The sequence below is a fragment of the Myxine glutinosa genome, chromosome 12, assembly GCF_964187855.1.
Source record: "Myxine glutinosa chromosome 12, kmMyxGlut1.1, whole genome shotgun sequence".
Lineage (NCBI taxonomy): Eukaryota > Metazoa > Chordata > Myxini > Myxiniformes > Myxinidae > Myxine > Myxine glutinosa.
The window spans coordinates 72076152-72139486 of NC_136272.1; the positions used below are offsets into that span (position 1 = coordinate 72076152).

Here is a 63335-nt window from a genome sequence, read left to right on the forward strand (position 1 = left end):
CCCTTAGCTTAGACCTTGGAAGACCCTTCAACACTTGAGACCCAAAATACCCCAAGGACCCAAAAAGTTATTGATGACCCAAAAGTCCCCAAGGAACCAAAAAGTTATTGATGACCCAAAAGTCCCCAAGGAACCAAAAGACCCAAGAGTGCCCGAGGACCCAAAATGCCCAGATGACCCAAACGCCTTAATGACCCAAAAGTCCCCAAAGACCCAAAAAGGCCTTGATGACCCAAAAGTCCTTAATGACCCAAAAGTCCCCCAGGACCCAAAATACCCAGATGACCCAAAAGTCCTTAATGATCCGAAAGTCCCCAAGGACCCCAAAAAGTCCTTGTTGACCCAAATGTCCATGAGGACCCAAAAGACCTAAGAGTCCCTGAGAACATAAAATACCCAGGTGTCCAAAAAGTCATTAATGACCCAAAAGTCCCAAGGATCCAAAAAGTCATTGATGACCTAAAAGTCCCCAAGGACCCAAAATACCAAGATGACCCAAAAGTCCTTAATGACCGAAAGACCCAAAAGTCCTCGAGGAACCAAAAAGTTATTGATGACCCAAAAGTGCCAGAGGATCCAAAAGACCCAGCGGACCCAAAAGACTCCCCTGAGTTTGCCATGGCAGGTATGCTTCAAAGCCGTGAAGATCAATAAAATTTGGTACAACGCACCAATGGGCCCTCTTGTTACAGAAATAGATGTGTTAGACATAATTGCCTCACCCTGTATATTGTATATCGAGAAAATGGACCCAATAATGTCCATCTCCTTTCTAAGCAAGATTTGTGGGCAGGTTTGGGAATCCATTGCACACAAGTGAGGGTAAAACAACAAAGATGAACACACTCTACCACCGAGCCACTCAATTTAAAAATGATACAGTATGTGGCAATGAACCATTTTTAGCTCACCTGGAACTAAGTTCAGGGGAGCTTATGCGATGGCGCGTCGTTCGTCCGTCAGTCTCCGTCAGTCCGTCTGTAAACACTTGAAACTACTTCCCCAAAAACAAGTATTTGTTTGTTTGTTTGTTTGTTTAATGTCTTATGATTATGTAAGTATGATTCTACATGCTGTCCTGTTTTCTAGCAAGCATTAAAATTGGTTTAAAATACCTTTAGTCAGTGCAGTATACTGTTTAGTCTACCAGGTGAGCGCCAGGAGTATTGCCCCTATGTTTTTGCCCCTATGTTTACATATCACCTGCTGATATGATCAAACTTGTTCAGTATTTGACGACATTCTTAATGCTTAATTTATGGAGGACGAATCATATATGCATCAACCTGCACCAAGTGGCACGTTACCTTTATCATGAATATTAATATGACCCTACTGCAAAGCCGCAATGAGCCGGCGAAGCCAAAGCCTCGATTGAACTTTTTCGCAATTTTTTATGCATACTTCCGCATCCGCAAGATGGCGGCCTCCGTGGAGTGATTTGGTGCGTCAAAGCTTCGAAATTCTCAAAGGATCCAGCAAAATCTGGCTTTTCAACATAATACGTACGTGTTCATTCACAACACCGGCTTCGCCGGATATTACTAGTACCGACTGCAAAGCCGCAATGAGCCGGCGAAGCCAAAGCCTCTTGCCACTATTTTACCCATCACTATGGTATCAGTAGATGAGGTAGTTGGTAGTAGGTAGGTGTAGTCGGTACCGTACCTGGTAAGACTTGGTAAAAGAGAAGAGCAGACAGTCCTCCCCAATACCTGCATACCTCTTGCCACTATTTTACCCATCACCATGGCATCAGTAGGATAGGTAGTTGGTAGTAGGTAGGTAGGTAGTTGGTAGTAGGTAGGTGTAGTAGGTACCGTACCTGGTAAGACTTGGTAAAAGAGAAGAGCAGACAGTCCTCCCCAATACCTGCATACAATAAATGTCACAAGAAGCTTAAGGAAGTAACGATACGATGTGCTAGCTTAAGGCCTATTTTAAGAAATTTTAACTGGGCTTAACATACGTTTTCACAGTATGTGTGTCGTCTTCTAACTTCAGTCGCTGGCAGGACTGGTTCTCTCCGGGCACAGCAGCTTCCTCCACCAGAAGACGTTAGCTTGCAGTGATTAATTCGGTGAATTCCGTCTCAACTTCGGATATTTGCGGCCATGAAAAACGATCCATATTTCTAAACTAAATATGTAAACCGCTTATACCATATTTCTGGCCGTGAAAAACTATCCCATATGGCCGCGAGATTTCCCAAAAATAATTCTTCGTCAATGTTAGAATATTTGATGCCGTTTTCACCCTCCGAAACGCGTAATAATATTTTTTCAAATGCTCGAATCTCATTGGTTCTGGTGTTTGATGACGATTTTCGTTGAAGATAACGAGGTTGGTCTTAACGTATTTTAATTACTAATTAGAGGTTTCATTAGATTGTGAATCAAAGAACGACGGGTGAAACAAACTCATATTGAACTTTTTCGCAATTGTTTTATGCAAACTTCCGCATCCGGTCGATGGCGGCCACCATTGAGTGATTTCATTTTAGAAATATTTTTGCAAATGCTCGACTCTCATTGGGTCCGGTGTTTGGTGACGCGTTTTGTTGAAGATAACCAGGCCCGTGCGGGCCGATGTTGGTCTTAAATTATTTTATTAATACATTGGAGGTGCATAAGATTGTGAATCAAACGATGACGGGTGAAAGAAACTCCTAATGAACGTTTTAAATTTGTTATGCATACTTCCGCATCCGCAAGATGGCTGCCTCCACTGCGCTTCGGATTCTCGAGCCAAGGCATAATCAGGTTTTCAACATAATACGTACTCGTTTATTGACAACACCGGCTTCGCCGGCTACTAGTACCGGCTGCAAAGCCGCAATGAGCCGGCGAAGCCAAAGCCTCTTGCCACTATTTTACCCATCACTATGGTATCAGTAGGTTAGGTAGTTGGTAGTAGGTAGGTGTAGTAGGTACCGTACCTGGTAAGACTTGGTAAAAGAGAAGAGCAGACAGTCCTCCCCAATACCTGCATACCTCTTGCCACTATTTTACCCATCACCATGGCATCAGTAGGTTAGGTAGTGGGTAGTAGGTAGGTAGGTAGTTGGTAGTAGGTAGGTGTAGTAGATACCGTACCTGGTAAGACTTGGTAAAAGAGAAGAGCAGACAGTCCTCCCCAATACCTGCATACAATAAATGTCACAAGAAGCTTAAGGAAGTAATGATACGATGTGCTAGCTTAAGGCCTATTTTAAGAAATTTTAACTGGGCTTAACATACGTTTTCACAGTATGTGTGTAGTCTTCTAACTTCAGTCGCTGGCAGGACTGGTTCTCTCCGGGCACGGCAGCTTCCTCCACCAGAAGACGTTAGCTTGCAGTGATTAATTCGGTGAATTCCGTCTCAACTTCGGATATTTCCGGCCGTGAAAAACTATCCGTATTTCTAAACTAAATATGTAAACCGCTTATACCATATTTCTGGCCATGAAAAACTATCCCATACGGCCGCGAGATTTCAAAAAAATAATTCTTCGTCAATGTTAGAATATTTGATGCCGTTTTCACCCTCCGAAACGCGTAATAATATTTTTTCAATGCTCGAATCTCATTGGTTCTGGTGTTTGATGACGATTTTCGTTGAAGATAACGAGGTTGGTCTTAACGTATTTTAATTACTAATTAGAGGTTCATTCGATTGTGAATCAAAGAACGACGGGGGGTGAAACAACCTCATATTGAACTTTTTCGCAATTGTTTTATGCAACTTCCGCATCCGGTCGATGGCAGCCACCATTGAGTGATTTCATTTTAGAAATATTTTTGCAAATGCTCGACTCTCATTGGGTCCGGTGTTTGGTGACGCGTTTTGTTGAAGATAACCAGGCCCGTGCGGGCCGATGTTGGTCTTAAATTATTTTATTAATACATTGGAGGTGCATAAGATTGTGAATCAAACGATGACGGGTGAAAGAAACTCCTAATGAACGTTTTAAATTTGTTATGCATACTTCCGCATCCGCAAGATGGCTGCCTCCACTGCGCTTCGGATTCTCGAGCCAAGGCATAATCAGGTTTTCAACATAATACGTACTCGTTTATTGACAACACCGGCTTCGCCGGCTACTAGTACCGGCTGCAAAGCCGCAATGAGCCGGCGAAGCCAAAGCCTCTTGCCACTATTTTACCCATCACTATGGTATCAGTAGGTTAGGTAGTTGGTAGTAGGTAGGTGTAGTAGGTACCGTACCTGGTAAGACTTGGTAAAAGAGAAGAGCAGACAGTCCTCCCCAATACCTGCATACCTCTTGCCACTATTTTACCCATCACCATGGCATCAGTAGGTTAGGTAGTGGGTAGTAGGTAGGTAGGTAGTTGGTAGTAGGTAGGTGTAGTAGATACCGTACCTGGTAAGACTTGGTAAAAGAGAAGAGCAGACAGTCCTCCCCAATACCTGCATACAATAAATGTCACAAGAAGCTTAAGGAAGTAATGATACGATGTGCTAGCTTAAGGCCTATTTTAAGAAATTTTAACTGGGCTTAACATACGTTTTCACAGTATGTGTGTAGTCTTCTAACTTCAGTCGCTGGCAGGACTGGTTCTCTCCGGGCACGGCAGCTTCCTCCACCAGAAGACGTTAGCTTGCAGTGATTAATTCGGTGAATTCCGTCTCAACTTCGGATATTTCCGGCCGTGAAAAACTATCCGTATTTCTAAACTAAATATGTAAACCGCTTATACCATATTTCTGGCCATGAAAAACTATCCCATACGGCCGCGAGATTTCAAAAAAATAATTCTTCGTCAATGTTAGAATATTTGATGCCGTTTTCACCCTCCGAAACGCGTAATAATATTTTTTCAATGCTCGAATCTCATTGGTTCTGGTGTTTGATGACGATTTTCGTTGAAGATAACGAGGTTGGTCTTAACGTATTTTAATTACTAATTAGAGGTTCATTCGATTGTGAATCAAAGAACGACGGGGGGTGAAACAACCTCATATTGAACTTTTTCGCAATTGTTTTATGCAACTTCCGCATCCGGTCGATGGCAGCCACCATTGAGTGATTTCATTTTAGAAATATTTTTGCAAATGCTCGACTCTCATTGGGTCCGGTGTTTGGTGACACGTTTCGTTGAAGATAACCAGGCCCGTGCGGGCCGATGTTGGTCTTAAAGTATTTTAATAATACATTGGAGGTGCATAAGATTGTGAATCAAACAATGACGGGTGAAAGAAACTCCTAATGAACGTTTTTTTTTTTTTGTATACAAGATCGAGGCTCGTGAAAGAGCAAACATTAATCACACAAAAAGACAAACCGACACACAAAACACAAAAAACAAGGGGAGCGGCAGACAAGATGGGGAGAGAGGGGGAAGGACACAGAAGAGAGGGGGAAGCGGGGGAAGGACACAAACACAACATTTGAGAGCAGGGACATCGGGAGGACTTGGGGGGAGGTGGGAGAGGATTAAAACATATGAACACTGCAAGGACTCTGGGGTGAATTACCGGGGGTAGAAAAGATCAAGGTTTTCGATGGGGGACGATAAGAGATGGTGGTGAACAGCTGTTTTAAAGACCTGGAGGGAGGAGTGGGATTGAAGGGAGTGGGGGAGTTTGTTCCAGAGGCGGGAGAAAAGGGGAATGAAAGAGTGAAGGTGAGCAGAGAGCCTAGACTTTGGCAGTTTAACCATAAGAGGGTTGCAGGCAGATCTTGTGCGACCTGAAGGAATATTGGGGGGACAGAGCATAGAGAGAGCTGGGGGAGCAAAGCCGGAGAGGAGTCGGTAGAAGACAGAAAGACCACCAACCTGCCTGCGGTGAGTGAGTGAAAGGCCCTCGGCGTTGACTACATCGCAGGAGATTCCAATGATTCTGAAAGCTTTGGCCTCAACAGCGTGAAGCCGAGCAAGGTGTGAGGCAGGAGCACCAGCCCAGAGGGGGGAACAGTATTCCATTGAGCTGCGGATGAAAGCCTTGTATGTGGTGAGGAGCTCAGGTGTGCCAAGGAAGGACTTCGCACGACGGAGGATGCCCAGTCGGCGACTGGCTTTGGAGGCCAGCTTGGAAATGTGGTTTTCCCAAGAAAGATCATGGCAGATAGTGAGACCCAAAAGCTTGAGCGACAGAACTTCTTGGAGAGGATTGTTGAGAAAGTAGATGGGAGGGTTGTCCAGTCGGTCCTTTCGGAGAGACATTGTAAGAGTGTGAGATTTGTCAGGATTGAAAGACATGTTCCACTTGTTTGACCAGTCTGTGATTTTGTCCAGGTCTGCAGAGAGTGAGGAGGCTGCAGACTGCCGATCTGAGGGATGAGGAATGGAGCGACAGAGAGTAGAGTCGTCAGCAAAGAGATAGAGAGGATTTTCAAGAGAGTCAGAGAGATCATTGATGAAGACCAGAAAAAGCACAGGGCCCAGAACACTACCTTGGGGAACTCCAGCCTGAACAGGAAGAGGAGATGAGAGAAACCCATTCAGGGCCACACGTTGACTACGACCAGAGAGGAAGTCCGCCAGCCATGCATGGAGATTTCCATGGATACCAAAGGAGGAGAGTTTGGAGAGCAGAGCAGGGTGCCAGACCGTATCGAAGGCACGTGAAATGTCAAGGGAGACAGCTCTAATTTCCTGTTTGGCGTTGAGGACCTCCATCCATTGTTGAGAAAGCAGAAGCAGCATGTCCAGAGTAGAGTGACCAGGTCTGAAACCAAATTGATGATCAGAGATCAAGCCATTGGAGAAGAGGAAAGATTTAATATCTGAAGCAATGATGGATTCCATGACTTTGCTGATAATTGGGAGAAGGCTGATTGGTTTGTAGTTGCTGGGATCTGTTTTTGCACCTTTTTTGTGCAAAGCGGTGATGTTGGCTGATTTCCAAGCAGATGGCAGATGACCTTGAGCAAAAGAGAGGGTGAAGAGAACAGAAAGAGGGAGTGAAAGAGCAGAAGAACATGATTTTAGGACCTGTGGGCTGATGCCGTCAGGACCAGTTGCAGAATCAGAGTCGATGGTTGACAGAAACTTTTCCACCTTGTCAGGAGGAAAGCACACAGAGTCCAGGAGCAGCTGGGTACGACTGGGTACGGTGGGTACAGAGAGGGATGGGTTTGGGACACAAGATTTAGAGGCAAACACAGAGTTGAGGCATTCAGCTTTTTCACGTGCGGAGTCAGCCGTTAAGCCGGCTGACGTTAAGCCGTTTTAAATTTGTTATGCATACTTCCACATCCGCAAGATGGCTGCGTCCACTGCGTTCGGAATTCTGGAGCCTAGGCATAATCAGGTTTTCAACTAAATACGTACTCGCTTATTGACAACACCGGCTTCGCCGGCTACTAGTACCGACTGCAAAGCCGCAATGAGCCAGCGAAGCCAAAGCCTCTTGCCACTATTTTACCCATCACTATGGTATCAGTAGGTTAGGTAGTTGGTAGTAGGTAGGTGTAGTAGGTACCGTACCTGGTAAGACTTGGTAAAAGAGAAGAGCAGACAGTCCTCCCCAATACCTGCATACAATAAATGTCACAAGAAGCTTAAGGAAGTAACGATACGATGTGCTAGCTTAAGGCCTATTTTAAGAAATTTTAACTGGGCTTAACATACGTTTTCACAGTATGTGTGTAGTCTTCTAACTTCAGTCCCTGGCAGGACTGGTTCTCTCCGGGCACGGCAGCTTCCTCCACCAGAAGACGTTAGCTTGCAGTGATTAATTCGGTGAATTCCGTCTAAACTTCGGATATTTCCGGCCGTAAAAAACTATCCGTATTTCTAAACTAAATATGTAAACCGCTTATACCATATTTCTGGCCGTGAAAAACTATCCCATACGGCCGCGAGATTTCTAAAAAATAATTCTTCGTCAATGTTAGAATATTTGATGCCGTTTTCACCCTCCGAAACGCGTAATAATATTTTTCAAATGCTCGAATCTCATTGGTTCTGGTGTTTGATGACGATTTTCGTTGAAGATACGAGGTTGGTCTTAACGTATTTTAATTACTAATTAGAGGTTTCATTAGATTGTGAATCAAAGAACGACGGGTGAAACAAACTCCTATTGAACTTTTTCGCAATTGTTTTATGCAAACTTCCGCATCCGGTCGATGGCGGCCACCATTGAGTGATTTCATTTTAGAAATATTTTTGCAAATGCTCGACTCTCATTGGGTCCGGTGTTTGGTGACGCGTTTTGTTGAAGATAACCAGGCCCGTGGAGGCCGATGTTGGTCTTAAATTATTTTATTAATACATTGGAGGTGCATAAGATTGTGAATCAAACGATGACGGGTGAAAGAAACTCCTAATGAACGTTTTAAATTTGTTATGCATACTTCCGCATCCGCAAGATGGCTGCCTCCACTGCGCTTCGGATTCTCGAGCCAAGGCATAATCAGGTTTTCAACATAATACGTAGTCGTTTATTGACAACACCGGCTATTAGCCCTGTTGGACTCAGTCCAAAATGTGGGGGCTTATGGATTTGGTCTCGTACATACGTCTGTCCGCAACCATATCTCGGAGATATATGGACCGATTTTGTTCTTACTGGGCATAAAGACAACACATGAAGGTATACATATGGACATCATTATATTTTGCGATGTGATCAAAGATGGCCGACTGCCCAAATTTTAGTTGTAAAAAACCCCGATGTTTAACACGTCCTCAAGTATTTATCGGGAATGTATTTACCTATATTGTTCAAACTTGCCACACAGATAATGAATGATGGCCTACATCGTTTACTGGGGATCTTTATCCATTTTATCTGTCCGTTTGGGCCCATCTTCCACCCCACCTCTCGGAGAGCCCTTGGGGTGTTCTCTATTCTTTACCAACACTGTAAATTATGGGTGCCACACAATCCAAACCATGCAGCTTGGCAAAATGGCTTACAAGGCCACCTGCCCCCGATTCTGTCTCTCCAGCATCATCAGCCTATTCCTGGTCGCTACCCAGTCTTTCCTGGGAGTCACTGGTGGCACCAGCACAAACATAATTTCAAAACGCACCTGGTGACAAGTGTGCCTCACTGACCGGGTCCTCAGTGGTGTGTGTGTGTGTGTGTGTGTGTGTGTGTGTTGCAGGAGTGGGTGTGGTTTTGCATGAATGTGTTTTTGTTTGAGTGGTGCATGTTGTAAGGGTAGGTGGTCAGTTGGTTCGGTGTGTTCTTTTTTTTTTTGGTGTGTGAGTGATTGCGTGAGGGGCTGTGGATTCTGGGAGTGGAGGCGGTTTTGTTGTTGTAGTCTGTGTTCTCACTGGCTGAGGGTGGGGATATGTACGCATCTGGATGTAGCTGCTGCATGTGTAGGCGTATGTGCCCCTGCTGGCCCACCTTAGTTCACCGTATCGAGGTTGAGGGCCGAAACAGGATGATGCTGAGGCCTTCGACTGAGGACCCAGTCAATGTGTGTTTTGAAATGATGTCACGGCACATATTTTCGAGATCAGATCCAAGATGGCCAACTGGTGGACATTTTGTTACTTAAACATGTACCCAACCATTTCTTGATCATGCATGGTCCAGTTTTGTTCAAAAGTTGCACAATCACAATCACAATAACAAATCGACCATATATACATGTCAGTATTGGAAATTGTTCTGGTCCAGCTACTTCTCGCATTTGCACTTGCACAGATGTGTGCACTTCAACTTTGCCCTCATGCACTTGCACAGAGCGCAGGTACTTGTGCAAGTGCACTTCACATCCAGGTGGAATACATCCTTGGCGAGGGGCAGCGAGGTCCAAATGGGAAGCAGCTTGCCGTCCTCTTCCTTCCACCCATGATTAGTGGGGTTGTTGATGGGCATCATGGACCTTTGGGCTGTTGTCCAGATGCTTGCTTGGAAGACGCTCCTTTTGAGATGTTGATCCAAAGCATCACTCGTTGGGGGAATTCTCTCCACGTCCCTAGTCTTCTGTGAGAACACCCTCATCCGGACGAGGTCAACGTCATTGTCCTCGTTCGACTCATTGGAGTACAGCCGACAGACAAAGTTTGTTGCCACTTCTTTCAGCCTTGGCGATGTTTGGAATGGAGTGTTGGCGATAGTTGCAAATTCCTCCATGAGGGATGACACTTCGTGCATCAACTTGCAGCCGTGTCGCTTACCGTAAAACTTGAAGGAAGATTTTCGCACTTTTCGATTTTCGCAGAATATTTTTTTGCGAGGTCATAGAGTGGTTGGTCCTCTACCAACACAGGGACTTGGTGTGGGTTGAGGTGCTCAGTTGTTTTTTTTCACCAGTTCCATTCCATGTCGAATCATTTCTGGAGTGGCTGCTTTCTCACGGAAAAGTGGCAGGAGGGCTTCAATTCCTTTTTCTGGTTGTCCAACAGCATCTAATCGAGCAGCATGGAATGAAGACCACATTGCTGGAGTGCCTTTTTCTGTATCAGAATCCACATATAGGGTGTCATGTACTGCAGTCATCCATGCCTGTCGTGCTGTTTCTCCTCATCGAATGAATTCGTTGCCACTGGCTGCACATCTTTTACCGGAGGATGGGTGACAATATTTCGGCCCACAGGTGGTACAAACGTATACGAACGAGGCAGGATGGGTGGGTCCACTGCTGCCTGATCCTGTTTTCTGTGAGTTGATTCGTCGACATTATTGGTCCAACCCAGGCTTCTGTGATGAAGGAAACTGAAAAATTGAAATCCCAGTTCCATGGAAGGATGAGCTTGCAGTGCGTGATGTGGGATTGTGATCCAAGTTATCCAGGGCTGCAGCTGTGAAAATGTGCTGACGCAAATTTGTAGGACAGACTATATCAGCGTTGTTCCTTGTTTGATCTGCAATAGCCTGTGCAAAGCTAATTTCAATGGTGAGGACTTTCTTATATGACACGCTCAGAGCATACTCATGTCGTAGTTCGACCAACTTCTTGCTACTTGTTTGGGAATGCAATTTGAGGGCCAGGAACACTGCAAGTGGAGGCTCACAAATCAAGTTCGCAGAAAGAGAAGTCATATTTAGCATGGCCACCTGACTCAGAGAGGATCTTCCTGGAATTCTCTTGTTCTGGCGATGATTTGGGTCCTGCGAGGAGTTGATGGAAGAAATACTTCATACGTTGTGGAACAGATGATTCTTCGCAACCATTGGGAAATGAACCATCAAACCTGAATGCAGTGTCATGATCCAAAACAGCTTTACGGAGAATCGATGCTGCCATTAGTAATGTACGTACTTCCTCATCTGGTGTTTGAGTTGCATCTGATATGATCTATCTGGCCTTCTTCGAACAAACGATGAAAACCCGGCCTCGGATACCTTTCTCTTCTGTCAAATTCGGGAATTGTTCGAGGACTGTTTCCTTTAGGTGTGTCCAGTTCACGGTCTTCTGGATTCCATGTTGTTCTAATCTCTCCGTCATCATATCTGTCAGATCTTGCAATGCAATAATTATACTACCTTCAGCGACTTCTTCCTTTATGAATTGGAGCAATTCATTTTCTGTTGTGGCCTCAAGGTTTTCGCTGGCTGTGTCTTGTTTACAAATCACATCGTAACGGCGGGTGAACCCTGTGTAACAATCCCGATGATACTTGGCTTCAATGGCGACCAGGTCGCATTCTGCAAGGAGTGACACGATACCCTCTTCCCCCAGTGCGACTGCCTTGTCATGTACGTGTTTGGTGAGTTTAAGCTCCTGGAAAGAATGGTCTGCTGCATTTGTTTCGTCACCACAGAAGAGACGCAGATTACGATTAACAGCTGCACTAGTCCGCCGGGATCTTTTTCTTGCAGGAGGCAATCCTTCATAGCGACGTTTTTTTGCATGGTCAAGTGCTGATGCCCTGTAAAGCTGACGACATGATTTGTGCCAGGATGCATGATTCTTCTGCATGGATTCTTCATCTGGAAGTTTTACGTCTGGGTGGGGAGCAGCACCAATTGCTCTGAACTGACTTACAAGGCTGGTGATTTCTGTGTAGGCTCCTTCTCTACGACTGGCGACTGGATTCGCAAGAGGACAAAAAAACCCTTCCTCAGTTTGTTTTTTGGCACAGAATGCAAAACTGCCATCTCCTTGTCCCAGCCATCTCAGAAACGACCTGGAAAGGCAGAAAGGAAAAACAATATTAAATAACTGCCGTCTTGATGCATAAAAATGTTGGGTTCATGAAGGGACAGAGAAGTTATTCTTAAATTTATCGGCACTGCACTGAAAACTCCCATTTCAGCTTCTCATCCATGATATCTGAAAGCTGGAAAGAGAAAGTGAACAACATAATGAAGGGTTTTCTTCGGTTTTATTTTGGCAAAAGACAGACCATCCCCAGCTCGATGACATGGCCCTAATAAAAAAACTGGAAAAGGTTCAACAGGAAAGAGATGAAAAAAACACCCGATTTGCGTTATTACTTTTTTTATTTATTGTCTCATTGGTGTGAAATATCATATAAGATATGCTCCAATCATGTTTATTTCATTTTTATTCAATAACTCATACATGAAAATCTAGGTATAGACACCAAAATCACCATTCTAGGTTCAATAGGACAGAAGTTATGAGGCATAATACACGAAAAAAACCCCAAAATTGGCAGCCATCTTTGATTTTTGACATACCAGAATATTCAAAACATCAATATTTTGACTCCAGTTAATTCCTCACACAGTATTAGCTTAAGATAGCAATACAAGTTATATTTACACAGCAATTGTGTGAGAATTATGAGGTTTTTCAAATAAAATTTGTAATTCACAATTTCGATGGCTGCCATTTTGGAAAATGGTCAAAAAGCAAAAAAAAAAAAAAAAATATTTATATGAGTGCTTGACACTCGAACCAAAATTGTTCTACAGGCCCTTACCTTCAAATTTGTACTGAAAACGAAACTTTTGCATCAATTGAAATGACTGAGTGTCTGGGCACCCCACTATATCCCCACTTCTCTCTCTTCCCCTTCTGTGTCTCCCCCTTCTCCTTTTATCCTTGCCATTTGTTTCCTTCTATCTTTGCCAATAAAGCTTATGAGGTTTTAGCATCCTTACATCACAGTATGTACCATTCACTTTCAATGGCTTCACAAGTTTCATGTAATCCATTTTTGTGTTGATCGCATATTCATGAACCCATCAAAAGCAAATACAGGTGTGATCAGGACTGGTTCAGATAAACTTGTCAAATTCCAAGTGACACTGCACCTTGACCCTTTTGGGTGATAATCCCTGTTGATGTCCTGTGATAACCTCTTCCATGCTGGCAGCAGGATGTCACAAATTGCTGTGGATAACCAGGAGCATCACTCGAAGGTAAATAATTTTCAGTTTCACTCCTGATAAGCATTTTTTATTTTAAAAGTGAACCATATAGAAAGTATGTCAAAATGCTTTTCTTGAAATGAAGAATCTTGCAGATAATGTGGCAAAGAGGGTAAAAAATCCTATATTGGGAAAACAATACAATTAAGTGAAAAGTTTGGGGTACTTATGTGAGCAGCCTGAAAATGTATTTGTTGGTGTCATGTAATTTATCATTGGCCATCTGCTCTGTGCAACCTCCTCCTCCCAACCTGCTCCTCTTATTCCACACTCCAAATCATTTTTTGGTTAGGCAAACAAGCAATATTCCACACTATAATTGACATGCACTCATGCAGTTAATTGAGACACACTGAAGGGTTGTGTGGATTAATAAGCGACGAGGCAACAAATCCTAGCACTGGACTGACAGCATAAACGCAGTGCAAACCTGCATGATCACCATGACGGTGTCGTTGGTAGCAGGTGCACAATGTTGCATTGCCAGGTTGTATGCTTGTAGAGTGCAGATCAAACAAAACTTTATTCCCCTGTAGAGTAGCCTGTTGATGTTAAATGTTGTGAATCAATCTGTTTCCACAACGATGAAAAGTATGTCTCCCAGCTCACACAACAACGTTGGCATTTGGTTGCAATTGTGACGTCTATTTTCCAACTTCGGACGAACGTTGCCTATTGGTTGCAATTGCGACGTCTATTTTCCAACGTTGGCCTGACGTTGTAAATTGGTTGCAATTGTGACGTCTATTTTCCAACGTCAATAATATATACAGTCATGTGAAAAAGTAAGTACACCCCATGTAAAGTTTTGACTTTTTCAACATATTTCAACATACAGCTATTTGATCTTCATCTATCTATCTATAATTCCAGTAATCTCTGTGTGTATGTGTGTCTGTGTGTGTGTGTGTGTGTGTGTGTGTGTGTGTTTGTTTGTCTGTGACCGCTGTTTCTCGACAACTACCGGTCCGATATACTTGAAACTTGCCAGGTATATTGCTGGGGACCCGAGGATGTGCCTTTTCAAGGTTTGAAATTAATCGGACAAGTGGTTCCCAAGGTATGGTCACCGTACTCGCAAGCCGTTCGCTTTGGCTTTGCGAATGGACCAAACCATTTCATGTAAATAGAGGGGGGGGGGGGGGGGGGGTTCTGTGGTCGTTCGCTTTGGCTTTGCGAATGGACCAAACCATTTCATGTAAATAGATGGGGGGGGATATAATTTTAGATATATATATAGTACGGGCACGCCCTAGTTTCAACAATATTGATAGATAAAGGTGATATAATCTATCTATAATTCCAGTAATCTCTGTGTGTGTGTACGTGACCGCTGTTTCTCGACAACCACGGGTCCGATATACTTGAAACTTGCCAGGTATATTGCTGGGGACCTGAGGATGTGCCTTTTCAAGGTTTCATATTAATCGGACAAGTAGTTAGCGAGCTATGTCCAAAAAACGATTCGACCAATCAGAGAGCAGCGAGCTCGCTTTGGCTTTGCGAATGGACCAAACCATTTCATGTAAATAGAGGGGGGGGTTCTACCGTACTCGCAAGCCGTTCGCTTTGGCTTTGCGAATGGACCAAACCATTTCATGTAAATAGAGGGGGGGGGATTGTCACCGTACTCGCAAGCCGTTCGCTTTGGCTTTGCGAATGAACCAAACCATTTCATGTAAATAGAGGGGGGGGATATAATTTTAGATATATATATAGTACGGGCATGCCCTAGTCTATCTATAATTCCAGTAATCTCTGTGTGTGTGTCTGTGTGTTTGTCTGTGACCGCTGTTTCTCGACAACTACTGGTCCGATATACTTGAAACTTGCCAGGTATATTGCTGGGGACCCGAGGATGTGCCTTTTCAAGGTTTGAAATTAATCGGACAAGTGGTTCCCAAGGTATGGTCACCGTACTCGCAAGCCGTTCGCTTTGGCTTTGCGAATGGACCAAACCATTTCATGTAAATAGAGGGGGGGTTCTGTGGTCGTTACTGGCTTTGCGAATGGACCAAACCATTTCATGTAAATAGAGGGGGGGGGGGGTTCTGTGGTCGTTACTGCCACGTGGTTTCAAAGTTGTTTTTTGTTGTTGTTGTTTGCACGCATGTTTTTTTGCACGCACGTACGGGCAAGCACGTACGTGCGGGCACGCCCTAGTATAACAAATATCATGAAACATTTACATGTTGTAGTTCACTGTATAATTTAAATAAACATAAATGCAAATTTCGCATGTGGAAAAAGTAAGTAACCCTTGGCTCTAATAGGTGGTATTGTCCCCTTTGGCAGAAACAACCTCAAGTAGGCGTTTCTTATAACTGTCTAGCAGTCGCTGACATCGACTGGGAGAAATTTTTGCCCACTCCTCCATGCAGAATTCTTTCAGCTGTGCGATGTTTGACGGGTTTCTTGCATGCACACCTCGTTTCAAATCCCCCCACAACATCTTGATGGGATTTAGATCCGGGATTTGACTTGGCCATTCCAGAACCCTCCATTTCTTTCTTTTCAGCCATTCCTTGGTGGATTTACCTGTATGTTTAGGGTCATTGTCATGTTGCAAGGTCCACCTTCGGTTGAGGTTCAACTTTCCAACAAATGGCCTCACATTATCCTCAAGCACCCTCTGGTGCAATGAAGAATTCATAGTGGATTATATGATGGTGAGCTGCCCAGGCCCTGATGCAGCAAAGCTGCCCCAAACCATAATATTTCCACCACCATGCTTTACAGTTGGTATCAGGTTCTTGTGGTCAAATGCTGTCTTTGGTTTTCGCCAAACATGTCTTCTGGTACTGTGGCCAAATAGCTCTACCTTTGACTCATCTGTGCAGAGCACATTTTTCCAGAAGTGCTGGTCTTTGCGTAGGTGTTCATTGGCAAACTTTAGTCTTGCCCTGATGTTCTTTCAGGACAGCAAAGGTTTCCTCCTGGCACACCTCCAATGTAGATCAAATTTGTGCAGCCTCTTTCTAATGGTAGACTCGTGCACTTTGACATCAACAGTGGCAAGAGCTACCTGTAGGTCCCGTGATGACATTCTGGGGTTCTTCGAGACTTCTTTCAGCATCTTGCGGTCTCCTCTCGGGCTGAACTTGCTGGGGCGGCCTGGCCTGAACAAATTGACAGTTGTTTGGAATCTTCTCCACTTGTAGATGATCTTCCGGACAGTCGAACGATTGATTTCAAATTGTTTGGAGATCTTTTTAGATCCATTCCCAGACTCGTAGGCATCTAAAACCATCTTTCTGAAGGCCTCAGAGAGCTCTTTTGATCTAGGCATGGTGACGCCGCACACTTCAACAAAAAAGAGCAAACCAAACTAAATGTCTGAGGTTTAAATAAGACAGGTTCCTCCAAGATCCTCTCGAATGATGTTCTAATCATTTACACCTGAGCTGGTGCACCTGATTGTAATTTTAGGTATTTGAAGTGGTGATAAATGTAGGGGTGTACTTACTTTTGCCACATGCGAAATTTGCATTTATGTTTATTTAAATTATACAATGGACTATAAAATGTAAATGGTTCATGATATTTGTTACTAGCCGAAACCCGTGGAACATCCACGGAAGGGAGGATGTGGTGTATGGATAGAGTGTACCATTATGGATGGCATAGGGGATTTGCTTGTCCGAGTAAGAGTTAGGAAGAAAGATGAGAATGAAGAGTGCATATATGAACAACGTATTTATTGCAATCTACTTAAATGACAACGCCACGATATACTTTTGAAAATATCACGTACCGTCTCGAAGTCAATGCCATCCTTTTATCTCTTCGTATACAACTCTGATTTCTACCTTATCGTGAACAGGGTAAAGCCTACTTTGATAATCATGAACGGTGGCAGATGCAGGAGTTGGTGAAACGAAAGGGGGGGGGGGGGGGGTGGGCTGATCATGACCTACCCTACGCCAATATGACTCAGCCAGCTGATTCAGAGACAACGCAGGAATTAGTCAGGTTCACTATGTTAACAAATATAATTTCGTTCAAAATTTTGGTAGATTAGCAAAACTATACATTTTTGGAATATTCAGAGCATGAGGAATCCAAAAATTAATGTTTACATTTGCGTAGACACCTTTGCGAAAATGACACTCAGGACAGTGATGAAGATAGTCAGGTTCACTATGTTAACAAATATAATTTCTTTCAAAATTTTGGGATTAGCAAACCTGTACATTTTTGGAATCTTCAGAGCATGGAGAATCTGAAAATCAATGTTGACATTTGCACAGACACCTGCATGGCCGCCATTTTGGATTTTGAAAATGGCCGCCATAAAATACATATTGTTATGAATTTGGTAGAGCAATATCTAGAGCTAGGTAGATCTGAATAGGTAGGTATTCGGCTGTCGTGACAGGGACTCTACATGTAATAAGTTCTTGATGTTTAGGCGTTTGTCGGGGTAAGATGTATGATTGTGGATCTACCTGGAGGTCCGAGTGTTAAATAGTGAGGGATTAAAGGTAACGCCCCTGTGAGTCTCACCTGGTAGTCAAACCTTTGTCCATTATGGCACTGCAAACCACATAAACATTAGTTAGGTCCTTAGCGCAACATTAAATAATTCCCTTTCCCTGACATTGACTTCGTAATAAATAGACAGGAAACCAGGCCAAAAACACCGCCGCGGTTGGCCGCCGCCGTTCGCACCTCAAAGGCCTACCAACCTCGCTGGCACGTGTTACACCAGGACCGCGGGGGGGTCGCGGACGGGAGATGTCAGGAGTCGCATGCCGCAGAGGGCGTGACCTGGGCGAGTTGGGAGGCTGTGATTGGCTGAGGAGTGCGCCAATGTGACGTCGTCGGCCACCAATATATGCGACGGTCGGACGCCATTTTCAGGACACACACGGACACACACGTCGATGAGCGATCAAGTCGGCAGTTGAGTTGAGTTGAGTTGAGTTCGGGGCAGACGCAGGCAGACACCAGAGAGTTCGTAGGAGTTGAGTTCGGGGCAGACGCAGGCAGACACCAGAGAGTTCGTAGGAGTTGAGTTCGTTGGAGCACACAGTCGTTGGAGCACACAGTCGACGCAGAAGACAGTTGGTGGAAAAGCTCCCCGAAGGCAGTTGGTGGAAAAGCTCCCCGAAGGCAGTTGGTGGAAAAGCTCCCCGAAGGCAGTTGGTGGAGAGTTCGTTCACACACCGAGCACACCAAGCCCACAGAGCACGCGGCAGTTCGCAGCAGTTCGTTGCAAGTCGAGCCCTCCGTTGAACCATTGGTGCACGGGCCTTGTGGAGATCGTCCTCGTGTGAAGCTGCTGGCCACGCGTCGGACGCGTGGTGCTTGGAGCGGGGCCTCGTAGAGCTTGGAGCGAAGGACCTGGTGGTGTGCGATCGGGCCAAAAGGAGCGGTGTTGGACGGCCGCCACGCCAGACGACGAAAGACAGATAAGCCGCATCCGCGTACATTTGAACGACGTGACGTGTTATTTTTGTATTCATAATCTCCCTCGTATCGTGTTTGCTGTCAGTCGTGTGGGGACGTCCCGATTTAGAGTTATTAGATTTACCGGCGCGGCTTTTTCACTGTATTACTATTCGATAATAAATCCTTATATTATTTTCTGTATATATATCTGAACGCAGTTTTCCTGGGTGTTTGATTATAGTAGATAAGGCGGCGGGCGGAGCTTTGCTGCGTGCGCCATTCCGCGCGACTTTGTGTTGAACTTGAATCCGCCATTGAGTTTTCGCCTCGGGAGTTAAAGTCTCGCAAATCGGTCATCCGTAACTGTGGTGTTAATCACGGTTGCGTAACAAGTGGTGTCAGGAGTGTAGGATTTGAACCCGTCGGACAAATTTTTTGTCCGCGGCGAGACATCGACACGGTCGGACAAATGTTTTTGTCCGCGGGGCGACATCGACACGGTCGGGCGTACATTGCGCTCGACGTTCGAACGCAAAATTTTTATAGTTGAGGCGGAGAAATTTGATAATCAATTGGGCAAACGGAGCGCGATATCGCGTCTTCGTCAAATTTAAATTGTTTCGGGAATTATTAAAATAAATACGCGCGCGGGGAACGACCTTCCGAAAAGCGGATGTCGGAGGTCGACGAGATGGAAGTACGCAGCGAGGCCTCCGTCAGCGTTGGGAGTGAGCCGGAAATAGGGGAATTAGATGTCGAGGTGAGCCTTGGAACCTCCCCCGTCCCGAGCACCAACTTATCCCCCTCCCCCACCGGGGAGTCGGGAGCAGTAGGAACGGCCCCGACAACCGACCAGATGTTGGGTCAATTGCTTCGAAAAATTGAAGGGATGGAAAAGAACGGTGAGCGAGCCAGTTGGGAATTGAATGAACAAATGAAGTCGCAGGGGAAGGAATGTAGGGAAGGAATGAAGGGAATGAGTGATCGATTGGAGGAACAAATGGGAGAAATGAAAAGTGGGTTGGAAAATAAAATTGAAGGGATGGAAAATAAAATGGAGTCCCAGGGGAAGGAATGGAGGAATGAAATAAAGGAAAGGAATGAACAATTGGAAGGAAAAATTGGGGAAATGGCACAGCAGCTGGGGGAACGAATTGATGGCATAGAAGGGAGAGTGCAAAACCAAATTACGGACAGACTGGGGAAATTTGAGGGTAAAGTAGAAACTCAAATGGGGGAGATGGAAAAAGCCATAGGGGTGGAAATTGAATTGAAACGGGAAGAATTAATGTCAAAAATAGAGGAGGGCGTGACGCAGGCTGTCCAAATGGGGGAAAAGTTGGAGGGTCAGATTGGTGCCACAAATGCTCGAATTGATAAAGCAAATGGGGACCTGGAAGGCTATCGGGGCCGGGTGGATGCCAGAATGCTACAGCAGAGTGAGGAATGGGGACTGCTCAACCGACAGGGGGGCAAATTGGCCGAGGAGGTGAGGGGGTTGGAAACCCGCATAAAAGAGCAGGAGCAAGGGTTAATTGAGAAAGGCCTGTGGGGGCCACTAATGGATAATGAAAGGGTGAGTGATTTTATGCAGGAGCGACTGGAGATCTGGGACAATACCATCAAGAAGGAGGTTGGTCGGGTTCAAGAGAGCCTGAAGGAAGAGGTGAGTAGGTCGGTTAAACATTTTCAGGACCAGATTAAGGTGACCCAGGAGACCCTCACCACGAGCCACATTTGGACACCAGAGGCTCCGAAACGGAATACCCAGTTGGGGGGGTGTTTTGGCCCCGGACTGGATTTGGACAGAGAGGAATCGGGGAATAGAGTCTCTGGAAAAACAATCCCCCTCGTACATTTTGACGGATCAGGGAGCCTCGAGGCTTTCCTGACACAATTTGAGTGCGTGTCTCAGCTCAATGGTTGGGGAGAGCGGGAGCGCATGGGGAATCTGGTGGCGACACTGCGTGGGTCAGCCGCCGACGTGTTGAACGTAGTCCCAGAGGGAATATTGACCAGCAAGGCCATTTGTGAGGCCTTGAATAACAGGTACGGGACAGGCGCAAGGTGCGACCTGGTCAGGGCACAGCTGCTGCATCGCAGGCAAAAGCCTAATGAGACGTTGCAGGAGCTGGCCCAGGATATATACCAGTCTGTGAGGATAGCATACAGGGACCTACCAGCACAGGCGTGGGACAAGCTGGCGATAGAAAAATTTATGGCGGCTCTCCCTGATCCTGAGGTCCGGACGTTGGTGGAGTTACAGGACCCACCCACGGTGCACCGGGCAGCGGAATGCGCGGCGAGACTGACCTTTTTGAGAAGGTCGAACCGCGCATCGGAGAGGGCACCTGTGACGGTACGGCAGACCGAGGTGCGGGATCGGGAAAAGCCAGAGGATGACATCGGGCGAATGTTAAGGGGAATCAGCCGCCAGCTGACAAATTTGATGGGGGGACAAATTGCAGGGAGCGAGTCACGACAGGGTGGTCCAGGTTGGCCATCAGGACGGCCTGATTTTTATCGGGCTGGGCCGGAAGAAAGGGGGGCTCCACCTGGCTACCAGAGGGGTCCGTTCTTGGGGACTTGTTTTAGATGTGGGAGAAGAGGGCACAGTCAGAGGAATTGTCGGCAACCATATGGGCCCCCACCTCCTGACAGGCTTCGCAGTCCAGAAAGGAGGGGGCCCCCAGTAGGTCCACAGATGCCAGACAGAGGACCACCACCTCCGCCTGGGCCAATAGAGGTAGAGTGTGCGGGAAACTAGAACGAGCCGAGCATACGGGGCCATGCTCGGCTGGCAAGTGTGTGGAGAAGCGCCCTCCTTTGGTGGAAGTAGTGAATTGCGGACAAATTGGCACGGGTAATCTAAGGGTTAGATGCAAAATTGAGGGAGAATTTTGTGAGGCTGTGGTGGACACTGGAGCCAGTGACACCATTATCAATCCGGGTGTGCTAGACCAGAGTGTTGGAGGCTGGGACAAAATTGATAGGGTAGAAGGACACAGCCTTCAACTGGCTACGGGGGCAACGGCACCAATATTGGGACGCGGAGTGGTGAGGATGGAGTTGGGTGGCCTGGAGGTCAGCGTGGTTGTGTGGGTGGCGGGGGTGTGCGATCAGTGTCTGTTGGGACTGAGTTTCCTGGTGGAACATGACTGCCAATTAGACCTTGGGCGTGGTCATATGTGGTTGGGCACCGAGAGGCTGCAGTTAATGGGACTGGGGGATGACGAGGAGGTGCAGGGGACGTGGCTGGAGGTGCCGCGCACTGTGACCGTGCCTCCCAGGTCCGAGAGAGTCGTGATGGCAGAGTTAGCAGCAGGTGCTCAACCCATTGGCCAGCTGGGGCTAGTGGAGTCGTGGTCCTCGCAGGGGACGGAGGAATTAATGGTGGGTCGCACCCTCATAGACACCCGTGGGCCTATGCTGGCAGTCAGGCTGCTCAACTTGTCCGACAGCCCCCGCACTATAAGGGGCGGAGCCATCGTAGCCAAATGCAGTAGTGTAGTAGAGGTCACCGGAGGAGGTGGATCCACATGCTTGCCAGTACAGCCGGAAGGAGGGCAAAATTTGGGGAAATGTGATTGGTCAGAGGGAGTGCGGGACATGATGACACGCTCTGAAGAGGGCCTAACATCGGAGCAGGTAGAGACGTTGCACAATTTGGTTGGTAAGAACTTGGGTGTTTTTTCTCTCTCCCCCGAGGATGTTGGACGCACGAGTCTCGTCAGGCACAAAATTAGCACTGGCGAGGCTCGGCCTGTTCGCCAACCGCCGAGGCGGCTCCCTTTCGCTAAGAAGGAGGAGGCAGAGGAACAGGTGAGCAAAATGGAAAGAGCCGGATTTATCGAGCCCTCGGTGAGTCCTTGGGTGTCACCCATTGTGCTGGTGAAGAAGAAGGACGGGACCACTCGGTTCTGTGTGGACTACCGCCAGCTCAATCATGTGACACTCAAGGACTCGTATCCCCTGCCAAGGATCGATGACACCCTCGATGCCGTTTCAGGCTCAACGTGGTTCTCCACGTTGGATTTAAAGAGCGGTTATTGGCAGGTGGAAATGGATAAAGAGGCGAGGGAGAAAACGGCGTTCACCACAGGAAAGGGTCTCTGGCAGTTTGTCGTCATGCCCTTTGGATTGTGCAATGCCCCTGCCACGTTTGAGCGTCTGATGGAACGTGTTTTAATTGGCTTACCGTGGCAGACTTGCCTCGTCTATTTGGATGATGTATTGGTCCACGCTCCCACATTTGAACAGGCTGTCGAAAATTTGTCAGACGTATTTGGGAGATTAAGGGGTGCCGGGTTGAAATTAAATCCGAGCAAGTGTGAAATTTTCAGGAGGGAAGTGACTTACCTGGGTCACGTGATCAGTGAGAGCGGCGTGGCCACTGACCCAGGAAAGGTAAAATCTGTACAAGAGTGGCCCGCCCCTAAAAATGTAAGGGAGGTCCGAGGATTTTTGGGCCTCTGCTCGTACTACAGGAGATTTGTGGCAAATTTCGCGGAAATTGCAAGACCTTTGCACAAATTGACAGAGAAAGGAGCCAAATTTGTATGGTCAGAGAGCTGCATCGAGGCATTCAGTCACTTAAAACAACGTCTGGTGGAGGCCCCAGTTTTGGCATACCCAACGGATGATGGCAATTACATCCTGGACACAGATGCGAGCCAGGAGGGATTGGGAGCTGTGTTGTCACAAATGCAACAGGGAGTCGAGAGGGCTATTGCGTATTACAGTCGGGCACTTTCGAGGCCCGAACGAAATTATTGCGTTACCCGCAAAGAACTATTGGCCTTGCTGTCTGCAGTTGGACACTTTCACCCTTACCTTTATGGGAGGGAGTTTGTGATCCGAGTGGATCATGCCTCCTTGCAATGGCTCCTTCGGTTCAAAGAGCCGGAGGGACAAATTGCAAGGTGGCTTGAGAGGCTGCAGCAGTATAATTTCACTGTGCAACATCGGCCTGGCAAAGCACATGCCAATGCAGACGCTCTCTCTCGGCGCCCCTGTTGGGAGGCACAGTGTAAATTTTGTGATAGACAAGAAGCCAAGGATCCAATTGGGCAGGGCCAAATTGATGCATGCCTATATGCAGCGAGAGTGACCAGGCGAACTTTGCCACAACCCCCACAGGAATTGGGCGATGTGAATTGGCAAGAGAGTCAAAGGGAGGATCCCGTTTTGGGGCCCCTTTTTCATTGGCTAGAGGAGGACAAAAGACCCTCTTGGGAGGAGATTGCTCCACACGGAGCCCAGGTAAAGGCCTATTGGGCACAGTGGCAGATGTTGGGGTTGAAAGAGGGCTATTTGTTCAGAAAGTGGGTGACACCAATGGGTGATGTAGCTTCCTGGTTGATAATTGTACCTAACAAATTGAAGGAAGTGGTTATGGGGCACGTGCATGGGACTAGGACAATGGGACATTTGGGCGTGGCCAAGACTTTGTCCAAATTACGACAGAGGTTCTACTGGGTGAATTCGGGCAGAGACATTCAAAATTGGGTGAGATCCTGCGACCTCTGCCGCGGTAAGAAGGGACCCCCACGGGCGCGCAAGGCCCCGCTCCAGGTGTACAATGTCGGGGCACCGCTCGAGCGGGTGGCAGTAGATGTGGTGGGGCCCCTGCCAGCCACCCGCCGAGGGAATCGGTACATTATGGTGGCAATGGATTACTTCACCAAGTGGCCAGAGGCCTACCCATTGCCCAACCAGGAAGCCCGGCTGGTAGCTCAAGTTCTAGTTGAGGGATTCTTCTCCCGATTTGGCGTCCCAAGGGAGCTACACACTGACCAGGGCCGGAACTTTGAATCTGCCCTCCTGCGGTCGGTGTGCGAGCTCCTCCAAATTCATAAGACCCGGACGACTCCCCTGAGGCCTCAATCGGATGGGATGGTAGAGAGGTTCAACCGGACACTGTTGACACAATTGGCCCTCTTTACATCTGAAAACCAACAGGATTGGGACGAGCACCTTCCCTTTATATTGATGGCATACCGGACCGCCCAGCATGCGACCACTCGGTGCACCCCCGCCTTGTTGATGTTCGGTAGGGAGATGCGAGTCCCCACAGATTTGTTGATGGGACCGTCACCAGGGGAACCGGGTGAGCCAACTGTGGAGAGCTATGCAACCAATTTGAAAGCGAGCATGGAAAAGGCTCATGAGTTTGCGAGGAAGCAAATTGGCTTGGCTTCTTCGCAGATGAAAACGCGGTATGACGCTCGGGCTCACACACCTCGTTTCCTTCCTGGAGACCTTGTTTGGCTCTACTGGCCCCGGAGAAGGAAGGGGGTGTGCCCAAAACTCACTTCACCTTGGAAGGGCCCTGGGGTGGTGCTTCGGCAGATGACTGATGTGGTGTTCAAAATTCAGATGGGCCCGCATGCCCTTCCACAGATAGTTCACGGGGATAGATTGAGCTCCTACATGGGTCGGGAGGCTCCGGAGTGGATTGGAAGGGTGAGGGGGAAATTAGGTGTGGTGGATGGCACTCTTGAACCTGACCAACCTGCAACTACCTGCACTTGAGGTGAGTGTTTGAAGGAGTACTGTCCCAGGCTTCAGGATTTGCTTTGGGAAATTGGGGACATGTAATTTGGAGTTGGGAGGTGAGAGCGAGTGATGACATGGCCGGTGAGGGGATGGAATGGGAGCCACAGTGTCTTGTGGGTGGCGTATGTTTTTGTATTGTGGTTAGGTGTTTTGATGTGGTCGTGAGAGTGGAACCTGGAGGGTGAGTGATGATTATTGGAGATAATGAGGGGCGATACTTGTGCTTTTGGAAATGTGCTTTTGGAAATGTGCTTTTGGAAATGTGTGATGGTTTAAATGTGAACTGGGGGATTTCACATGTAGCAGGCCATGGCAAGCCTTGTAACACCTTTTACACCAAGAATTGTACTGAATTGTGCTGAGTTGTGTGGAGAATTGAATGGCAGCGGGGGAGGAAGTGTGTTTTGGGGTCTTGTGGGTGGGGAAAGTGTGTGTGTCCGCAGGTACAGAGCAAGCTCTGAGGAGCGATGCCTGCGGGCCCCCCTCTGCGGCAATTACCCCTGGCAGCCGGTGGTAACTGGAAATTGGAGCTCGTCGGTGGAGGGTCTGGTTGGGCGCCGCGGGGTGAGGAAGTCCCCCGGTGACCCGTGTTGCTGCGCGAAAGCAGGAGGCAAAGGAGCCTGGGGTGTGTGGAGACCCTCACCGGCGAGGTAACGGCGGAAAGGGGCTGTTGGGCTGTCATGGGGCCAAGAGGTAAGGGGGGGGGGCAATGAACTTGTAAGTCGGTTGACTTGTTTTTGGGACTGCGGGCACCACAGCCTGATGCGCCCCCACCATCTTTTTGTGCGGTACCTCCCCGCTGCCTAGTTGAGGAATGCACACACACGTGAATGACATCAATGCCATGGTCCTGCAGGGGGGTGTATTGAAATAAGTACTTTGTTGATTTTTTTGAAATGCCTTGATGACCTATGGAATGAGAATGAGTGGTTAAGGGGTCTGTGTTGCATGAATGTGGGCGAAATCCACCGAGCCGTGTCACTCACCTGTAACATCTGGACAGGGCCGTGGAAAAATTTAGGGGGATGCATTGGGGATGGCCCCGCAGGTAAGGTTGTGTCTTGTGGCATCCACCGGGGGACGCGGTCTGTAGACCGGGGTATGTACAAAGGTTAGAGTTTTGAGTTTGGAAAGATGGTTAAGTTTTGTGGTTAAGTTAGTGTTGTGTGTTGTTGTTTCCTCCCTCCACAGGAACAACGAAGAAAATGTACATACTTGCATGATGGTTAAGGGGTTCAGCATGTTAAGGAAGTGTAGGTAGGTAGTCCGACTCACTTCCCACAGCCCTTCCTGATTTATTTCATAGGTTAATTAAGTGTGTGACAGTAAGTGTTAAGGCTGGAATGGTAGCGCCTGCGGTGAACCTTGCAGGAGCTACGGTTCCAGGGGGGGGGCTGTGTTATGAATTTGGTAGAGCAATATCTAGAGCTAGGTAGATCTGAATAGGTAGGTATTCGGCTGTCGTGACAGGGACTCTACATGTAATAAGTTCTTGATGTTTAGGCGTTTGTCGGGGTAAGATGTATGATTGTGGATCTACCTGGAGGTCCGAGTGTTAAATAGTGAGGGATTAAAGGTAACGCCCCTGTGAGTCTCACCTGGTAGTCAAACCTTTGTCCATTATGGCACTGCAAACCACATAAACATTAGTTAGGTCCTTAGCGCAACATTAAATAATTCCCTTTCCCTGACATTGACTTCGTAATAAATAGACAGGAAACCAGGCCAAAAACACCGCCGCGGTTGGCCGCCGCCGTTCGCACCTCAAAGGCCTACCAACCTCGCTGGCACGTGTTACACCAGGACCGCGGGGGGGGGGGGGGGTCGCGGACGGGAGATGTCAGGAGTCGCATGCCGCAGAGGGCGTGACCTGGGCGAGTTGGGAGGCTGTGATTGGCTGAGGAGTGCGCCAATGTGACGTCGTCGGCCACTAATATATGCGACGGTCGGACGCCATTTTCAGGACACACACGGACACACACGTCGATGAGCGATCAAGTCGGCAGTTGAGTTGAGTTGAGTTGAGTTCGGGGCAGACGCAGGCAGACACCAGAGAGTTCGTAGGAGTTGAGTTCGGGGCAGACGCAGGCAGACACCAGAGAGTTCGTAGGAGTTGAGTTCGTTGGAGCACACAGTCGTTGGAGCACACAGTCGACGCAGAAGACAGTTGGTGGAAAAGCTCCCCGAAGGCAGTTGGTGGAAAAGCTCCCCGAAGGCAGTTGGTGGAGAGTTCGTTCACACACCGAGCACACCAAGCCCACAGAGCACGCGGCAGTTCGCAGCAGTTCGTTGCAAGTCGAGCCCTCCGTTGAACCATTGGTGCACGGGCCTTGTGGAGATCGTCCTCGTGTGAAGCTGCTGGCCACGCGTCGGACGCGTGGTGCTTGGAGCGGGGCCTCGTAGAGCTTGGAGCGAAGGACCTGGTGGTGTGCGATCGGGCCAAAAGGAGCGGTGTTGGACGGCCGCCACGCCAGACGACGAAAGACAGATAAGCCGCATCCGCGTACATTTGAACGACGTGACGTGTTATTTTTGTATTCATAATCTCCCTCGTATCGTGTTTGCTGTCAGTCGTGTGGGGACGTCCCGATTTAGAGTTATTAGATTTACCGGCGCGGCTTTTTCACTGTATTACTATTCGATAATAAATCCTTATATTATTTTCTGTATATATATCTGAACGCAGTTTTCCTGGGTGTTTGATTATAGTAGATAAGGCGGCGGGCGGAGCTTTGCTGCGTGCGCCATTCCGCGCGACTTTGTGTTGAACTTGAATCCGCCATTGAGTTTTCGCCTCGGGAGTTAAAGTCTCGCAAATCGGTCATCCGTAACTGTGGTGTTAATCACGGTTGCGTAACAATATTTTGCGCGATCTCGGCTTCTAGTCAACCTAGAGACTTAATTAAATATGCTAATCCTATGTTTTCTGGGTCAAGGAATCCAATAAAGGCCTCAAAATAGTGCTCAGGATTTTAGAAAAGCAACAAACAAAGGTAATTGAAAACCATTGTCTTTATATTTGTGATATAACTGTATTACATAATACATGATATTGCAAGTCCTTTGAAGTTATAGGTTGTTATAGGAAGTTATAGGTAGTATCAGATTGAACTATAAGTCCTATACACAGGATCTACGAGGTCTATACCGTTCAGGAATATGCTTTTACAGATCTTCATCACTGTCCTGAGTGTCATTTTCGCAAAGGTGTCTACGCAAATGTAAACATTAATTTTTGGATTCCTCATGCTCTGAATATTCCAAAAATGTATAGTTTTGCTAATCTACCAAAATTTTGAACGAAAAAACATCGTGAACCTGACTAAATTGCAAAGTTACCATCATATTGGGTCAACTTACACACTGGCTAGCACGTAGCAGCCCGTCTTTGATGGAACAATAAACTGCTCTATTCACGGTGCTTAAGGTAATCCTTCAAATCATTTAAAAACAACCCAACGTTGACGAAGCATGGCATACGAGGCCCGTTCAAAAGGTTCACGGAACGACGTACTCTCAAAGGTCTGAGGCCAAAATGTTTGTTTTTTTCCCCCCTTACACAACGGAAACAACAACTGGATAGGTAGGGCCGAGGCCTACGCCTACGTTTCGTCACTCGGCGAAGTACACTTTGTTTTAAGCTTTCAGAAGCTGAAGCCTTGGTATTTATTGCTTTATATGATACTGATGGGCTGCTGATCGGTTTCACTTCGTTGTAATCACAGTATCTATCTATAATTCCAGTAATCTCTGTACGTTTGTACGTCTGTACGTTTGTCTGTGACCGCTGTTTCTCGACAACCACGGGTCCGATATACTTTTAACTTGCCAGGTATATTGCTGGGGACCCGAGGATGTGCCTTTTCAAGGTTTCATATTAATCGGACAATTACTTACCGAGCTATGTCCAAAAAACGATTCAACCAATCAGAGAGCAGCGAACTATCGCGTGTGCCGAACGTGGCGGACACACTCTGCCTCGGATGGCACATTTGAGAGCGTATTCATTTATTTCACGTTTGCAAACTATGTTGGCGTTAAACTATGTTTTAAAACTAATAAAAACGAATTTGCGATTCATTCGCTTTCCTGCGCGTTTGTGCACGCGATGGCGATTTCTTTACCAAACCCCGGAAGCCGTTCGCTTTGGACCAAACCATTTCATGTAAATAGAGGGGGGGGGGGATTGTCACCGTACTCGCAAGCCGTTCGCTTTGGACCAAACCATTGCATGTAAATAGAGGGGGGGGATTGTCACCGTACTCGCAAGCCGTTCACTTTGGACCAAACCATTTCATGTAAATAGAGGGGGGGGGGGATATAATTTTAGATATAGATATAGTACGGGCAATGCCCTAGTATGGAAGAAATTATGGTAAACCCACCTGATGAGGTTAGCGTACAGTGCGATTGACGACACCGGCACAAATGGCGGAATGCATGCTCAGGATTGTCCACTCAGTGGACGGCTTGCTGTCGCCTTCCACTGTCCAATCAGCGGACGGCTTGCTGCGCCTTCACCCAGCAGACGCCAATACGATGGAGTCGTAAGATGGCGTCGTATCGGCCGTTAATCAGATGATTTTGGGCCCCAACGTCGGCTAATTCAGATTTTTCGAGTATGGCTGTAGGTGATAAACAAAGAGCGCGGTTCGTAGATCGTAAATGCATTAGTGCCGTGGGCATCGGGTCACTGGGTGCGGCATAAAAGGGATAACAAAGTCGAGTCCTTACGGTATTATTATATAGATATTATATCACCTTTATCTATCAATTTTGTCGAAATGAAGATCAAATAGCTGTATGTTGAAATATGTTGAAAAAGCCAAAACTTTACAAGAGGTGTACTTACTTTTTCACCTGACTATATATGTATGTGTATATGTATATATTTATCTGTATATAGTTATTATATATATATATATATATATATTGTTACGTGTGTGGGGGTAGGTAATGAAATACATTAGTCGAGAAAGAATTGTGTAGGTTTAGCGTGCTCCGTATGCTGTGAAGCCACCTCAATGTATTTAAGTTAGGGCCGGAAGTCCGTGTAAGTGTATATGTGTCTCCATGCGAGGGATGGAGCTGTGGTAATTAGTTGGGGCATAACGATAAAATCCCAGTGCGTAACTGCCTCTGTGATGATTCCCTTTCTTCTTATAAAACTCACTCGGCCAGCCATGCAAACGGCACATAAATAAAACAACATAATCGCCAATGGTACCCAGACACTACGACCTCGCCCAGCCGAACATTCTTGATGGGCGCCAAGAATGGCCATGTGGCCACGCCATGAAGGACGATTGCTTGGGACTATTCAGCGGCACTCAGTGATTGGAGCGAGCAGGACGTCAGACTGAATTTCTAGAATGGGGAAAAGAAAAGGTGAAGCGTCCGCCATTTTGCTCTCTCTCTCTGTTCTGGCATTGGTGGAAGCGGACGCATATTTTCTCTCTCTGTCCTGGGTTTGTGGCAGGTGGTCACCATTTGGCTCATAATTGCTCTCTCTGTTCCGGCATTCGTGACAGGCGGTCACAGTTTGTTCTCTCTCTCTCCTCCACCGAAGGTCTCTCCTGGGCCTATATATCCAAATATAATTTCAGTTCTCCAGCTTTCAATGAGCGCACGTAATGACGTCACCGCCATGTATGTACGCTCTGCCTGTCAACCACTTGACAGGCGATGAAAAACCACTCGACAGGCAGAGCATACGCACATGGCAGTGACGTCATTACGTGCGCTCATTGAAAGCTTGGGAACTGAAATTATATTTGGATTGGTTGCTCCCGGCCACATTCAGGCGATTCCATATAATGAGTGGATACCAGAGATAATGTACCGTGTGGCAGACGGTACTTATCGCTGCCATTACGGTACAGCAAAGCTGGATGGGATACCTTAATAGAGGTTCATCACTGATGGTATGAAATCGCATAGTAACTGATGTGTGTGTGTGTGTATATATCTATATATATATATATATATATATATATATATATATATATCTATATATATACACATATATATATATATATACATACATACATACATATACTAATGTGACTCGGCATGCTCCTCGCTTGTGCTAGTATTGACAAACACTTTTCGCAATCGTGTCAGTGTTGAAAACCACCTTTCACACTCGTGCTAGTGTTGAAAAATTCTTTCCTCACTTGTGCTCGTGTTGCAAAACCACTTTCTGCACCTGTGCAAGGGTTGAAAACAACTTTCCGCACTTGTGCTATTGTTGCAAAACCACTCTTCTCATTGGTGTTCGTGTTGAAAACCACTTTCCGCACTTTTGCTGTTGGAGAAAACCACTTTTCGCACTTGTGTTCGTGTTGAAAACAACTTTCCGCACATGTGCTAATGTTGAAAAACCACTTTTCGCAATCATGTTCGCGTCGAAAACCACTTTTTGCGCTATTAGGAAAAACACTTTTCGTACATGTGCAAGCGTTGACAACCACGTTTTGCACTCATATTAGTGTTAAAAACTACTTTATGCACTCATGCTCCTATTGAAAAATACTTTCTGCACTCGTGTTAGTGTTGAAAACCAGTTTATGCACTTGTGTTAGTGTTGAAAACCACTTTATGCACATGTGTTAGTGTTGCCAAACCACTTTTCTCACCCATGTTAGTGTTGAAAACCACTTGACGCACCGCACTTGTGTTAGTGTTGCAAAACCACTTTCCGCACTAGTGCTATCATTGAAAACCATTTTTCGAACTCGTGTTGGACTGTTCGTGTGAAAACCACTTTCCACACTTGCGCTACTGTTGAAATACACTTTTCGCACTTGTGCTGTTGTTGAAAACCACTTTATGCACATGTTCTAGTGTTGCTAAACCACTTTTCGCACTTGTGCTCGTGTTGAAAACCAATTTTTTCACTCGTATTGCTGTTGAAAACCAGTTTATGCACTTGTGTTAGTGTTGAAAACAACTTTCCGCAATTGTGCTAGTGTTGAAAAACACTTTTCGCACTTGAGTTCGTGTTGCAAAACCACTTTTTGCACTCATGTTGGTGTTGAAATCCACTTTCCTCACTTGTGCTCGTGTTGCAAAAACACTTTCCGCACATGTGCAAGGGTTGAAAACAACTTTCCGCACTTGTGCTATTGTTGCAAAACCACTCTTTTCATTGGTGTTCGTGTTGAAAACCACTTTCCACACATTTGCTGTTGGAGAAAACCACTTTTCGCCCTTGTGTTAGTGTTGAAATACCACTTTTCGCAATCATGTTAGCGTTGAAAACCACTTTTTGCACTATTAGGAAAAAACACTTTTCGTACATGTGCTCGCGTTGACAACCACGATTTGCACTCATATTAGTGTTAAAAACCACTTTACGCACTCATGCTCGTGTTGAAAAATACTTTCTGCATTCGTGTTAGTATTGAAAACCAGTTTATGCACATGTGTTAGTGTTGCCAAAGCACTTTTCTCACCCGTGTTAGTGTTGAAAACCACTTGTCACACCGCAATTGTGTTAGTGTTGCAAAACCACTTTCCGCACTTGTGCTGTCATTGAAAACCATTTTTCGCACTCGTGTTGAAAACCACTTACCACACTTACGCCACTGTTGAAATACATTTTTCGCACTTGTGCTGTTGTTGAAAACCACTTTTCTCACATGTTCTAGTGTTGAAAACCACTTTTCTCACTCCTATTCCTGTTGAAAACCAACTTTTCGCACATGTGCTCGTGTTGGAAACACTTTTCGCACTCCTCTTGGTGTTGAAAAAACACTTTTTGCACATGTGCTAGTGTTGCAAAACCACTTTACGCACTTGTGCTAGTGTTGAAAATCAAATGCAAATCGTATGTGGCCAAAACTAGTTTTTGCACTTAGAACGAGTGATAACTGGCTTCTCATAGGAAGGGCAAACTCGTGTCTGACCGAAACTCGTTTTTGCACTTCAAACCGTCTCTCTTGTGCGAGCCTGCCATGCCGAACGGTGTAATGATAACGTTAGGACCAGGGTATCAATGTGGTCCGTAATCTGCACTAGGGATAGTCGCCGGAGTCAGGGAGGGTGTAGAGAAAATATGCATGGCCATCCAAGTAAGTTCCATGCTGGTCAGCAGCACAGCCCAAGGCAAGGCTCACCACCAGTTGGCAGGCAGCCGAACAGCAAAGTCATGCTGAAACATCAGGCAAGAGCTGCAGACAGCCAATTGCCATGTCGATGAAAGAGGCAACCTCAGCTCTCGATGTATGCTCCAAGATAGCCGCCAGTGGAATGGGTGTTTTGTCATTGAATTGCAGTTGGTCACTTTCAACCCCACTCAATTCTGTGTGGTTCAGGTGAATGGTTGCTTGAAATTCATTTGCATCCATGATTATTAATCTTCCAGAGGTAAGTGGTTTGCCATATCTTCAAGGGTGTATGCCCATACTCTCAATTAGGCCAAAATTGCTGAATATAATCTTCAACATCTCTTCCAGAACAATCATCACTCCATCCTTATGAGCGGGATGATCTTTTTTTACACTCAGCCATATCTGAATCTGCTTTCAACACGCTCTGAGTCAGAATGTGCTTATCTCAACATGAAACTACTATATTATAACTCCCCCTGAATAATCACCCAATTACATTGCATCTCATAACAACTTTCCGTCTACCAGTTCCATTAGAAAGTTTGAAAGATTTTTCCGTTTCAGGCAAACCATGAACCATAAATCAGGTATGTCCAAGTTTTAGGCATAAAACATAAATCACGTATAAAAGTTGCATTACATTTTGGTCTCAAATCAACCTCTTCCATTTATACAAAACTGGAAGTAACATTCGACGTACACATGAGTAGACATGTGAAGAAGAAATAAAATCAGTTTACAAGTTGTTTGCTATTCTTACAAGAACAAGTCTCAGAAATTCAAAATTTCAAATTTTAGCATGCATTCAACAAACATTTAAAAGATTATATAATCCTCTCAATACAAGCTGAAGAAGAAGCCACTATTTAATAGAACAAGTGAATATTTCATGCAGCTCACAGGCACTTAAATCAAGCGTTAAAATACAAATAATCAGTAAATAGTACATGTGGGCAAATCTCATGACCAGGTCCAAAATTTAACCATGCAAATGTATTTGTTACTACAGGGTCCTTACTAGGTGATACATCAATGGTTTGAAACCTTTAAGCTTCCTTGGGTGGAATTGATTCCCAAACATCATAGAGGCTGTGTTCTGCATGTGCGGATTTCTATGATTCTTTATGGGTTCATTTGTAGCATTATTTGATTCATCCTCCTTATCTCACTTCTCAAGTCACCATGAGGGTCTTTCTCAAGAGTTTTCTCCATTTGGGTTCCTATGTGGATTCCTCTCTGAGCATCATTTCAGAGTTAGTTAATCTTTTGAGGCAAATTGTCACTGAGGCTTTCAAGCAAGCCACCACCAAAACTATTGCCAATATCATCACCAACCCAACAAATAGGTATTGGAGTATCTTTGCTGCTACTCCTCCAAATATATTTCCCAACCCTGCAAACGAACCCCCCTTTGTGTAATCATGAAATTTTGCTCCCTCTTTTCTTATTGTATCGGCTATGTTATAAATTTCTTCTGAATTATCAGGTATATACACTACTCACAATAAGTTAGGGATATTGTGGGAGTGAGTTTATTTTTTTTATAGGGGTTAGGGTATTGAAATCAAGAATGCTGTGTTTTTTCACACTCCATAACCATAGAATTAGGACCAACAACTTTTTTCAACATAATTAATACACAAAATCAACCACACCGAAGAACCTGCCAATATCCCTAACTTATTGTGAGTAGTGTAGGTACAGCAATCTGCACAAATCACTGCACATGTACCTCCTTTTTCTGCTAACAGCATATCTAATGCCATGCGGTTTTGTAATGCCATGTTTCTTGTTGCTACCGGCTCACTCGTAAGCTTTTCCAACCCACTGGCTGTTTTATTTGCTAACTTCTCCATAGCCAAAGCCATTTGTCCGAGTTCTCGTCCTGCCTTTCAAGTTCCATAAAATGGGAATATTACCATCCCAATCCATTCTCCGAATGTAATGGTCCTTCTATTCCTTGAGTGCAGGGTGTGCATTGGTGACTTTGTCAACAAGCACATGTGCGGGACTACAAAACCGAAAAAACACAATCCTGCCCAGTGTTTTGGTAGATATGTGTACGCCTTGTGTCCACATATCAAGTACATGTTATTATACACCTAAATCGCCTCCTCAGAATTGATGATTTTATGTGATGCTGACCTTTGACCTTTTGACCTTTGGCAAAATTATTAATTTGTCTTCTCCCTATTCTCATAATAAAGCTTTGTCAAAAATTTGATAACAATAGCTCAAATTATTTAAAAGAAAGTTACGACCCAGACACAGCCAGACACACAGCCAGACAGACACACAGCCAGACAGACACACAGCCAGACAGACACACAGCCAGACAGACACACAGCCAGACAGACACACAGACAGACACACAGACAGACAGACAGAAGTGATTGCAAAACTCCGTCTCCCGCGCTAATAACATAAAGGTAAGAAGCAAACTAAAATGAATAGTAGGCAGTAAAATCAACATTGCAGGGATTTTCGTTTACAGGTAGTGTCTCATTGTACTGCAGTGTCTGTTGGAGGCACATCATGGGTCACACCCTCCCCAGACCCAGAAGGATCTTTGACTCGGTCCCTGAGGCAGCGATCCAGGGTGACGAGCTGCTTGAGGAAGCCATCATTGGGGCCGACGGCACGGCAAGCTCGCACAACAGAGACGGCTTCTCGTGCTCGCATTCCTTGTCGCAGCATCAGATAGGCCATTACTAGTGCCGGTGAGCGACTGTAGCCTTCTCGGCAGTGGACCAGCACCCGTCCTGTGTTATAGTGAACAACAATACAAGGAGTAAATGGGAGAAATATGCATTAAAGGTCAGGCAATTCATTCTACAAAAACATCTGATAGTGATAGACCAGAAGCACTTAATGTGAGCACACTCAAAGTTCCATCCTGGTCAGAATGGAGCTTTATCATCTAACAGCTAATCAGGCTCGACTCTGCTCACTTTCTGAGATCTACTCAGATCAGGTGTATTCAAGCTGATAAGTCGAGCCAAACAGCTGCTATCACATCGCAGTGTTTGTCACGGCATAGCCCGTAAGGCAATGCAATCTGGAAGTGTTTGTCTGTCGCAAACGTCCACCAATCAGAGCTGAGGATCTGGTCACATGACAGGGATCCTCCACTCAGCAGATCCAAGCCCGGCTACGCTGTTGGTAGACTATTATATCGGTCTTGGTTTTTATTAGTTCCTCTCCTTCAGTCCAGGTCATTATGCTTTATCAGTCTTCAGACCCGCCCCAGCTCCTTCAGGATGTACATGTTCTTCCAGCAACTCCCTCTTCGTTAAAATCCAGACTTACTGCACACCTCAACTATTTTATTCTTCTTTTCTTCCATTTGTGGAAAAACCTTCATGAGGCTGTTCAATCTCACTCTTCCCTCCAGAGGTCCAAGCAGGTAGTTCTCCACAATCTCATGTTATCCTCCATACATACCCTTGATTTTTTTTTCTACCCCATCACATCTACCAAACCTGACCCTCTGATATTCAACTTACTGATTTTCTTCCCCTCTTCTTTTTCTGGTCGTTCATTGCTCTGCTTATTGTGTCCCACAGTGACCTCACTGCCCCATTATCAGCACGTTTCTTTTTTTACCCTCTGACAACTCACTTTTCCATGAAACTAGGTTTGGCATCCAAATTAGAGTCGTAGAAGCATTGCACACTGTTCACACACACACACACACACACACACACACACACACACACACACACACACACACACACACACACACACACACGGACCTTTGCTACTGAGGCACCGCTGCCTGTTCGAAATTCCATTGCGGTAATATATACTCTACATACACACGTGCATTAAGTACAAGAAAACGACAAACCCCAAAGGTTTACCTTGAAACAGAGGTCTTTAAAAGAGGAATTCAAGTAGGAGATAATTGAAATTCAATTAAAATATATATATCAAGCCAAACAGAGCGCAAAACGTCAGTTGATACTTTTCACAGCTCAAACTTACATGGAAAAAATCAAAGCATGAGGTCGAGAGATATTATTTTTAAAATGTATTTATTTATATCGAAGTGACAGTCGTATAATGAAAGTAGATGACACAGAAAGGGGGAAAATGAAATTGCACAACATTTTTAGCAGGTGAGGGACCGCCCGATTCCCCAACACAGACAGGTGGGGAAGGGGGCTGTCTTTGTTTGTCGATCGATGTACTTTCTCATTTATAAAATTTAAAGGAAGGAAATTAATTAAATACATTATTTATACCTGTCTGAGACTAACTGTGCAAGATTTGAAAATGATCAGAAATGCAGAATCGAGATGGCGACCAAACATTACCTTTTTTTTGACCGAGGGCCTCTTCAATGAAAGTGGCTGCTTCCTCAAAGTGGTTTGCCAAGTTGTAGTGGGGACGGTCGTTTGCGCGCAGGCCGAAGTACGTGATGCCGCTGCCCTGGTAAAACATGGCCCCCGTGTCCACATGCATGAAGGACTGTCCCTCTGCTGCATTCAGAATGTGCGTCACACCAAGTCGCTGGAGACCAGGCACATCCTGTGCAATACTCCTGTAAGGTGACAACGTGCGCACATAAGAACTACCACGCGGTAATGCATACCAACAAATGCTCCACTTTATATCATCCAAGTTGGGTCACCCGATCAAGATCAGGTTATTTCGACTTCATTAAAACATCAAGTAAGTTGTTGTTTTCAGTAGTGGCAAAAATTAATTCGGGAGTGCAACATGGAAATGATGGGCCAAATAGCCTCATTGCCTTGTTTAAGGTCGTACAGTACCCCTCATTACGCTGAGTGTAGTCCCGTGGAGACTGAGGACCCTTGTTATATTGATTTATATTCTGCATATGGAATATTATACTTAGAAGCAATTGGTTTGATTCCAGAGGAAGAATGAACCAGAACGCTGCACAAAACTGCACCCCTCTCTCCACTGAGGGAGGGGGGGGGGGGCTCCCAAAGTACGACACTATATTTGACCAAAGTGCCACGTATTTCACGTTTTCATGTTTTTGACCAATATTTCATGTTTTTATATTAATTTGATTAATGATTTAAAGTATTGATTGTGACGATGACATTCAACACATGAGAACATTTTGTGGTAGGGCAAATTTCAGAGAACATAGTCACGTGAAAAAGTAAGTACACCCCATGTAAAGTTTTGACTTTTTCAACATATTTCAACATACAGCTATTTGATCTTCATTTCAACAATATTGAAAGATAAAGGTGATATAATATAACTAATATCATGAAACATTTACATTTTGTAGTCCATTGTATAATTTAAATAAACATAAATGCAAATTTCGCATGTGGAAAAAGTAAGTACACCCCTACATTTATCACTACTTCAAATACCTAAAATTAGAATCAGGTGCACCAGCTCAGGTGCAAATGATAAGAACATCGTTAGAGAGGATCTTGGAGGAACCTGTCTTATTTAAACCTCAGACATTTAGTTTGGTTTGCTCTTTGTTGTTGAAGTGTGTGGTGTCACCATGCCTAGATCAAAAGAGCTCTCTGAGGCCTTCAGAAAGAAGGTTATAGATGCCTACGAGTCTGGGAAGGGATTTAAAAAGATCTCCAAACAATTTGAAATCAATCATGCGACTGTCCGGAAGATCATCTACAAGTGGAGAAGATTCCAAACAACTGCCAACTTGTTCAGGCCAGGCCGCCCCAGCAAGTTCAGCCAGAGAGCAGGCCGCAAGATGCTGAAAGAAGTCTCTAAGAACCCCAGAATGTCATCACAGGACCTACAGGTAGCTCTTGCCACTGTTGATGTCAAAGTGCACCAGTCTACCATTAGAAAGAGGCTGCACAAATTTGATCTACATGGGAGGTGTGCCAGGAGGAAACCTTTGCTGTCCAGAAAGAACATCAGGGCAAGACTAAAGTTTGCCAATGAACACCAAGGCAAAGACCAGCACTTCTGGAACAATGTGCTCTGGACAGATGAGTCAAAGGTAGAGCTATTTGGCCCCAGTACCAGAAGACATGTTTGGCAAAAACCAAAGACAGCATTTGACCACAAGAACCTGATACCAACTGCAAAGCATGGTGGTGGAAATATTATGGTTTGGGGCAGCTTTGCTGCATCAGGGCCTGGGCAGCTCACCATCATACAGACTTGGCATTTAATATGGAATATTTTTTTTTCTTGACTTGGGCTTACTTTCTTAACTCAGTATATCAATCTGGTGAGTTTCTTTTACACTTTGGTGATTTATTTGTTAAAAGAACCATGTCACTGATTGTCTGTCACAGCAAGAAGTCAACAACAGGATTATATCACAGGTGGCGTGGCAAAATGTACGGACAGGTGCATTTGATGATTGGCTTCACAGTCGGGTATACAAGGGTTGTTGCGTTCTGTATTAGTGGAAAACAACTGCTGCACATCTCCAAAAGTTATTGCCGCTTCCTCTGGAGATGGTCCGTCAACTCGACAATGCTGTTTGTCATGGAGTGGTGGCTTTACGAAATTACGGCATGAAACAGCGTGCTATTGCTCGGCAATATGGTATCACTCAAGGTCAGGTGTCAAAGATCCTGAAACGAAATGCTCAGAGGGGTGTCCCTACTCCAATACCGAGGCCAGGACGTCCCCGCAGAACCACAAGGAGGGATGATCGCCAGCTGCACCGGTTAGTCCGCAATGGCCGAACCAAGTCAGCTAATCGGCTTAGGGCTGAGTGGCAGCAACTGACAAATGTGCCTGTATCCAGAAGGCTACTCAACCAACGACTGGTTCAAGCAGGCTATCGTGCCAGGCATCCCCTAAGAAAGCCACGCCTGACCAGACAACATCGCCAGCGCCGATTGCAGTGGGCCAGAGAGCACCGTCAATGGCAGCCAGGACACTGGAATCACGTGATCTTCAGTGACGAGTCTAGATTTCTGGTCTATCGTCAAGATGGCCGCGTCCGAGTGTGCAGACAAGTGCATGAAGCCTACAACAAAGATTGTATAGTGCCAAGAGTCCAACCTGGAGGTGGTGGGGTGACCGTTTGGGCTGCTTTTCATGCAGGGGGCAAAACTGACATGGTTGTTCTGAATGGAAACCTGAACCAGTTCAAGTCCAGGGCAATTCTGGAAGAAACATTGCTTCCATTTGCTCGTGCAGCCTTTCGAGGAAACTTTGTCTTCCAAGATGACAATGCACGGCCTCATCGTGCTCGCATGATCCAACACTTTCTTGCTGACCGTGGTGTAGAGCATATGGAGTGGCCTGCCATGTCCCCGGATATGAATCCGATAGAGAACTTGTGGGCAGAATTAACGCGTCAAATCGACCACTTGGACCAGCAGCCGACCTCTGTGCGTGAATTGCAGCAGGCTATTGTCACTGCATGGCAAGTGATTCCTGTCCAAACCTTGGCAAATCTCGTGAACAGCATGCCTCAACGTGTACGTGCTCTCCTGAATGTTCGTGGGGGTTACACGAAGTACTGAACTGTAATTTTACTGTCCGTAATCCCAGTCGTAATTTAACTGTTGTTTTTTTTGAATTTTTTTTTGCCTAATGTGCAAAATAAAGAGATACTTCTGGAAAACGTACAGAAGTTTAACACTACTGTCCATGAATTGAGTTCGATATCAGTTTACATCACTTTCAAGGATCAATTTATTTGTTTCGAAATGTCAAATGTGGTTTTTGTTTCTTTTAAAGGTCACATTAACAAAATCTAGAATAATTTCAACACAATTCCAATGAACTTTTGGTTCTAAGACATCTTGAAAAGTAAGTTCACCCCCACAAAAAAAATATTCCATATTAAATGCCAAGTCTGTAGAATCCACTATGAATTCTTCATTGTACCAGAGGGTGATTGAGGATAATGTGAGGCCATCTCTCGGAAAGTTGAAGCTCAACCGAAGGTGGACCTTGCGACATGACAATGACCCTAGACATACCAGTAAATCCACCAAGGAATGGCTGAAAAGAAAGAAATGGAGGGTTCTGGAATGGCCAGGTCAATCTAAATCCCATCGAGATGTTGTGGGGGGATTTGAAACGAGCTGTGCATGCAAGAAACCCCTCAAACATCGCACAGCTGAAAGAATTCTGCATGGAGGAGTGGGCAAAAATTTCTCCCAGTCGATGTCAGAGACTGGTAGACAGTTATAAGAAACGCCTACTTGAGGTTGTTTCTGCCAAAGGGGGCAACACCACCGATTAGAGCCAAGGGTGTACTTACTTTTTCCACATGCAAAATTTGCATTTATGTTTATTTAAATTATACAATGGACTACAAAATGTAAATGTTTCATGATATTTGTTATATTATATCACCTTTATCTCTGAATATTGTTGAAATGAAGATCAAATAGCTGTATGTTGAAATATGTTGAAAAAGTCAAAACTTTACATGGGGTGTACTTACTTTTTCACGTGACTGTATATACAGTATACATATATTGTGACGGTTCTGCGAACTATCCGCTCAAACAACGTGATTTTAGCTCTCCGCTCCAACCTGCACCATCATACCACACTGGCCTTCCTTCTCCCTCCCCATCACAACAGCTCCAGGACCGATACCCATCCATCGACGGTGCCTGGGTGAGTCTTAGGGTTGACCCAAAGCCCTGAACTTGACTCTCCCCCTCTTTTATCTTTCTCACTACCTTCGTCAGTATGATTCTGCTGGGCCTATGTCATGTATGTTAGTGCTAAGTAAGATTGCAGAAGGGGTTAAGTGTTAAGGGGGTAAGTTTTTCTGGGGAGATTTTGACTGGCTGGTCTCCTTTATTGTTTCTTTGCTTGTGCCTTTTTGAGATTGTAAATAAATGTATTGCGTCATTACCTCCACCACCAAAAAAAACTTGGCACCTCAATATCTCCAAAACCACTCCATGGAAAAAAAAATTGAAACGTGGCTCATTGTAAAGAGCTCCATATGGGGAATAGGTGTTGTTAACGATGACGTCAATGGTACCGTAATTATGACGTCATAATTGGATAGGGACAACGCTTAGTCTGATAGTTTGAAATTAATTGAGCATGATCTATGCAACAATTATATTAGAGAATATAAATTTATAATGTCACACTCACATGGTCTGACAGCCATATTGGATCAAAGGAAAAAAACGTTCAAAAACAGAAGAATTGACTCTCACCTCGCACCAAGTTGAATGCACAGTGCACAGGGTAAGTATTCTATGAATACCATCTAGTTGTTCCTTGTAAATACTTTCGTGCTGCAATTTCTTGGTAAACAGTTGTTTCCAACCTGCCCGTTTTGTTTCTTTCCTATTGACTCGATTAAGGTGTACTTGTGATAGACAGGACCCCAGCCAATTGGGACCATAACATTAGCTGGTATGTATTTGACAGCTCTACTTGGGTGCACCTGATTAAATAGATACCACAAGTACGTATTGAGGGTGTGAACCCCTCCCCCCTTGATATGGCCACACCACGTAGTAGTGAGGACCCTGCCAGGTTTGGCGGTATAAATTGGCATTCGTGGTTGCATAGCAACCCGCCGGACTGCGGAGTTATCTGTAGCCAGTGAACTCGGGACTGGGAGTTCGGGAGGAGTCCGGGAAGTCACCTCGTGGTAAACCCCGATACCCCGATCTCCAACAATATATTATCCCTTCCACCTTGTTTTGGGACGTAATCTCCCTCTTTCAAGAAGAAAGTTCAAATAGCAATCTTAATTTCCATTTGTGATTACAAATAAAATACAAGTATCACCTACCTGTGGCACTCATGTTTTGTGAGTCCCAGAACTGTTAAACTGCTCGAGATATGGTGCCCAAAAATATTGCATTTGAGATACTCAAAATGACACAATACACGTGTACGAGAACAGCAGTTGGATAGAACGAGTCACTCACGCATCTCCTACGAAGATTCTTGGCCAAACCTCATTCACATTCACCTCGGGCATGGCGAAGAAGCCATGCTCATCAGCCAGCAGATCGTTTAGAGCTTGCACAGAGAGCTCACTCATGTTGCTGAATTCCCCACCTCAGTTAGGTCGATCAGAGCCGTTTATAGCGCAGCTTGCATTCCGATACATACGCAAAGCTCCACGTGCGTTCCTGCTACCCCAGGCAAACGCTTCATGTAGGTGGGACACGTGGGAAAGTCATATGAAACACAACTGTACTTTGCATGGTTTATGGTGACCAGGAAAACCAAGACTCAAAAATCAAACCATTCAAATGAACAATGGATGAAATGAACAGGGTAAGTTACAAGAAGCTGATATTTCGGATGTTAACTCTTCGTCTGGGCAAAAGAGGGAAATTTTCAATAATTAAATGAACCTTTGCCTTAACACCCGGCTGAGAAATAGGTACCAAAAAGGGCAATGAAACCCAAGTTGATGCTATGGAAGTAGAGGAGTTCTCCTATTGTTACGTACTTGCCATTCTGTTTGTATACCCTCATTGTGTACAGTCTCATAGCACAAAACATCAACAATAAATCACAAAAGTTATATGACCAACAACTTCTGTATCATCCTGAAGAAGTGTTTCATAAAGAAGAATTGATGAATGACTGCAATTCACTACAACATAAGAAATTCAGCAAAGAGATTTGAAAGCACAAGTTTATGCCATCTTTTGTCACTTTTATAGCACAACCTCAAAAGTAGAACCCTCATGTTTCAAGTGAAATATTTTGCTCGGTCTGATTAGTATTCCCATCTAATCCCATGGCTTGTAATGCTGGGAACCAAAGTTAAAATTCCGTTTAGTGTGAAGCGTCCATAATCTACTCGTCATTATAATTTATATAAAAGTACGAGGACCGTTCAAAAGGTTTTACGAACAAAGTACTCATGACAGTGCGAGAAATATGAACTTCTGATTTTTCAATATGCAAGTACTTTTGTGTAATGAGTAAGAAAGTTTTTTACGGCGTCGCCCATCGGGCAGAGCAGTCTAGAACAGTGTTTGTCCGTATTTATGTATGTACGTATGTATGTCCCCTCAAACGTATACCAATCAGAGCTGAGGATCTGGTCACATGACACAGTGATGTGATTACGTCTGATGTCATTACGGCTGTACGGCGGCTGAGTCTCCATGCACCGCCATTTTGATTTATATGTCGTTCAGGCCGAACATATCGTCGAACCTGTCATATATTACAATCGCCATGCTCTACCTTTTCGTTTTTCATTCAGTCTGAAACACAAAAAACCGATTGTTAAAAAGACCATCAAATGTCAAAAGCATCGGCGTTACGTCTCTTCCAACAATACGGTACGTTACGTATAGGCCTTAGGCGTTATACTTCACCTTCGGACCGCTTCAGACAAATTAAGCCCAGGTTTCTTAATACAGAAGTGTATCGTTTCAGTAGTATCGTTTTCGTAAAAATAATACTGTTATGTTGGGTGGGGTAGTGATATGTAGAGCCAGATAGATCTGAATAGGTAACGTGCTTCGTCTGTCGCGGTAAGGAATCTGACCTGTAATAAGTTTCATGTGTAGGCGTTTTGTCGGGTAAGAGTATACCTGTGAATATACCAGGATGTTCGAGTGATAGGTAGTATAGGGATTAAAAGATAAAGCCCCTGTATGTCACACCTGGTAGCCAAACCTTTGTCCCTTTTGGCAATGCACCCATTTAGACACTTAGGCTCTTTATTGCAACACGAAATAACTCCCTTCCCTGACATGACTTCAGAAGGAACAGGTAAGGAAACCATTTTGGGGCACCGCCGCATGGACCGCAGCCGGCTACACCTCCGCTAGGCCTCGGGTAGTACATGCTATGACCACGCTACACGCTACGTGCTATGACCACGCTACACACTACGAGCTATCACCACGCTACGGTCCTGTGATTGGTCAGCGCGCTAGGCGCGAACCTCCAGCCAACGAGTGCGAGAGGCGCGAAGCTGGAAGGTTCGGTGGAAGTCACTGGTTGGTAGCGCGCCAAGGCTGACGTCACCGGGAAGGTTATTTAAGGGAGCGCCGAACGCCATTTTCTCTCTTGCGGTTCGTGCTCTTGGAGATCCAGCAGTGAGAGAGCACATCCGGTTCTTGTTTGCACAGCCCTTCCTCTTGGATATCCGGTGCTTCATCTTGCGCAGCACGCTCTATTCGTCTTGGCAGACCGATCGTGAGTGGAGATCGACCTTGTGTGGAGATCGCTGGTGGTGCTTTGGGCCACATGGTGCTTGTGGGGCGTTGGACGCGTGGTGCTCGGTCCTTTGGAGCTTGGTGCATGGACCTCGTGAGCGGCGGGAGGCTTGGAGCGGGGCCTGGTGGCGCGCGAGCGGGGCCGAGTTACACTGCAAGACGACAAGACCAAATAAGGCCAATACCCATTTCACAATTACATAACGAACGTGTTATTTTCGTAATCCATTCCCCTGTTTGTATTTGAGGTCTGGTGTGTGGGATCCCGATTTAGTTTATTTTATTATCGTCGCGTTCTTTGTGTCGGGTTCCGTGGAATAAATCTCTATTTTTGTACATTTTACTTTGGTTGTTCGTTTGAGTTAATTTCCTTGCAGGATCGAAGCTGCAGTCGGCGCAATCCAGGTAAGCTTTTACCGCAGCTCCCACTTTCCTTCTTCCTCCCGCGCGACCATAGCAAAATCCGTATTGGCCTTGGCCGCAATTAAAGCCGTTTTCGGTCCATCCGCGAGCCTCTGGTATTAACCGGAGGCTAGGCACGACAACACTAATATAGTAAATATAACCATAATAATACTTTAATCCCAATGTCGTGAATGGAAGGTTAATGGAATGAAGTGGTGTATGGTTCATGATCATTGATGATCGGTGTTCGGCACCAATATTAATAACCGAGGAAGTAAGGAATTCACCTCGGTTTTTTTAATAGCAATATCATTTTCGAAATAATGATAACGTAACGTTAATATTATAGTAAATCTAATCATCACTAATCCCTTCGTAGTGACTGCAAACGTATAAAATATATTCGTTTTGTGTCCGTTACGTCATTACGTCTATGATGTCATTACGACGGCTGACTCCACCGACCGACATTTTAATTTACAAGTAGGCCTACACCCACTCACTACAGGAGCTGCAAAAAGTGTCATTCCTCTTTGGGATATATAAACTCAACATCAAAAGAAACTTATCAAATCTTTAGAAGGACACTCATTGAAATCCTCCACACAAAAATGAAAAATATTTGAACACAGAGGTAAAGTTCAGCTATCATTACAAAACACATGTCAATAAACAAGAGGTTGCCTCAATCACAAAAAACAAAAAGCATGAACATCACAAGGGGTGGTGCAACAAAAGTCACAGCACTGCAACACAAAGGCACGCACCTGAATACAGTCTTGAGACTTGAGACTCGAAGGTCTCAAGAAACTCATTTTGCAATAAATGTTCGTTTCCCATTAATCGTACATTTCTCAAAATCCAATCTCACCCCTCCCCTCCAAATCTTCCCCATCACGCCTTCCCTCCAAAACTTCCCCATCACCCCTTCCCTCAAAAACTTCCCCATCACCCTCCCCTTCAAAACTTCCCCATCACCCCTCCCCTCCAAATCCACCCCCTTGCCCCTCCCCTCCAAATCTTCCCCATCACCCATCTCTTTCAAATATTCCCCGTTGCCCCTCCCCTCCAAATCTTCCCCATCCCCCATCCCTTTCAAATCTTCCCCCTTGCTCCTCCCCTCCAAATCTTCCCCTTCCCTCCAAAACTTCCCCATCACCCCTCCCCTCCAAAACTTCCCCATCACCCCTCCCCTCTAAATCTACCCCCTTGCCCCTCCCCTCCAAATCTTCCCCATCACCCATCCCTTTCAGATCTCCCCCCTTGTCCCTTCCCTCCTAAACTCCCCCCACACCCCTCCCCTCCGAGACTCCCCTCTCACCCCTCCTCCTCAAAGCATCCTCCCCGCTTCTTCCCCCTTACAACTTTCACCTTCATCTCCCTCAACCTTCTGCCTCACTCTTCCCCCTCCTCAAATAACACTTCACTGCGCCTCACTCAATCACCATCAAACCTTTTGTCCGCCCCATTCTTCCCTTTCTCCAAGCTATTCTGGAATCTCTGACACACCTTCAACAGCTCTCCCTACCTCTTCCTCCTCTTCCACATCTTACCCTACCGCTCCCCCCCCCCCCCCCCTGTTCTGTATCCGATGCTCCCCCTTCCTCTTCTTTAACAGTATGGACCTCAAACATCCGGGGCCTTCGCTCAAACTTGACTGATCTCTCCATACAGGTTGCTTCTGACAAACCAGACGGGATCTGCTTAACAGAAATTTTCCTCCTTCATGATGTCTCTGATTCCTTGGTATCTCTCCCAGGTTACTCCCTCCTCCGGTGTGATAGACCTGAGCCTCGTCCTGGAGGAGGGGGGGGGGGGGGGGCTGCTATCTTTCTAAAAAACTCTCTTCCTCACTCGCCCTGCACTGCCCTCTCTCCACCTCACCCGCAGGAATACCTTTGGCTACGGCTTCCCCTTCACTCCCACCTTTTGTTCATATGTGTGTTGTACCGTCCACCAAACAGTGATGACTCCATCTACATCTCGCTGTCTGATAATATGGACCATCTTCTATCTACCCATCCCAACTCTCTCTTCCTCATATGTGGTGATTTCAATTGTCACCATGCCAGTTGGCTGGGTGTGGGTACCTCTCTCACCAGCCATGGCTCTTCAGCAAAGGACTTCTGTGACTCACTGGGACTGACACAATCTGTCAATTTCCCGACCCGGATCTCAGTCAACGGAGCATCTTCTCTTCTGGACTTGGTTATGACTAACTTCCCTGAAAATGTCTGCTGCTCTTCTTCTGCTCTAATCGGCTCATCTGATCATGTGCTTGTTAAAGTGGACATCTCTCTGACCATTCTCAGAGAGCCTCCTCAGCTTCGACGATTCTGGCATTTCACTCAGGCCAACTGGCACGGTCTTCAAGCAGCCATCAATCATCTGGACTGGTCTCCCATTTCTACCACCTCTGACATCAACTCATCCTGGGAATTCTTCCAAAGTAAATTGCTCTCTCTCATGCACAGATTTATCCCATCTCGTCTTCAGTTGTCATACCCTTCCTCCCGTCCATGGTACACGGAATCTTGTGGTGAGGCTATTGCCCAGAAACAACTTGCCTTCGTCTCCTGGAAAGCAAATCCAACGGAAGGAAATCTCATTTCCTTTCACAAAGCCCGAAACAAGTGTGTGTCCACCCTCAGGAGAGCCAGGAAACAATATCTCTCCGTTCTCAGGACAGAACTCTCTTATCTGTCTCCCTCTTCCAAATCCTGGTGGCGTCTGGTCAAATCTATTTCTGGTGTTTGTTCCCCCTCCATCCCCTCCCTCACCTCAAACGGCCACACGGCTGACTCTGCACATGAAAAAGCTGAATGCCTCAACTGTGTTTGCCTCTAAATCTTGTGTCCCAAACCCATCCCTCTCTGTACCCACCGTACCCAGTCGTACCCAGCTGCTCCTGGACTCTGTGTCCTTTCCTCCTGACAAGGTGGAAAAGTTTCTGTCAACCCTCGACTCTGATTCTGCAAATGGACCTGACGGCATCAGCCCAGGGGTCCTAAAATCCTGTTCTTCCGCTCTTTCACTCCCTCTCTCTGTTCTCTTCTCCTTCTCTTTTGCTCAAGGTCATCTGCCATCTGCTTGGAAATCTGCCAACATCACCGCTTTGCACAAAAAAGGTGCAAAAACAGATCCCAGCAACTACAGACCAATCAGCCTTCTCCCAATTATCAGCAACGTCATGGAATCCATCATTGCTTCGGATATGAAATCTTTCCTCTTCTCCAATGGCTTGATCTCTGATCATCAATTTGGTTTCAGACCTGGTCACTCTACTCTGGACATGCTGCTTCTGCTTTCTCAACAATGGATGGAGGTCCTCAATGCCAAACAGGAAATTAGAGCTGTCTCCCTTGACATATCACGTGCCTTCGATACGGTCTGGCACCCCGCACTGCTCACCAAACTCTCCTCTTTTGGTATCCATGGAAATCTCCACGCATGGCTGGCGTTCTTCCTCTCTAGTCGTAGTCAACGTGTGGCCCTGAATGGGTTTCTCTCATCTCCTCTTCCTGTTCAGGCTGGAGTTCCCCAAGGCAGTGTTCTTGGCCCTGTGCTTTTTCTGGTCTTCATCAATGATCTCTCTGACTCTTGAAAATCCTCTCTATCTCTTTGCTGATGACTCTACTCTCTGTCACTCCATTCTTCATCCCTCAGATCGGCAGTCTGCAGCCTCCTCACTCCCTGCAGACCTGGACAAAATCACAGACTGGGCAAACAAGTGGAACATGTCTTTCAATCCTGACAAATCTCACACTCTTACGATGTCTCTCCAAAAAGACCGACTGGACAACCCTCCCATCCACTTTCTGAATAATCCTCTCCAAGAAGTTCTGTCACTCAAGCTTTTGGGTCTCACTATCTGCCATGATCTTTCCTGGGAAAACCACATTTCAAATCTGGCCTCCAAAGCCAGTCGCCGACTGGGCATCCTCCGTCATGCGAAGTCCTTCCTTGGCACACCTGAGCTCCTCACCACATACAAGGCTTTCATCCGCAGCTCAATGGAACACTGCTCTCCCCTCTGGGCTGGTGCTCCTGCCTCACACCTAGCTCGTCTTCACGCTGTTGAAACCAAAGCATTCAGAATGATTGGAATCTCCCGCGATGAAGCTAACTCCAAGGGCATCTCACTCACTCACCGCAGGCAGGTTGGTGGTCTTTCCATCTTCTACCAACTCCTCTCTGGCCTTGCCCCCCCAGCTCTCTCTGGGCTCTGTCCCGCAAATATTCCTACAGGTCGCACAAGATCTGCCTGCAACCCTCTTATGGTTAAACTGCCAAAATCAAGACTCTCTGCTCACCTTCACTCCTTCATTCCTCTTTTCTCCCACCTCTGGAACAAACTACCTCACTCTTCAATCCCACTCCACCCTCCAGGTCTTTAAAACAGCTGTTCACTACCATCTCTTATCTTCCCCCATCCAAAACCTTGATCTTTTCTACCCCCACTAATTTCACCCCAATTCCACTTTTTTGAAATACCAACTTCTGTCCTGGAAATCCTTGGTGTCCTTGTGTTTTATACTTCTCCCACCCCCCCCCCCCTTCCCACGCTTCCTCCCCCCAAGCCCTCTCCCTCCCACACATCTCCCTGCTCTCAAATGTTGTGTGCTCTCAAGTGTTTGTGTGCTTCCCCTTCTCTCCCCATCTTGTCTTCCGCTCCCTCTTTTTATATATTTTGTTTGTCTGGTTGATTTGTTTGTGAAGTAAATGTCAGCTCTTTCACGAGCCTCGATTCAGTATACAAAAAAACAAAACAACAGTCAAACCAAAATGACACAGGAATGGACACAACACTCCTAACAGTCAAGGACAGAATGACAGCAGTCCTCAAATTCGTGTGTGTCCTCCCTGAGCTGTGATGTAGGCTGTACACCTCTGACGCATGCTCTGTACCAGGCGTTTGATGCGGTCCTGGGGAAGTCTGTCCCATTCATCCTGCAAGCCTTGAATGAGCATTTGCCGATTGACAGCCATTGAGCTCCTCGATGCAAGACGTCGACCAAGCTCATCCCATAAATGCTCAATGGGATTGAGGTCAGGGGAATAAGACATCCAAGGCAACACTTCAACACCCTGTTCCTGGAGGAAGTTGGTGGTCTGGCGAGCAGCATGGGGTCGAGCGTTGTCCTGCTGGAAAACAGCGATGTCAGGATGAGCCTGGAGAAATGGCAGCAGATGAGGTCTCAAAACTTAATTGACATAACGCTGACTAGTGAGATTGCCTTCGATGACAACCAGAGGTGTCCTGAAACGGGTGGAAATGCCAGCCCATACCATCACACTTTAAGGTCGGGTCCCAACGATTGATCTGGCAAATACAGCATGATGCATACCTTTCCCCACATCTGCGCCATACCCGTTGACACCCATCAGCAGCATGGAGGCAAAATCTGGACTCAGATGTTGGGCAATTGTTCGCTGGCTTACACCAGCTTCAAGCATCCCAATTGCCCTTAAACGTTGTTCAGATGTCAGGCGTGTCATCTGAATTTTCTTGTTGTTTTCCCTGTCAGAAGCCTCCAGAGTGACTATAGACAGCAGTAGATGAATGTCTAACCATGAGAACTGAAGGATTTCATTATGAGGGTCATTATTTAAAGGGAAAGATCCCTATACAGAACCACTCAAGCATGCCATTGTTGATCAACCAGGTGATTGAAGTGAAGTTCCTGTTACATAATCAGCCATTACAATTGAAGAAACGTGTTTGTGAAGCTGCACATTTCAAAAAATGAAAGTGATAAGATTCTTTTGATGTTCAGTATAGATTACAGTCGATCTATGGTCGGGTCCCAAGAACATCGAGTGTGTTCATTTTCCAAGTTTATTGTGGAGAGATCGCCAAGTGGTTTAAGCATTCGAGCAAGCACTCCATTCAAAACCGTTTAGGAACGGCTGGCTTGGCAAGCGCTAGCTCGCTGCTTTGGAAATGAGCACACCTCCAAACCTTGTGGGGGTATATAGATTACAGTAGATCTTCCCTCAGTTCTGTAAGTAAAACTTACCTCATGGATGTCGAGATTCCTCCAAATTTCTTTGTTTAATGTTTTAAGCAGCATTAACGACTGTTTGAAAAGCTAATAAGATGTGTTTGTGATTTATAATATTTTACAAGCCCGGCTACGCCGCTGTTAGACTTTTGGTCTTATTTCTTATTCATTACATGAACTTCCATCATCATACTAAAATATGCAATTTGCTTTTTGCCTGACTGATTTTTGACCGCAATACCTACAGTTGTTACTTATCCAATATCAACCAAACTTGACAGGGAGGCTGAGGGTCACATGATGGAGGTTGTGGTGATTTAACTTCCCCCTACCCCAAGGAGCTTTTCCCTGCAAAGGGGGTTACGTGTTGAGGTGTATATCCATGTAAGATAGCTTTATAGTGGCGTTTTTCCAAAGGCGCTTCTAATAACAAAAGCAACAACAGAATTAAATAAAATAGCATAATATTAATGTTATTACAAAACAATATTAATACTAATAATATCGCCCGTTTTATCGAATAATATCGCAGGCAGTTCCTTCGACCTCATGGCTTGGTTTTTGCTCCGATATGCATTGTCAGCTGTGAGCCTTTCCAAATCATGTCCAATCAATTGAATTTACCACAGGTGGACTCAATCAAGGTGTAGAAACATCTCAAAGATGATCAAGAGAAATGGGAGGCACCTGAGCTAAATTTCAAGTGTCATAGCAAAGGGTATGAATACTTATGTCAATGTGATATTTCAGTTTTTTCTTTTTAATAAATTTGCAAAACTTTCTAAAATCCTGTTTTCTCTTTGTCATTATGGGGTATTGAGTGTAGATTGATGAGGGAAAAAATGGATTTAAACGATTTCAGCATGAGGCTGCAACATAACAAAATGTGAAAAAAGTGAAGGGGTCTGAATACTTTCTGAATGCACTGTATAGTGTATATGTCTGCATCTTCAGGGAGTATGGAATAATTGCAGACATGGAACAAGAGCCAATAGCATAGATTAATGGGAAACGACATTTACGGTGGGTGAGGCAAAAAATATTGGAGCATGGCTGTGATTTTAAGTCCTCGTTTTGTATCCAGTTATATCAACAATGAAACCTATTTTATGAAGCCGAATGCAATGAAATAAAAAGAACACATGAAAATAAGTCACATTTCTGACTCTAGAAAAGTTATTCTGCATGATTTGAAGAAGAAAAAGACTAGATACAGAATTGGCCAAAGGGCAAACTGGAGCCTACCAATATTTTTTTCAGCATTTCAAATCTATCCTGCTTGAATTATCTTAAAGACTGACACTCTCACATCGTATGTGAAAGGACTTACAAATACAATTTCTTTACTTGCAGGACAGACAGGAATTTAGATTGTGACCTCCAAACTGGTTTTAATGGGGATGCAGTAGTACAGCGTATCAGAATACACAGCCTCATCTGCATTCACTTGATAATCCATGCACACTGGTATCCTGATGAATTGTATCAAATGCATTTATATCGCAAATAAAACAGTTACAAACTGGAGTATATGGGCAAATATTCATAGGAATCGGCATGCATTTCTATGCCTCCACCCCAGAAGGAGGCCGCAGGCATTTTGTTTTCAGGTTGTCTGTCCGTCCGCACGTCCGTCCGTCCGTACAGGCTAAACCTCGTTTTTCTCAGCAACCATATGTCCAATCGAGACGAAACTTTCAGGGTAGGATTGACACCCATGCAGAATTTTATGATAAATGTGACGTAATAGGTCACGTGGTATGGCAGCCATATTGGATTCAACCTAAAACCTAAAAAAAAACATCTCCCAAACATCACGTAATTAAAAGCACCTCGCCATCACGTAATTCAAAACACCTCGCCACCACGTAATTCAAAACACCTCACCACCACGTAATTCAAAACACCTCGCCACCACGTAATTCAAAACACCTCACCACCACGTAATTCAAAACACCTCACCACCACGTAATTCAAAACACCTCACCACCACGTAATTCAAAACACCTCACCACCACGTAATTCAAAACACCTCGCCACCACGTAATTCAAAACACCTCGCCACCACGTAATTCAAAACACCTCGCCACCACGTAATTCAAAACACCTCGCCACCACGTAATTCAAAACACCTCGCCACCACGTAATTCAAAACACCTCGCCACCACGTAATTCAAAACACCTCGCCACCACATAATTCAAAACACCTCGCCACCACGTAATTCAAAACACCTCACCACCACGTAATTCAAAACACCTCGCCACCACGTAATTCAAAACACCTCGCCACCACGTAATTCAAAACACCTCGCCACCACATAATTCAAAACACCTCGCCACCACGTAATTCAAAACACCTCGCCACCACGTAATTCAAAACACCTCACCACCACGGAAACAAAAGTTTGAGGGAGTAGTTCAGTGACAACACAAACACTGCCCAGATATGTACATATGTAAATGGTTGACTGTACCCGAGTTGCTATGTTGTCATGGTTTACACCAATCATAAAAAAACAATTATTTTGCATAAATGTATTTGTCATATACATGATATAACATTTTATAAACAATTGAAGTTGAAGATTTAAGTTGAAAAAAAAAAATATATATATATATATATACACAATATATATATATATATTTTCAAAAAGAAATACCTTAGGACATACACATGGGGGAGGTAGGTGCATACCAGAAGTTTGGTACTGTAGTGGTTACCTTATTCACACGTCGCGGTTACCTTATTCACTTGTCGCGGTTAACTTATCCGCATGTGACGGTTACCATTACGATGGGTTTGGTCCTACCCACGCACACGGGCTTTTGGTTGTGTCGTCGTGACGCACGCGCGGCTGTTGGAGCCACGCCCTCCGAAGAGGGTTCTTGGTTTTATATAAGCCGTTACGACTTCCGTTCGCGAGCAGTTGCTGGAGATTTCTGTACAATAAAGAACCTTTTGTACCCAACGAAATGGCCTCTTCTTGTCGTCTTCGGCAACCGCTAAAGTACGATATTTCACAAAACGTTGAGGGAGTAGTTCAGTGACAAGACAGACACTGCACATATATATATATATATATCGAAGCCCTGAAGCCCTGAAGCCCATTAAAGATCGAAGCCCTGAAGCTACGTCCGCGTCTTATTCAATCTCCCGATTATCTATCTATAATTCCAGTAATCTCTGTACGTTTGTACGTTTGTCTGTGACCGCTGTTTCTCGACAACCACGGGTCCGATATACTTTAAACTTGCCAGGTATATTGCTGGGGACCCGAGGATGTGCCTTTTCAAGGTTTCATATATTAATCGGACAATTACTTACCGAGCTATGTCCAAAAAACGATTCAACCAATCAGAGAGCAGCGAGCTATCGCGTGTGCCGAACGTGGCGAACACACTCTGCCTCGGATGGCACATTTGAGAGCGTATTCATTTATTTCCCGTCGGCAAACTATGTTGGCGCTATGTTGGCGTTAAACTACGTTTTAAAACTAATTAAAACCCCGGGGGGATTGTCACTGTACTCGCAAGCCGTTCGCCGTTCGCTTTGGCGTTGCGAATGGACCAAAACATTTCATGGACCAAACCATTTCATGTAAAGCGTTCGCCGTTCGCTTTGGCGTTGCGAATGGACCAAAACATTTCATGAACCAAACCATTTCATGTAAATAGAGGGGGGGATATAATTTTAGATATAGATATAGTACGGGCATGCCCTAGTTTATTCAATGCAAATGAGACGCCCTGCTCGTACTGTGGAGTTTCTACTATTTCTCACAGTTATATATATATATATATATATATATACATACATACATACATATGATATATAAATATACACGTGTGGCGGACACAAAAGCCCACTGGCGTGGTGACATCATTCCACGCACCAAGTGGGCGGTGGCCACGCCCGAGGGGTAGGCGTGGCCTCATGATATACCCCGGGCGACCAGCCCGGAGGAGGACAGTGTTACAGTGTAGTCTTACAATAAAGACGTTTATATGTTACCGCTTGTCCGCTTCCTCCTTGCTCACAAGCAGCGCGCGTAACGCCGCGCTTTACTGGTGACCCTCGACGTTGGATCTGCCGGAGCGATCCTTCCACACGCGACGCCATCGCCATGGCCGCCTTCGTCAAACTTCCGGAATTTTGGGAGGCTCAGGCCGAAGTCTGGTTCGTCCAGGCCGAAGCCCAATTTCAGCTTCGGCACCTCACCGGCGATGACACGCGCTACTGCCACGTCGTCGCCTCCCTCGGGCCCGGCACGGCCGCTCGAGTTGTGTCCGTCCTTCGCCACCCACCGGACGGCCACAAGTACGAGGCACTCAAGCGGCTACTCCTAGCCACGTTCAGCCTCACGGACGACGCACGGGCCGACCGCCTCCTGGATCTCCCCGAGCTCGGTGAGACGCGCCCGTCGGTCCGAATGGACCATATGCTGTCACTGTTGGGCGACGAAGCCCCCGGTTCGCTATTCCGGGCGCTTTTCCGTCGCCAACTTCCAGCGCAGGTTCGCCTCGCGTTGGCCGGGACCGGGCTAACGGAACCCCGAGCATTGGCGGCCGAGGCGGACAAGTACTTCGCCGCTTCGGACACGCGGGCGAGCGTTGGCGTGGCCGTCACGGCCTTCGACGCTGCTGTTCCACAGCATCATCTTCTACAGCACGCTGAGTTTCAGCAGCATGCTGATACGCACCTCGTGAACGCCGCCACGCCCTGCCCACCGCCGCGGCGAAAACCGCCACCGCGGGGAAACCCGTCGACTCCACCGGCCTGGCGGAGCCAGCCGCGCTCCTCCAGCTCCACCACCTGGTGCTGGTTCCACGCCAAGTTCGGCCACGAAGCTCGGCGGTGTCATCCGCCGTGCTCCTTCAACGGGTCGGGAAACGCCCGGGCCGGCGCTCAATTGTGGCGATGAGCGCCGGCCGTTCGAGCAGCCTGCTGTTCATAACGGACACCTTCTCCGGGCGCCGTTACCTGTGCGACACGGGAGCACAGGTGAGTGTCATTCCCGCCGGCACGTCAGACAAGCACGCCGCGGGTGGGGGCCCCGCGCTGCTTGCCGCAAACGGGACGCCCATCCGTACGTACGGAAAACGCTGCCTCTCTCTGCGGTTTGGAGGGCAGGTTTTCCGATGGACGTTCGTCACCGCCGACGTGCCCATGGCACTGCTTGGCGCGGACTTCCTGTGCGCTAATGGGCTCCTGGTTGACGTCAAGCGCAGACGGCTTGTCCAGGCCGAGACGTTCAGCTCGCTCGCATGTGCGTTGCCCAGCTCAACGAGCGGCTTGCCAAGGGGCTTGCCGAACGATTCGGTTCCGGCCACGTTGGTCTGTACGCTTCCGGCAGCGGACGCATTCACCCGCCTCCTCGCCGGCTTCCCGGCCCTCACGTGGCCCACCTTCTCGGCGGGGGCCGTCAAGCACGGGGTGGCCCATCACATCCCCACCGTCGGGCCACCGGTCTACGCCCGGGCACGCCGCCTCGAGCCGACGAAGCTGGCGGTGGCAAAAGCGGAGTTCGCTACCCTGGAGCGACTCGGCATCGTTCGGCACTCAGAGAGCGCTTGGGCGTCGCCGCTGCACATCGTGCCGAAGCCCGGCGGGGGATGGCGACCGTGCGGGGACTATCGCCGTCTCAATGACGCCACGACTCCCGACCGCTACCCCGTCCCCCACATTCAGGACTTTTCCGCCCGTTTGGCGGGCAGGTCCTTCTTCTCGAAGGTGGACCTCATACGCGGCTACCATCAGGTCCCCGTCAGGCCGGAGGACGTCCCGAAGACGGCGGTCATCACGCCATTCGGACTCTTCGAGTTCCTGCGCATGCCCTTCGGTCTGAAGAATGCGGCTCAGGCGTTCCAGCGACTGATGGACAGCGTCCTGCGCGACTTGGATTTTGTCTACGTCTACCTGGACGATATCCTCGTCGCCAGCGCGTCCCGCGAAGAGCACCTACGCCACCTCCGCACGCTCTTCGAACGCCTGGGCCAGCATGGCCTGATTGTGAACCCCGCAAAGTGCCGGTTCGGCGCCGCCACAATCGATTTTCTGGGGCACCGTGTCACCAGGCACAGAGCCGTCCCCCTGCCGGCCAAGGTGGAGGCGGTGAAGGGGTTTCCGCGCCCCCGCACGATCAGAGGGCTGCAGGAGTTCCTGGGCATGGTGAACTTTTACCATCGGTTCCTGCCCCGTATCGCCCAGCTCCTGCGCCCCCTGCACGAAGCTCTCCGAGGTAAGCCGGGCAAAGGCGACGTTACCTGGACCGAGCAGATGGACACGGCGTTCACGGGCGCGAAGCTCGCCTTGGCTAACGCCACCATGCTCGCGCACCCGGCGCCCGATGCACCGATCGCCCTCACCACCGACGCCTCGGACTACGCGGTGGGCGCGGTGCACGAGCAATGGGTGCGTGGAGCTTGGCAACCGCTGGCGTTCTTTAGCCGGCAGCTTCGCCCGCCCGAACGCCGTTACAGTACCTTCGACCGCGAGTTGCTCGGACTTCACTTGGCGGTCAGGCACTTCCGCCATCTGCTCGAGGGCCGGGCGTTCACTGCCTTCGTCGACCACAAGCCGCTGATCTTCGCGATGGGCAAGGTCACCGAGCCGTGGTCGGCCCGGCAGCAGCGTCACCTCTCGGCCGTGTCCGAGTACACGACGGACATCCAGCACGTCGCGGGGAAGGACAACCCGGTGGCGGATTGCCTTTCCCGGGCCGTCGCCCACGCAGTCCACCTCGGCATCGACTATGCCCGGATGGCAGCGGACCAGGCCGCTGACCCCGACGTCCAGGCCTTGCGGACCGCCGTCACGGGCCTCCGCGTCACCGAGGTGCCGTTCGACGGCGCGGGCGCGGCCCTCTTGTGCGACGTCTCCCTCGGGCGTCCTCGCCCCATTGTGCCCGCGGGCTGGCAGCGCCAGGTGTTTGACGCCATCCACGGCCTGTCCCACCCGGGCGCGAGGGCCTCCCAAAGGCTGATCGCCGACAAGTTTGTCTGGCATGGCCTCCGGAAGGCCGTCCGCGGCTGGGCCAGGACATGCCTCGCGTGCCAGCGCGCCAAGGTGCACCGGCACACCCAGGCCCCGTTGGCCCCGTTCACGGTGCCGGAACGCCGGTTTGACCACGTCCACGTGGACCTGGTGGGACCTCTGCCCCCCTTGCGGGGTTTCACCCACGTCCTCACCATGGTGGACCGCACCACCCGGTGGCCGGAGGCCGTGCCCTTGGCGTCGACAACGGCGGCCGATGTCGCGCAGGCTTTCATCGCCACCTGGGTCGCCCGGTTCGGCGCCCCCTCAGACATCTCATCCGACCGCGGCCCCCAGTTCACCTCGGAGCTCTGGGGGGCGGTTGCGCAGGGGCTCGGGGTCCGGCTGCACCGAACCACGGCCTACCACCCCCAGGCTAACGGCCTGTGTGAGCGATTTCACCGCTCATTGAAGGCCGTGCTCCGGGCCACCCTCCGCGACGGCGGCTGGGTCGACAGGCTCCCCTGGGTCCTGCTGGGCCTCCGGACGGCGCCCAAGGAGGACCTGCGCGCATCCGCGGCGGAGTTGGTCTTCGGGCAACCGCTGCGGGTGCCGGGCGAGTTCCTCCCCGACTCCACGGCACCATGGTCCGCGGCACAGCAGCGCTCCGCTCTGCAAGAGACCGCCCAGAGGTTCGCCCCGGTGCCAACGGCATGCCACGGGCACCCACCGACGCACGTCGCCCCGGAGCTTCGCACGGCGGAGTACGTCTTCGTCCGCCACGATGCCCATCGGACACCACTGCGGCCCCCGTACGACAGGCCTTTCCGCGTGCTGGAGACCGGGGCGAAGCACTTCACCCTGGACATCGGCGGTACTCCTGACCGCGTTTCGGTAGACCGCCTCAAGCCGGCCCACCTCGATGTGGACCATCCACCGCCAGTGGCCCGACCCCCACTTCGGGGCCGCCCTCCTGCGGGCGGACCCCCGGCACCGCCCAGCCCCGCCGCCACGCCGCCCCCCGGTCCTGCACCCATCCCAGGAGCAGCCAGGGGCATCCCACCTGGCATCCCTGCACCCCGGACGCCGCCGATCGCCAGGGGGCGCTTCGGCCGGGTCATTCGTCTGCCCCGCAAACTGGCCCTCCAGGTGCGCGGGAATTCTGGGGGGGCGCGTGTGGCGGACACAAAAGCCCACTGGCGTGGTGACATCATTCCACGCACCAAGTGGGCGGTGGCCACGCCCGAGGGGTAGGCGTGGCCTCATGATATACCCCGGGCGACCAGCCCGGAGGAGGACAGTGTTACAGTGTAGTCTTACAATAAAGACGTTTATATGTTACCGCTTGTCCGCTTCCTCCTTGCTCACAAGCAGCGCGCGTAACGCCGCGCTTTACACACATATATTTGAGGAGGTGAGTGGTATATGGGAATAAAATGAAGGAGTGTCAATTCAAGAACGTGCTCACGCCAACTCACGCATCTCCAAGGTATATTCGCGGGTACACTTCGTTAAAGTTCGTGTCGGGAACTGAGTACAAGCCACGATCGTTCGGGAGCAGCAGCTGCTTAAGATCCCTCACAGATAGTTCTGCCATGTCGTCAAACCAAAACGCACCTGCATTATTCACTGGCTTGCAAACTACGAAAACGCCCATTTGCCACGCAGAGACTGCCTCAATATGCGTGTAGAGGGCGTAAATGTGTGTACAGGGCCGCCTACTGTGCGCGTAGGGACCGCCCACTCTGCGTGGAAGGACCATCCACCCTGCACGTAGGGACTGCCCACTCTGCACGTAGGGACCGCCCACTCTGCACGTCGGGACAATCCACTCTGCGTGAAGGGACCGCCCCACTCTGCGCGTAGGGACCGCCCACTCTGCACTTCGGGACCGCCCACTGCACTTCGGGACCGCCCTGATTGTTATTGTTGTTTAAGTTCATTCGCAGAGGAGATCAACCGTGGTCTCTGCAGATTTTGTATTGAGCCTCGTACTTCCGTGTCATTTACCGTCGCATAAAATAATGTAAAAATGAAGAGATTTAAGCAAATCATTTTTTTTTACGACGAATCTGCGTTTGCGTACAAGCATTCTTACTTTTTTTCTGTTCGGGTCTGAAATGAAATACCGAGTGAACAGAAAATCGAAAACATTGCTTTCCTTTACCTTTATTATCTGCTATATTTTCTCTGTGTACTAATTATGAGGATTATCAGCATTCATGGTGTTTCCTTCATTGATGTGTCCGAGCGTTGGTGACACGGACACTCCACGATGGTCCCTGACGTGCTGGTGCTAGGCTAGTCGAGGTTTGCATGTTTGTGGGGCCGTGTAAGTTCTAGGCCAGATTTGCAGTTGTTGTCTCTCTGGTTTTGTTGTCGAGACAATAAAGATACTTGCATACCAAGAGGGCTGCGTGTAGCTTCCTAATCGGTTCGTCAGGTAAAAACAAAACTGGAGGAAAGATGATACCTGAGAGGCCCCAGCGGGGTGGGCCGGGACCTGCTGCCTTAGATCGACCTGAGAGGTTGGAGGGGATGAGGCCCTGCTGTCTCGGCATGGAAACAAGGTGAGGCCACGGCGGGCCTATCCGCATCAAACGGTCTTTTTCTTTACAGGTGCGAGGTTCATGGAGGAGCAATAATGAGCGGGTCGGAAAGTGAGTGTGTTCACGACGAAACGACTATTGTAACGTTGTGGTGGTGTCTGCTGGGGAGGGTGGGGCTAAAGAGTGGGAGATGGGGCTAAATAAAGAGGATTGGGGGCCAGGGGGGTGATTAATGAAAGAGGATTGGGGGTGGGGGGGTGATTAAAGAAAGAGAGGATTGTAGGGGGGGGGGGGGTGATTAAAGAAAGAGAGGATTGGGGTGGGGGGGGGTGATTAAAGAAAGAGAGGATTGGGGTGGGGGGGGGGTGATTAAAGAAAGAGAGGATAGGGGTGGGGGGGGGTGATTAACGAAAGAGAGGAGTGGGGGGGGGGGGGATTAAAGAGAGGAGTGAGGGGGGGGGGTGATTAAAGAAAGAGAGGAGTGGGGGGTGATTAAAGAAGAGAGGAGTGGGGGGGGGTGATTAAAGAGAGGAGTGGGGGGGGTGATTAAGAAAGAGAGGAGTGGGGGGGTGATTAAAGAAAGAGAGGAGTGAGGGGGGGGGTGATTAAAGAGAGGAGTGGGGGGGGGGTGATTAAAGAGAGGAGTGGGGGGGTGATTAAAGAAAGAGAGGAGTGGGGTGGTGGGGGGTGATTAAAGAAAAGAGAGAGTGAGGTTTGGGGGTGGATTGACTAAAGAAAGAAGAGTGGGGGTGACTAAAGAAGAAGAGTAGGGGTGACTAAAGAAAGGGGAGTGGGGTCGGGGGGTGATTAAAGAAGAGAGGAGTGGGGTCAGGGGGGGGGGGTGATTAAAGAAAGAGAGGAGTGGGGTAGGGGTGATTATTAATGAAAGAGAGGAGAGGGGGTTGGGGGTGGGTTGACTAAAGAAAGGGAGTGGGGTCAGGGGCGGGTGATTAAAGAAAGAGAGGAGTGGGGGCGGAGGGGTTGGGGTGATTAAAGAAAGAGAGGAGTGGGGTCGGGGGGGGGGGGGGTGATTAAAGAAAGAGAGGAGTGGGGTAGGGGGGGGTGATTAAAGAAAGAGAGGAGTGGGGTAGGGGGGGGTGATTAAAGAAAGAGAGGAGAGGGGGTTGGGGGTGGGTTGACTAAAAAAAAAGAAGAGTGGGGGTGGGGGTGACTAAAGAAAGGGGAGTGGGGTCAGGGGCTGGTGATTGAAGAAGAAAGGAGTGGGGGTGGAGGGGGGGGGGTGATTAAAGAAAGAGAGGAGTGGGGTCGAGGGGGGGGAGGGGTGATTAAGAAAGAGGAGGAGGGGGTCACTAAAGAAAGAGAGGTGTGGGGGTTTGGGGTGGCTGGGTGGGGAGTCACTAAAGAAAGAGAGGAGTGGGGGGCATGGAGGCGGTCACTAAAGAAAGAGAGGTGTGGGGGTTTGGGGTGGCCGGGTGGGGTCACTAAAGAAAGAGAGGAGTGGGGGGCATGGGAGGGGGTCACTAAAGAAAGAGAGAAGTGGGGGTCACTAAAGAAAGAGGAATTGGTGTTGGGGTGGAGGGTGACTAAACCAAACTAAACTAAACTAAACTAAACTGTTAAACCCAGCAAAGCGTGCCGTTTAGAGCACGATAATTATTTTACGATAATTATTTTACCTCCTGTTTCCCTATCCCCAGTATGTATTGTTCCTTGCTCCTCCGTCAAGGTTAGGACGTGGGCATTAAAATAAGCTCCGTCTGACCGACTGACCCACCGACCACCCGTCCATGTACTTTTGTGCGTTCGATATTTCAAAAACCGTTGGACATTTATATTTCATATTGCAGATATCTATTCCTTATGACATTATGTCAACCTGATTAAATCACAGCTGTGATTGGCTGAATTATGTTACCATGGCAACTAACTCGGTAACTTGCTTGTGTACCGTAATACGTGATATTTCAAAAATAGGTCAAGATTTAGCTCTCTTATTAC

At 47.3% G+C, this 63335-nt stretch overlaps 1 protein-coding gene across 2 annotated transcripts; it reads right to left on the reverse strand.

Annotated features, from left to right (window-relative positions):
* Positions 1-33905: 33905 nt before the first annotated feature.
* Positions 33906-60517, reverse strand: DUSP3 (dual specificity phosphatase 3). 2 transcript variants are annotated; one of them, XM_068103660.2, is made up of 3 exons: positions 60306-60517; positions 37642-37868; positions 33906-36084 (listed from the first exon to the last, which is right to left on the reverse strand). In XM_068103660.2, exons 1-3 carry the CDS (start codon positions 60482-60484, stop codon positions 35825-35827), a joined length of 666 nt encoding a protein of 221 aa, XP_067959761.1. In that variant the 5' UTR covers positions 60485-60517; the 3' UTR covers positions 33906-35824. The 2 variants fall into 2 exon arrangements, with proteins under 2 accessions (XP_067959761.1, XP_067959762.1); XM_068103661.2 differs by lacking the exon at positions 60306-60517 and adding an exon at positions 43180-43414.
* Positions 60518-63335: the final 2818 nt, after the last annotated feature.

Excerpts from the sequence above, each read along its gene's own strand:
- DUSP3 (XM_068103660.2), bottom strand. The coding sequence starts at position 60,484 with ATGGGCGTTTTCGTAGTTTGCAAGCCAGTGAATAATGCAGGTGCGTTT. Across the intron at positions 37,869-60,305 it reads CGAATATACCTTGGAGATGC|GAGTATTGCACAGGATGTGC; the intron begins GTGAGTTGGCGT and ends GTCACCTTACAG. Across the intron at positions 36,085-37,641 it reads GGCCCTCGGTCAAAAAAAAG|GACGGGTGCTGGTCCACTGC; the intron begins GTAATGTTTGGT and ends ACTATAACACAG.